At 35.2% G+C, this 66,227-nt stretch overlaps 1 protein-coding gene across 1 annotated transcript; it reads right to left on the reverse strand.

Annotated features, from left to right (window-relative positions):
• Positions 1-22,031: 22,031 nt before the first annotated feature.
• Positions 22,032-45,780, reverse strand: LOC117926716 (BRASSINOSTEROID INSENSITIVE 1-associated receptor kinase 1-like). Its single transcript, XM_034845969.1, has 11 exons — positions 45,252-45,780; positions 43,768-43,900; positions 43,558-43,629; positions 42,004-42,147; positions 34,821-34,892; positions 34,638-34,709; positions 34,478-34,554; positions 33,128-33,256; positions 32,697-33,038; positions 31,773-32,167; positions 22,032-22,659 (listed from the first exon to the last, which is right to left on the reverse strand). Exons 1-11 carry the CDS (start codon positions 45,334-45,336, stop codon positions 22,348-22,350), a joined length of 1,833 nt encoding a protein of 610 aa, XP_034701860.1. The 5' UTR covers positions 45,337-45,780; the 3' UTR covers positions 22,032-22,347.
• Between the last annotated feature and the right edge of the window lie 20,447 nt (positions 45,781-66,227).

Raw genomic sequence — 66,227 nt, forward strand, 5'->3', positions numbered from 1 at the left:
ATGAAAATTCCAAGAATAACATTTTTTTCATGTCAATAATTGTTTACTATCAACCACACATGTTCCTATCTTGAGAGAGTAGAATGATAGCTACATTTTTAATTTCAACCCATGATACTATCCATATAGGAAGCCATTACCCTATGTCATATACTAGTCATGAAAGAGAAGTTTTTGATATAGTCATGAACGTGGTAGAGATTGAGGCAATAGACATTACACTTGCCATGGATGCAATAATCGTACACTTGACAAGCGTTGACAAACTTAATTAGACAAATCACATTTATTATAATCATATGAATTGATCATTTGCTCTAATGGCTCTTGGCATAAGTAGCACTCAAAGTTCTATTGTGTCCATTTGTGAGGACTCAAATTATCTTCTAACTTCAAATGATCATCCACAAAATGGATTTTCATTTACATCCATGACTACTATTACAAAATTAGGTACTTCAACTTCTTTCTTATCTATATCTAATTCTACATGTTAGATTATTGACTTTGGAGCATCCTCTCATATATGACCACCTTAAGGTCTCACTCATAGGTCAAAGTCACTGAAGACTTTAGCAAGTGGCAATAGGAATGCTCAAGATAGGCACCATGATATTGCGCAGGTTTGAGATATTGGAGTTGGGAGCCCCAAATCACTACATTTTCATGCCCTAAATCTCATAAGATGCATGAAAATCTATCCTAAGCTCTTTAACTCTATCACAACGGAAAACCAAGTATTCAAAACCAACATTGATACCACATAAATCATATATCTGGAGAATAAAGCCACATACCTTTGATCTTGACGTTCTCAGATCAATTCATATTGATGTAGATAACTCTAAAGTTGTAATGGATCTCATAAACATCATGATCTTTCTCCCGATGACTCTTCCTTGTGCCTAAACACTAGATGGTGGAGATCTCAAAAGTGGAGGCTAGGGTTTTCTATCTGGATTATAAAGAAAAAATGATAAGACATAGAAATCCTAACTCTTAAAGGGGTATTTATAGGTTTCCTACTAAGCTTAAGTCACTTAAGCCTACCATGGGCTTGGGTTACTTAATTTAGCCCAAAATGTTTGCTAATTGATTAATTGACCATGCAAGACTCTAATTAATCAATTAGCTCAATCCAAATATACCATTTCACTTATCCTTGTGCAACCTTATGTAATTACCAAAACACCCTTATGCGCAAAAGTGAACTAAAAACCATCCAACCCTCATAAACCGTGTCATAAAGGAATATGAACTTAGAGTGAGAATCATTGGGACCCATAAGATTATTGGCTTCCTCAAAATCAAAATTTGAAATTGACTCAATATCCCACTACAAAGAGTCAACTACACTCTAGTACATTATGTATAATTACAATGAGACATTAAGTGCTCAGGTTTGTGACCTACTATCCACTATATGTAGACTCCTCATGAACTGGTGTCCATAATCTAACAAGCTAGTGCTATCACCTATCAAGATTACCTCTCAAATCCTTCAATTATAAATTTCATTTATTATGTGTTCAAATGGCATACTATAGCTCCAAGGAGCATATGTCAAATTCCACTAAAGAAATTACTATAGTCACATATTTTATGATCACATGTCCTTTAGATTACTTAATGGGATACACTGTCTCAATCCCATGAGGTATCATGGTGCCTCTATTGAGAATACTTATTGCCACTAACCTCCATCTATAGTGACCCAATCCATAAGGATATGTGACCACTTTAGGGTCTCACCTATAGGTCAAAGTCTCTTGTTGATTTTGGCATAGGTTCCATATCCTCTCAAGGTTGAGAATCCATGTAGTATAGTAGCTTGGTGAATCATGACAATTGATAGCCTTGTGTCATGATTCACCATAGGTCCTGTTCAATATGCATTACATACACTAGTGCACTCACCATGAAAAACCCATCCTGATGGCCAAGACAAGTCATCCCTCCAATTAGGAGGTGATGCACTACAATCTCTACTAAATTGCTTAAATCCATTAACCAACTATGGACAACTTATTTACTTATAAGGAACCCATTACTTGTAACTTCTGTGCAACTCCTAATGCACATAAGACATATACAATGTAAGAGACATGGGTTGAATATTCAAATCAATATCAATACATCAAAGAGATAACAAAAGGATAGTTGAGTCTAACTTCGTTACATTATATCTTGCTTTCAGGGGTTCAATCCTAATAATTGGGTGATTCTAAGGACATATGTGCATGAAATCTATGGCCCTAGTAATTTCTTCAGTGAAATTTGACATTTACTATTAGAAAGTTAGAGTATGTCAAGGATTATAAAGGTAATCTTGAGATGTTGATATCATTCACCTTATTAGATTATGAATGCTAGTTCATGTGGAGCTTTTAAATAGTTGATAGTAGGTCATGAACCTAATGTTACTACCTCTTTACAATATCATAGGATATTGGAGTGCAATTGACTCTCTATAGTGGAATATTTATTAACTTCAAAATTGGATTATAAGGGAGCTAGTATTTTCCCATGAGTTCCAATGGTCCCCTGCTCAAACTCATATTCCTTGGTAGCATAGTTATTAAGGTATTTTTAGGTTTTATATTCATATGTTTACATAAGGGTGTTTTGGTAAATATGCAAGATTGCATAAGAACTTATGAATGGTTTTTTTAGATAAGGTTAAATAATTAATTAGGGACTAGGTGGGTTGGATTAAGTGACTTAAGCCTAAGATACACTCAAGTCACTTAAGACGACATGAGAGCTTACATAAGGTTAAGGCTTTTACATGTTTTATTATTCAAACTCCAAGAAGAAGAACCCTAGCCTCCACTCCTCTAAAGAGGACACCACTTTCTCTCATGCTAGGATCCATTAAGAGATTATTGGGTGGAAGATCTGCTAGTATGCAAGATCTACATCGATTGGATTTGATCTAAGAACATCCAAATTATAGGTAAAACACCATTTTCTCTAAATCTAAGTTTTAATATCTATTATGTTTCTTCTTGTTAGATCTAGAGAGCCCCTTAGGATAATTTTGCATGCACCCTAACAATCCAAGGCTAGGAATGAAGATATCCAGGTTTTCCCAACACTAAAACCTAATAATAATGCATATATTTAAGCTTCAAACCTTAATCCTACATGGTGGATTCATAAACTAACACATAGACTAATGGAAAGTGATAGATGAGTAATCCTAGGATTAAAATAGCTCAAAATAGCCTTGAAATCTCTTTGAAAATGATATAGCAAGGCTCTCAATATTGGTTTTGATAGTAGGGGTGATCTCTAGGTACTATCAAATGTCTATAGGAATGGAAATGCAAAACTAATAAAAGAATGTGAAGCTACTACCAATTTTCTCATATTGAACTCTACTGTTAAACATGTATCAATTTATCCGAAGTCAGAATTGACAACGACCCCTTCATCAACTTTATATCATGCCTTTATTACAATCATATCTCAAATCAATAACAAGTAGAATCCTCTAGGTACTATTAGTTTCAATGCCTATTCTAGTATTAGCCAATTCTTTCTATTATCCGAAATTTTGATAAATCAATTTTCTTGTCTCTTTTAGTTGCACTAGTTTCCTTACATCATCCACATCATTTTACACTAATTCTTCAAGAATTAAAAGCCTAGATGAGTGAATTTGGTGCAAAATTGGAATTTTCATCATGATGTTAGAATATCCAACAAGCCAAACATCCACTATCATTTGTTTTTTAAAGATGTTTTAACTACTACAAAAATTTTGAGAGTAAATAATTTTTTTTATATGGTTGCATATACAATAAAAAGATTACAAAACTTTGTATGTTACTTCTGCTGGAAGAGTGCATGTGTTAGAGGTGTTTATGTGTGTGTAAAAGTTCCATCCCACATTAGATAGGGATGAGAACTTTTAGTGCCTTATATAGAATCCACTTTCTATGTCGGCATGGATAAGAAGTGGATGTCCACACACCCATAAGCCCTAACCCACCTAGTGGGATTTCAAATGGCTTGGTCTAGAAAACCTTAATTGGGTGTGTCATATGCAATCATCGCTCACAAAGGGACACATCCTAAATACTTTGTATGTGCATGATTCTAGAAGAGTTTTATGGAATTTTTTATTTTAAATTTAATTTTTTTGAGATATTTTAACGGGAGACCATTTCAATTCCATTTTGTAATGTGAGAGACTAATTTTATTCAATTTGTATGTGGGTTATGTTCATAATTGAAACACTGATTTAAATTTAAATCATATTTTAAAATTATTTTAATAATAAAAATATAAATATCTTTGGTGTATTATGGATTGAATAGTTACCAAAATACACAATTCCCAAAACTAAGAATATTACTCAAAATTGAACTTTGCTCTATAAGTCCTCTTTGATCTCTTGTTTCCTTTCTTTCTTGTCTCTTGTGTCTAATTTGGAGGAATGATCCATATAGTTGTATTAAGAGGAAGCTTTTTCATAGAGTGCACTTTGGAAGAGCTACGTGGTTGTTGAATTGTGAAGGTAACACCTTGTTTCCATATTACACTAAGACATCATCTCAAAGGAGGGATGATATCCTTTAAGGATAGTGATCTTTCATGCCTTGCCCTAATGTAGTAAGTGTTCAGTGTCTTGTTTTATTCTACTTTCCTATATATTATCTAAAGTGCTTTCTTGCCTATTGTATTATTTTTTTTTTTCCAGTGATCCTAAATTTAATATCAATGGAAGCCTCATTAGTTCACACTCATTCTAACACCTCAAAAATTGATCCTTTTAATGAAACTTTTTTTCGAAGGTATCAAGCAAAAGTTTTTTCTACAATGGATGTAGTTAACCTAGAATATGTTTTAACCAATTCTAAGCTTGAATATGGATCAAATAATTTAATTACATAGGAAATTAGGAATAAAAAAGCTAAGCATGTTATTCTTAATATTATTAAATGTGTTATTTAATGTCTACTACCAGTTTAAAATTGCTAGAGGCATAGAGGAAGCTATGAACCAAAAATATGTACTAGAAGATGTAGAGGCCTATAATTATGCAATAAGGAACTTTAAGAAGTTCCAAATGACCAAAGATAAAGATGTTTCATTTCAGTTCCATGACTACCATATTTTGATTAGTGACCTGCCTAATGAAAACATTAAATTACTTGAATTGTTTGTGGCTAGATACATCTTTGAGACTTTTTTAGATTCCTAAAAAGACTAACAAAATAGCATGAAACATAAAAGGAAACAAATGTCTTTGGAATATGTAATTATCCTTGTCTGAATTCAGGAATAGAATAGAAATAGAGATAAGACTGAGAAATCTAAGGAGTTGTCCTCTGAGGCTAATGTATTAGAATAAAATCTTAGATCAAATAAGAATAATAAGTCTAGAAAATAGAACTATATGCTCAAGCCTAATTTAGCAAATAAGTTCTAAAACCTTATAATTAAAATAAATAAATAAATAAGGTAATTGCCTTGTTTGGAACAAGCTTGGATATCATGCTAAATAGTGCAGTCATAGGAAGAGAATTGAGAAGCCTAAACGTAAGGCTAATTTGATAAAGCTAAAGGTGATAGTTGATGTGATCTCTATTAGGACATTGAGTCTTGTTTATTTGTTAGCAATTTTATTCAAATTAATGTTTGACCATAGAAGTCTTTTTGGATACTGACTTGTTCTCCATTGAAGATCAAAGGTTATTGTTCGTCTAATTAGGAAGTCACAAGTATGTTTAAAAATGTTTGACTTATGGAATATAAGGCTTATTTAACGTATAAAAAGGTTCAATATCGTTTTTGGACTTAAAATGTTTTTAAAATGATTTTTCAAGAAGTAGGGGCTGCTCAAGCAGTCCAAGTATGCTAAAGTAATCATGATAGTCTTGTTGAGATTAGAAATGGATTTTGAATGAATTTCACTCAAACTCAAATTAGAAACTTAAGAAACTGAAATCCTTATGGATTTTGCCTATAAATACCTTCCTTGTAACCCCTTGAGGGTTAGAGATTGGAGAAAGATCATAAAGATCTTAGAGATTGTTGAGAGACCTCTTATTCTTTAAAGAGACTCTTTGTGAGAAAGCTTAATTGCCACACCATTCACGTTCTCTCATTCAAGGATTTTGGATCTTTGAATTGTTAGTTGAAGACCTTAATCCATTCGAAGTAGCCAAAGGATCTACTAGGGAGCAATCGGGAGTTACTACATCACGGACATGGATCAAGTTGTAGATGCTAGAGAGTAAGTCTTTAGGGTAAAGTGGTTAGGTAAATTTGTGTATCTTGATTTTAAATAGTGGATTTAGATTGGTAGGTCTTAGATCTTGTGGTTTTTTTATCTCCATAGTTTGTGGAGATTTTCTGCATAAAAAATATTGTGCCTCATTGTCTATATCTTTTATGTTTGATATTCTATTTAAATTGGCTAGAATAGGTCAAATCGATTATCCCTAACATCTTGTAGGGTTTTTCTAAAAGATAAATATCTATTTATTCTTATAGATATTTTATTTGAATAGTTTAATTGCTTTGTTGGGATTACTTTTGAGGTTGTTGGGTTGGTTACCTGGTGGTTATAAAAGTTATACCTATAATCAATTATTGTAATACCTAACTTAGGATATCCTTTGATTCATTTGTTGAGGTTGTTATTGAGTTTGTTAGGGTAGTTATTCTGATGATCATCATTATCCCTAATATATCTCAATACTTATATTTGTGATATCAACAACTTTATTATCTTTATCCTTAACCAAATATCCTTAAAAGTTAAAAATCACATATTTGTATACCTAAAATTTGTAGGTATAATTCATTTAGTTATTTAGGATATACTTGATATCTATTGGATCAAGAAAAAATTGGTTATAATTTATAAATATTGATTTAAATTTTTAAATCACTCATTCACCCCCATTTTGGGTGTTCCCTATTAGACTTTTCGTTATTATTCAAGTGGTATTCAAAGCAATACCCATTTTCAGTCTCTTATGAGGGCAATATGGTTTTGAGTGGTAGACTATCAACCTACTAGATACTTTTGTGGTAGTAAAAATACATTTGTTTCCCATATAACAATGAAAGAAGGAGAAAAACAAATGTTCAAGGGTGATTCTACAACTTCTCTTGTAATTGGTAAATGGAAGGTTATCCTCAAGCTAACCAAAGGCAATCTTCTTCACCTAAGTGATGTCATTCATGTGTTAGACATTCATTGGAACCTAGTGTCAATCTTTTTACTCGGGAATGCAAAAGTGAGGAGCTTATTTGAGTCAAATAAATTATATTAACAAAAAATGATGAATTTATGGGGAAGGGCTATTAGAGTCAAGGCTTATTTATGTTAAATGTTTAAGAGATTATTAATAATAATGTGTGGACCCGCATTTTTCACGTGCGTCCCCACTCGATTGGCGAGACTCGCTTTTGATTTGTGAAAAATTAATTTTTGGAAAAAGTTGGAGTCGCCACTTATTTTATTTTTATTTTGAAGGGAAAATAAAACAAGAAAGAAAAACCCTAAAATGTGACTCCATAATTTTTGAAAAAAGAGGCATGTCTTTGAAAAAACCCGAGTCTTGGTCCGGGGATCAGGTTACTTATTGGGAAGGTACCTCTAGGAGGTAGCACCCCTCTAAGCCCTAAAAAGGTCTCTACTGACTAAGTTGAGGGAAACGTGGCAATTATTCGGTTAATTATGGATACCTAAGTAGGCTAGGTGGTTCCAAAAAAATAGCATGCCAAACAAGATCAAATCATAATAAAGAAAGGTTAGGATGCGTACCTGGATTGCTTCTTAAGCACTATCACAAGACATCAAAGGTTAATTTAGACAATATATCATCCAGCATGTATTTTATTAGAAATAATCAAACAATGAAACATGTATATTAGAACACTCAAGCATTATTAGACATAAGCATTATTTCACAATGACAAGCATATTCACATAATTCAGAAAGTAGGTGATAGAGGACATACCTGGATAGCATAGATAATTTGTAACGTGCTTCCTCAAGTTGTAAGGGGTTAGATAACAAATAATAAAATATAGAAATCCTAGCATGCTCGTTATCTAATTAGCATAGAAAAAGTGATCAAAGTATATAGAATCATCAATTATCACATACATCTTGTATATAATTCCTAAAAAAATAGATAGACATGATTTCAACAAGTGTCAAATGTGGCAACAAAAATAAAATTTGAAAAGATTTTCTTATGTAGGGGTTTCACCAATTCCCCAATCGATATACACGAATTTAGCTTAGAATTATCCCATTTGTTTGGGACCACAAGCTTTGATTCGTGTTTTATTCAAAACCGTAATTTTATTTGAAAGATGTGAACCGATCAAAACATGGTTGCACATTATTTAAAAAAAAAAAAATGAGATTTTGATTCTGAGAACTCTAAATGAATTTTTGAAATGGATTTTTAAGGGGAATGAGATTTTGAGAATAGTGTTATATTTTTAAAAATAAAAAGAAATTAATTTGAAAGCAATAAAGTGTATGAATCAAAATACCAAGCAAAACAAAAGAGAACAAAATCACAAAGTAGAATTTTTGACAACCAAGAAAATTGAAGGTGAGAATAGAGGCTAATCTTCATGAGTTTCCAAAAGCCTCAGAAAGAAAATCAAATTAAATGAAGGATCACTAAAGCAACATGCAAGGCATTCTAGATTAGACAAACTAACAAGGTATCGATTCATGAACTAACCGCTAGGATTTTAAAAGCATATAAATTTAGATAAGGGTGATCAGGATCTAACATTAATGATTTTTGAAACAAAAACTAAAAATGGATCAATTCAGGTAGGGGACTAAAATTATAGAAGTACCTAAACTAATTAAAACGAGTTTGACTAGATTAGACTAAAAACATGAACTTTCAAACATAGAATTAATTTTACTAATGAACTACAATTATAAAAGTGTTTAAGCTAATTAAAATGAGCCAAACTAAATCAAAGCAAACTAAAGATATGTACTTTCAAGCATAGAATTAATTTTTATTGATGAACCAAAAAAAAAAATATAAAAGTGTCTAATCTAAATAGATGAATTAAATTAAATCAAAGTACACTAAAACATGAATTTTTAAATAAAGAATCAATTTTGTCAATAAATAAATAAAACTATAAAAACACATAAACTAATTAAAAGGAACCAAATTAAATCAAAGAATACTAAAAATATGAACTTTCAAACATGAAATCAATTTTATTAATAAACTAAAACTATAAAACACCTAAAATAATGAATATAAATTATTAAATCAAAGCAAACTAAAAAAAAAAAAAACTGAAACTTTCAATGATGGGATCAATTTTATTAATGAACTAAACTATAAAAATATTTAAACCAACTATAATGAATCAAATTAAATAAAACAACCCAAAAAAACGCAAGCTTTCCAACATAAAATCAATTTTTATCAATGAACTAAAACTATAAATGTATTTGAATTAAATAGACGAATTAAACTAAATCAGAGTAAAAAAAAAAAAAAAAAAAATGAACTTTCTAACATGAAATCAATTTTATTAATGAACTAAACTATAACAAATATCTAAACTAAATATAATGAATTAAATTAAATTAAAAACGCAAACTTTCAAACATAAAATCAATTTTTTTTTAATGAATTAAAGCTATAAAAGTACTTGAACTGAATAGATGAATCAAACTGAATCAGAGTAAACTAAAAAAATGAACTTTCTAATATGAAATCAATTTTATTAATGAACTAAATTATAACGGATATCTAAACTAAATATAATGAATTAAATTAAATTAAAGCAACCTAAAAACGCAAACTTTCGAATATAGAATCAATTTTTTTTTCAATGAATTAAAATTATAAATGTACTTGAACTAAATAGATGAATCAAACTAAATTAGAGTAATCTAAAAAAATGAACTTTCTAGCATGAAATCAATTTTATCAACGAATAAATGAATGAATAACAAGTAATTAAAAAAAGTAGCAAGTACATGAATAAGTGAATGAATAAAATTCAAACGTTTTCAATCCGAAGCAATCAATCAAAATTAGATAGGAATCAAATCAAAATAGTCGAAATCGAAAAAAACAATATGCAATCTTTCTAAAGGTTAAATCGAACAATTGAATTAAGATTATGAATAGAATAAATTAATGAACCACATCGAAACCTAAGTGGTATCTAAAAAGATTAATTAATTAAACTAAGAAATCAAAATCAATAGCAAAACTAAACTAAGGAGTAAATTAAGACAAAATTAATTAAATTAAACTCACAAACACATTTTAACTATCATATGGATTAAAACAAAATTAACATGGATCCATGAATTACGAACAAAATAATCAAAACTATTTCAAAAAAAAAACTCACCTGTATTAAAAAAAATCTGCCTTTGATGCGTTCTTGATGTGGCTCCCCTCTCCGCCTGGATCTCTATGCTCCCCTCTCCGTGTGGATCTCTATGCTCCCAGAAAAAAAAGTCTCTTCTCTCTGTTTCAGCCAAATCCTCTATATCCTCCTGTCGATCTCCCTTTCTCTTTCTTTTTTATATGGCGGCACCTTCTTTCTATATGGCAGAACCTTCCTTCCATTGAAAATCCTATTTCCTTTTTTTAATGCACATGTATAGGGAAAGTGCATACACGGTGACTCATTGGAGATTTCCTAAAAAAATCCTCCTTTTCTCTCCGCGTCCTCCTCTCTTATATGGCAGCCTCACTCTAATATTTCCTTTCCTTTCCGAAGATGCACGTGGTATAGGAAGGTGCATATATGTGGTTCACATTGAAGATTCCCAAGGATGCAGCCGCATGTTGTTTTGGTAAGTGTCCAAATCCTAGTGATCGCATCATCAGCCGTTGATTGGAGTGATCAGGCTGAAGATTACGGGAACCTTATCTTGCACCACCACGCACAGGATCTCTCTCCTTTTCTCATGGCGAATGCGTGGCTGTGGGCTTTTCGGTCTTTGGCATAGGTCTCTCAAACCAAACGGATTCCATCTCGGCTTCAGCGTCGATCCTTTCGTGTCGATCAATTGGTCCTTGAGAAGATCAAACTTCTTTAGAGTGAGCTTGTTCAGTATCCCTTTCACTGTCTTAAAGACACGTTCCTTCTCAGAGAGATTCCCACGTGGAGCGGACCATGGCACCTCAGCCTTCACTAGAGCAGGAGTAGGTCCCCCTTGGACAGAAGATATTTGAGCCATTGTAGACTGGGAGTTTAGTTGGTCTTGACGATTAAATTGGTTTGCTTCCTGCTGTCTAGAGTCAAACCATGACCTCTCCTCTCCAGAGGCAGGAAGCTGTGCAAGCCGGCCACGCCAGTCACGATTATCTGGCTCAGAATAGCGACTCTGAGATTGATTTGGCAGATTGCTTTCTCCCCGACCCCAATTTTGATCTTCACCAAATAATTCAGCTTCTATCTCTTGTTTGATTTGCAATATATCCTCAGGGACATCAACAACCTCCCTAAGTTGCAACAGTTTGTCTCGGTGAACCACACACGCTCATGACCCTCAAACCGATTATCCCCAGCCGAGGACCAAGGAATCTGCTTCCTCGATTGGCACTTTCTAAATCAGTCTCGGTCTTTTGGTAATCCTCGCCCTCCATTCTCATGAAAGGGGCGGTAAAATCATTGGAGGCTGAAAAGATGGAGATGTTACAGGTTTGGAGTGCCTGCTTAAGATTGGGTTCACTGGTATTTCGGACCTACGGGTCAGCTACTTCATGCCCATGCGTTGCTTCGCTCATCATGCAGAATAGTATCTCACTGGTGCTTCTATTGGGGTCGGGATTCACGCAGCTAACGCACATGTCCGGGTGTGGGGTTTACCCACAAGCTTTCTTCACTTGGGATTTGTCGTCTGCATGGAAGCCATCTTGAGTTGCAAGCATCCAATTTCATGCTTTGGCGTCTCTCTATCAACTTTTCTCTCACATCCTCTTCCTCTTCTTCACTGTTGCTGTTTGTTCGGTCTCTCTTCTAGTATCTCTTTTGGTTTATAGTGAGGGTTTTCTTTCAGGCTTTGCTCAACTGAACTTGAGACCCACTGTACTGAAGCTTGTTGATGACCGAGATGTATAATTCTACCAAAGGTATGTGATTCATGAATAGACTTGATTGTGAAGGTAGGAACACCTGGAAGTTTTGCACAATGAATTCGCCAAGGGCATCCATCACTTGCACATTTGGCAGTGGAACGAGTCTTGTCTGATTTAACTGTCTGTATCTCAAAATGAAAAGCAATAGCGGTGTCTCTCAATGCCCTCCTACAGCTGTCAATTTTCAGCAGTGATTTACAACCTTCAATGAGGGCGTTTAGGATTTAATATCTTCTGGTACTTCAAACCGAACAGCTCCATCTTTAACAATAGCAAGCTCTCTCAATAATTTCCTCATGCAAAACAGAATAAAATTAAAATAAATAAATAAATAAAAATTAGAAGAAAAGAGAAGAAATTAATGGAAATCATGAGATTGGTAATGACATAAAATATGATTTAAAAGAAAAGGAAGAGAACAATGAGAGACTAGATTATATATCCATCATTCAATAAGGGGGGCTATATGCACATTTTGGAGTCTAAACAATTCCTGCAATTTCCTATTAGATAAGTGAATAAATAAAATAAAAATAATAATAAATAATAAATAAAATAAAAATAGTAATAATAATAATAATGACAATGATAATAATAAACAAATAAAGAGCAAAAATGAAAATGAATAAACAAAATATATATAATTATCGAATGCATGCAATAATAATAGTAATAATAATAATAATAATAATAATAATAATAATAATAATAATATATAAGAATTAAGCCCGATGAAGTGTTTAAGTGGACCTATTCTGAAAGGGTGTCTAAGGGCCAAGTGTATCTAAAAGCTATCCTAAAAATGAATGAAAAGTCTAAGTCTAAATTAGGGCTGCCAAGAGTCACAATAGGGGTTAAATAATTCCTCAACCAAAGTCTCCGAGGTGACTCAGAAAAAGGTGAGTCGTATGAGTAGTAATGGGCCACCAGGAACTACCGCGGGGCACTGAAAATGAATTTTAAAGACATGTGCTAAAGGGACAAAATTGAGGGTCTACATAATGTTTCTTTTTATGCTTAGTTAGTCTATCTATGTGATTATGGCATGATATATTAGAACATGTAAAATTTTCATACATCAAGAAAAATGGTTAATATTGTCTTGATTCCTAAAATATCTTCAAAAACAATAAAAAAATATGAATTATGTGCGGAACTAAAATCACAAAGAAGTCTTGTAAAACTATAGAAAGAGAATTAGAACTATTAAGTCTAATTTCTAGTAACCTAGGATATCCTAAAAACACAATGACAAAAGATGGTAAAAGATTCTACAACAATTTCACTGATGACTACTTAAGGTATTATATCTTTTGAAGAATAAATATAAAGGAAAAGATGTTTTAATAAAATACAAGACTATAATAGGAAATCAACTAAGTAAGAAAACAAAAGGATTTAGAGTTATTAGGTGATGAAAGTATAAGTCAAATCTCTTCAACACCTTTGTGAAAATCATGGGATCATTCATAAGACTACACATAATTTCTTAGAATCTAATGGAATAGCAAAAAGGAAAAATATGACCTTAAAAGACTGTATGACCATAATGTTAGTAAGTTTAGAAGCACCCTTAAACTTGTGAGGGTAAGCAATTCTTTCCACTTGTCATATCCAAAATAGAATGCCTTATAACAAAATTGGTAAAACACCCTGAGTTATGGAAGGGTTTTGATCCTAACATAGCATATTTAAAAGTGTGAGGATATCTAGGAAAGGTACTCCTATTTGAACCTAGGAAATGGAAACTAGATCCTAACCATTGACACAATATTTGTTGGATATGCTTAAAATAGTGTGCAACATGTACGTTTCTAGTTGTCTAATTAGATAATAACCTAGTAGAAGTGAACACTATAATGGAAACAAATAATGTTGATTTTTTTTTTAATTCTCTTTCCCATGAAACTAAGATTGAAGATCAAATTTAGAAAACCATTAGAAATGAGTCTAGTGAACCTCTTGAGATTGATCTAAGAAGTAAAAAAGACAGGAAAGAAACATACCTTGAAGATGATTTCTACACTTTCATAATAAATGAGGACCTTAGGAGTTACAAAGAAGCAATGTCTTCTTAAGATGTACCCTTTTGGAAAGAGGTTATAAATAGTGAAATTGAATTAGTCATGTCTAACCCTACACAAGAGAGTGGATTTACCTCCTAATAAACGGATTTTTTAAAAATAAGTTAAAGCCAAATGGATCCATAGAAAAATATAAAGCATGTTTATATGCTAAAGAATTAAAACAAGAAAGGTGGAGACTACTATGACATTTTTGCCCTTATAACTAGGATATCCTCCATTAAAATATTGTTAGCTTTACCTTACACCAAATAGATGTCAAGATTGTGTTCTTAAATGTGGAATTAGAAGGAAATTTATATGAATGAACCAAAGGTAGTGGTTCCTAAAGGATACCAAAATGTGTGTACATTGGTTAAATCTTTGTATAACTTGAAACAAGCACCCAAATAGTGGCACAAAAAATTTGATTATATGTTGGTAACTAATGGTTTTTTTATTATTATTATTAATGATGTTGATAATTGTATTTAAAACAAACTTGGAGAGAACACCTATTGTCATCTCTTTATATGTAGATGGCATGTGGATCTTTGGAACCAACCTAAAGGTCATTTATAAGACCAAGAAATTCCTAGAATCTAACTTTGACATAAAAGACCTTAAAGAGGCATAAGTGATTCTGGGGATCAAGATCAAGATAGATAAAGCACCTAATGAGCTAAAACTTTCTCAAGAACATGAAAAAATTCTAAGGAAGTTTGAACACTTTAATTGTAAACTATCGTTAACTCCTAATGATCATGACTCAAAACTAAAGAAAAATAGGGAATATAGTGTTGCTTCATCAGAATATGTTCAAATTATTGATAGCTTGATGTACTTAAACTAATTGTACTAGACCTAATATTGCTTATACAAAAACCATTGAAACACTATTCATAGTGTACTTAAGTATTTAAACCGCACTATTGGCTATGATTTGTGTTATAATGGATTTCCTAATGCACTTGAAGAGAACTGTGATGCTAACATTAAGAACATGATCAAGGTGCAGGCTCTCTAGAACGTAAGGCAACTAGATCTACTAATAACATAAACATGAGCATATTGCGATAAAAACATAGATTTAGGTACTCAAAATTACCTTTGATTTGGATGTTTTCCTAGTTAGATTCCAATTGATTTAATGAGTCTCAAAACACCTTGCAATCTTCCACCCAATTGCTATTTCTTTTATTATTGACACATGTAAAATGACTACACACCTTGGAAGGAAGAGAGATGGAGAGAGCTCGAGGTTTTTTCTTTAGAAGATGGAAAGGATAGATGGCTAACCTAAACCTTAAGGGTGTTTATATAACTTTTCTTGTGAACTCAAGTGACTTTAGCCTAACCTGGGTTTAAGTCAATTAATTTAATCCACTAGAACCTAATTAATTAATTAGCCAATTTAAAAAAAAAACCTAAAATAATTATTCATAAATTCATGTGCAACCTCACACTTTTACCATAATGTCCTTGTGCACATAAATAATTAATTCTTAATAAATTCTTAAAAATTTATGCCAATAAAGAATGTGGGTTAAAGCGAGGACCATTAGGACCCATAAGAAAATATTAACTCATTCATATTCTAATTTGAAAGTTAACACAACATTCAACTAAAGAAAATCAACTACACTCCAATGCCCTATGAAATTACATCAAGATTAAAATTGATTAAATCTAATTTAATTGATTTCTCTAGTCCATAATCAATAGGCTCCTTATAAATGGGTGTTCATACTCTAATAAGGTGGAAGTTATCAACTTCCTAAGATTACCTATATCATCCTTGAGTCTCATATCCTCTTTTTATTTTTATTTTTTTATATTATCTAACATATTTTAACTCAGAAAGAGTATATCTCAAATTCCACTAAAGGAATTACTATGACTATAGATTTCATGGTTATAGTTCCTTAAGATCATCGAATGAGACAAACTATCTTCATCTGATGAGATATCATGGTGCTTTAATTAAGGATATCTATAGCCACCTTCCTTAATCAATAGTGATTCAATCTTTAAGGAATACATGACCACCTTAAGGTTTATCTCATAGGTCAATGCCATTGAAGACTTCAACACTAACTCAATATTTTGTTAAGGTTGAGAACTTATGTAACATAGTAGCTTGGTGAAGTCATGACTACCATGGCCAATGTCATGATTCATTGTAGGTTATGTTTAATGTGCAACTATATACATGAGTGCACTCATCATGGGAAACCTATTTTGATGACCAAGAAAAATCATCCTTCTAATTAAGAGGTAGTGCACTATAACCTCAGATGGATTATCTAATCCCATGAATTGGTTATAAATAACTCATCAACTTGCAAGGAATCCATGACTTGGATCTTTTGTGCAACTCCTAATGGACTCAAATCATGACAATACAAGTGATGTAAGCTCGAATTCTTAGATAAATATTAATGCAAACATGGATAGAATAGTGAAAATTGAACGCATAATATAAAAATTTATTAATGAAATTTCATTTTGTTCTATTCTATCATGTTTTTAAGGGTTGTATCCCAACAACAAATTAGATCTCTAATTTAAAAAAGATGAAATCCATTAGTGGTATTCCTTTATCCTTGGAGAAGCAACTTCTCGAGTCTTTCAAGTAAACTTACATTACTTGATCCAATATAGGGGTCGAATATTACTCCAGAAAAGGTAAGTTCTAAGGTTAAGTGGCTTAGAAACCTCTTAGCAGATATCCCTTTTTCGACAAGATTAATATCATATGTGTCTATGTATTGGGATTGTTAGGTTACATTAAAGCAAAAAGTAAAAGGTTTAACGGGACAAACAGACATATAAGCCTAAGACACAATATTGTGTAGCAATTGCTTAAGTCAAGGATAAAATCCCTAGATTATGTTATATTAGAGTTGAATTTGGTCGATTCTTTGACTAGATCGTTAAATAAAAAATTAATGAAAGAATTATCGAATTAAATGGGGCTTATGCCTCGTACAAAAGTCAAGAGTAAAGGTAACCCAACCTACTAAATTGGAGATAGGAGGAAATAGGTTCATATGGGCAACAACAAGTCACTTGTTGACTATGCAATTCTCTATCAACTAGTTATATTAAAGAGACCATCCTTAAGATGTAGATAGAACATATTTTGCAATGTTGAGGATGAGTATACTTATTCTTAGTGAATACCACATCACTTATGAGCAAAGTTTTTAAAGGCGTTTCTTAGGAGCGCCTCAGGGCGAGGCAGGGCCAAAACGCCTTAAGGCTTAAGAAATAAAATGCGACTCCTAAAAGGCGTACGCCTTTGCCAAGAGGCGTGACTAAGGCGTTCTTTGATTGCGCCTTTTACGATCCAAGAAGAAGGTGTACGCTTTGTGGGAGCTAATGTGGCCATGAACAAAAAAAATAAAAAACCCTAAGTAATCCCTGAAATAACAACCCAACTCCCGATTGAAAACTTTGGCAAACACAAATTGGGAGAAAAGCTCAAAACGAAACCCTACCTCAAGCGGCGACGGAATGCTCAATCTCAGGCGGTGACCAACTGTAGTGCATCTTCTTCGGCGGCGATCCCTCTCGTTCATCTCCAGGTATGTCGCAAACTCGCGATCTTCCTCTCTTCGTCTCCCATGTTTTCCTCTCTCTTCATCTCTTCATATATTTTCCCCTCTCGGCTTCATCTCCCATGGTTTTCTCCCTCTTCGTCTCTCTCGGTAGTCAGCTCTTTATCAATTTTTATTTTTTTTTTATCAAATTAACTCTCAAACGGCCTCTTCAACCAATATATATATATATATATATATATATATATATATATATATATATATATATATATATATATATATATATATATATATATATATATATATATATTTAAATCATTTTGACCAATTGGAGCTCTCAGCTAGTAAGCTGTTATCTGTTTCTCCATTCATCTATTTTTTTTTTTAAATATTCTGGTAAATTGGTTTAAATATTTTGCTTAAATTATTTTTTATTTGTGGTTTAATTTTAATTTCCACCCAAATTTTCTTTATTTCATTATTAAATTCCAATTAAAATTTATGTGTATAATTTTTAAATTCCTAAAAAAAATATATATTTTTTTAAATTTAAACCAATTAAATTATGTATTTCATTTTTAAATTCCTTTCAATTATGTCTTGTTATTATTTTTTTAGTCAGTTATATTGTTATATAGAAATTTGAATATTATTGGTGTTTCTTTTTTTAGAATGAGTTCCTCCGATTCAAAAAATTCAAGAAAAGATTTTGTGTGGAAGTATGTTATTGAAGTTTCCGAGGAGCAATATTTAAGATGTAACTTTTGCAATCAAAAATGCGCGAGAAAGGTGAATAGACTCAAGCATCACTTAGTCGGAACTCATCATGGTATGAAACCATGCAACAAAGTTAGTGAAGATGCTAGATTGGAATGCAAAGATGCATTGACCAATTTAAGGATAAAAAAACGAAAAGAAATGAATTGCTCCAAGAAATTGGTATGGGTCCAACTTCAATGCATGAGAGTGCCTTGTCTAAAACAATAGGGACATTAGGGAGTGGGAGTGGGGGACTTATTCCTAGGGGACCAATGGATAAATTTACCACTTCACAACCTAGACAAAGTACTTTGAATTCAAAGTGGAAGCAACAAGAAAGGAAGAAAGTGTGTAGAAAAATTGGTAGGTTTATGTATTCAAAAGGTCTCCCATTCAACACTGTGAATGATCCTTATTAGTTTCCTATGATGGATGTTGTTGCAAATTTTGGGCCTAGGTTTAAGCCTCCATCTATGCACGAATTGAGGACATGGATTCTTAAAGAAGAGGTGAATGACCTAAGTATCATTATGGAAGATCACAAAAAAGCTTGGAAACAATATGGATGTTCAATTATGCTAGATGGTTGGACAGATGGAAAAAGTAGGTGTCTTATCAATTTTTTTGGTGAAATAGTCATGTTGGCACTTGGTTTATGAAATCAATTGATGCTTCTGATACAATAAAAAATGGAAAATTGATGTTCAAATATCTTGATGAGGTGGTTGAAGAAATTGGAAAGGAGAATGTTGTGCAAGTCATCACCAATAATGCCTCTAATTATGTGAATGTTGGAATAAGGCTTATGGAAAAAAGGAGAAGATTGTGGTGGGCTCCTTGTGCTGCTCATTATATTGATTTGATGTTGGAGGATATTGGAAAGCTAAATGTTCATGCTACTACACTTTCTCAAGCTAGGCAAGTAGTGAAGTTCATATATGGGCATACTTGGGTTCTTAGCTTGATGAGAACATTTACAAAAAATCATGAACTTCTTCATTCAACAATTACACGGTTTTCTACTGCATTTTTTACTCTCTAAAGTCTTTATAAGCAAAAGCAAGCTCTTATAGCAATGTTCTCCTCAGAAAAATGGTGTTCAAGCACATGGGCTAAAAAGGTAGAAGGTGTGAAAACTCGAAGTATAGTGTTGTTTGATCCAAATTTTTGGCCTCGTGTTGCTTTTTGCATAAAGACCACTATTCCATTAGTTAGTGTCTTGAGAGAGGTTGATTCAGAGGAAAGACTAGCCATGGGTTATATTTATGAGTTGATGGATTCAGCTAAGGAGAAGAATGCATTTAATTGTGGGGGTGTAGAGAAAATATGGCCCAATTTAGAGAAAAATTGATGCAAGATGGACTCCGCAACTTCATCGACCTTTACATGTAGCAGGTTTTTATCTTAATCCTCAATTACGGTATGGAGATAAGTTCTCTAATGTTGATGGGGTAAGGAAGGGATTATTTGAATGCATGGATAGGATGTTGGATTATCAAGAACGTTTAAAAGCTAACATTCAGTTAGACTCATATGACCAAGCATTGGGTGAATTTGGGAATCGTATTGCAATTGATTCTCAAACATTAAGAAGTCTTACAAGTTGGTGGATGCCTTTTGGGGGTTCAACATTAGAGTTGCAAAAGTTTGCTATTCGATTCCTTAGCCTTACTTGTAGTGCTTCGGGATGTGAAAGAAATTGGAGCACATTTGAATCGGTAGTACTTCTATTTTTGTAAATTTTTATACATATATTTTTATTTCAATGTTAGAGAACTTTATTTCATTTTAACACATAAATTTGTTTCTTTTATTATTTATAGATCCATACAAAAAATAAATAAATAAATAAATAGACTTGAACATCAAAGGATGAATGCTCTAGTGTATGTAAGATACAACACTAGATTGAGAGAGTGAAGTCTACAAAGGAAACAAAATGTTGATCCGATTTTGGTATAGGAGATTGATTTGGATGATGAATGGATTGCGGAGAAAGAAGACCCCCTCCTCCTCCTTGATCTTTGTTGGCTTCAAGATAATGAGTTATTTAGTGTTGATGCTATTAGAGTTGTGTCATCCAACTCCCAAGAGACTCAAGCATCATCGAATCACATGGTTTCTTCACATTCCTACAAAAGGAAACATAATGAAGTACCAAGTAAGTACTTAAGAATTGAAGCATAAATTTGATTAAATTTAATAAAAAAAACTTATAATATTTACACCTAATTAATACTTTATGCTAGGTACAAATGGAAGCAAAGGCAAAGAGGAGTTGAATTTTACACCAATTGATGAAGATGAAGATTTACATGAAATGGGGATGCATGATAGTGGACATTTTCCTACTATTGATACATTGGATGAAGATGATGATGACCTTGGAGAGGAGGATTGAAGTTGAAACCATTACTCTAGTTATTATTTCATGACTTAGTTATGGATTTTTTGTAAAAGTTTAGAACTATTATTATGGTTGACTCTATTTTATATTTCATGACTTAGTTATGACTTTTTGTTAAAGTTTGAAACTATTAGTATTGTTGAATCTATTTTCTATTTTATGGCTTTGTTATGGTTTTTTGTGAAAGTAGGGAACTAGTATGCTTTTTTTTTTTTATGATTCTAATGAATTGTTTTCATGTTTTTATTTATGCTATTTATTTTATATATTTTAAAATATTAATTAATTATATAATGTGAGGCTCAAAAAGCTTACGCCTCAATGCCTCGAGGCTTATGCCTTGCCTCACGAACACAAAAACGTCTCGCCTTACGCTTTCGCCTTAAAAAACTTTGCTTATGAGTGGTATGTTTAGTTGTAAGACACACTTGATGTATTTAGCTATATGAGATTGGAAGTGGGCTTGCTTTCCATGAGAACATCGACAAATTCTCTAAAGCTCTCATGAATATAGTGTTAAGGCACATGGCCTTTTTACGTCAACTTGATTGTAAAACTTTAAGTTGAGAAATCAATGTGGATAATTGATTCCTTGAATCACATAAAGAAATTCTAGTTCATATAAAATTATTTTCATCAAGTTTTTGTGACTCAACTTATTTGTCTTAAGATTGGTTCATAGCCTATGAGCATCAGTTCAAATGCATTGAGTGTTCCTCCAATTATCAAAATACATAGTTCTCGAATCCAGAGAAACCTAATATGATTTCAATGTCTTTCTTTATTATGCTTTGCTCTATACTATTTGTAATGCTTGCTTGGCTATCGTATTATTATTTTTTTCCAAGAGCTCCATAATGAAAAAGACACTTAAATAGACGTGTGAGAGATAAAAATAAAAAAATAAAAAAAGCAAACAGAGTAACTGATCGGAGATTTACGAGTGGAAAAAATATTGGCGCATAATATTCATAGTAAAAGCCATGCATGCAAAGAAGGAAAACGAAAATGTCTTATAAACCCGTCCCACTGCAGAAAAATCAATCCAGACTGGCAGAAAAATGAGTTACTGATACCCACCATCAGAGAGACCAACTACAGGAACCACCTTTAGCAAGAAAACAGTCTTATTATTAATGGAATAAGAATTTTTAACTGATACAGATACATAAAAATGACGTGTGGGTGGCATCAAAGCCCATTCCTCCCATGTTTTGGCTTGCACCCTGACGTGTTACAAAGCTACTTGGCAACCCTATGGACACTACATTATGGTCATCAAGGAAATACACCATATGTGATATAAATCTGTAAAAGAAAAGACCGAAAGAGGAGAAGCTATATGCACACATGTAAAGATCTGGGTTTCCAATTCAAAATGGACTGAGAAAACAGATATCTATGTATGTGGAATAGCAAAAATGATCATCTCGGACCGGACAATTCATCAGGACGGAGGCCTGCGGTGGAGTCAATCCAATTAGAGTCTGGGTGGGGGATATGGTTGTACTCTTGGCGGATGATATCATCCTTCTCCCATTGTTCCCATCTCTCGGCCAAACCATCACCTTCAAGCATTCTGACCACCTCTGACATTTTGGGTCGTTGTGCAGCAGCACCATCTGTGCAGAGGAGAGCCACCCGAATTAGCTCCTCTACTTCTACCTCAATGTAATCACCCTGCAGATCGGCATCAACCAGTGTCTCCAACTTCTTATCTTTCAGTAGTCCTTTTACCTGAAAATTTTCAAGTTTACGAGAACAAATGTATCAGCAGTGAAAATGGAAATCCTGGAAGAAGCTTGTGCCCTTGCACAGTATGCCAAAAACAAACCTACAGAGAAAAATAAAGTACCCACTTAAATGTGAAAAAGAGCCAAAAGGGAATTTTCTAGAGTTCCAAACCATAAGTACATACATAGCCCACCAAAAAGAAAAGAAAATAGAGGTCAAGAAGGTAAAATCTGCAAAATGAAGAGAGAGAGAGAGAGAGAGAGACTAGATCACCAATTTAGATTAAAACAGAGGCACATGAAATGTTTTTGTAATAAGATTACAGTTTTAATCAATTCAGAACTATGCCATTAGAGACACTCTGACCTTAAAAACCCATTACTTAAAAATAAATCTGCCACCACGTAAAGGAAGGTGCCATTAAATAGAAAAAGCAACATAGAGCACAATTCATGCAACTTGGGCTTAACTAATTTTCAGTATTCCAATTCTAGTAACAGTCAACATCTTTTCAGTAAATAATCACTGGCTTGAAAAGGGTCATCTTACATGAATCTCATCATATTGCAGCAAAACCACTGCCACAGGGTGACACAGCAGTGTTAATGAGTAAATGGCATGTCAGAATACCAAGAATATTTATGGGGTTTGATTGTAGGACTTTAGATAAAAAATGCATGTCTGGGTCACATGAAATTAAATTGTTGCACATCTGGAAGGCAAAATACATATGGCATGAGGTCCTGAAGTGCATACTTTGGTACAAAAGGAAAGACCAAAGGAATCAGGTAAAATTTTGAAGAATGAAGTTCTAGTTATTAGTAAGAATGGGTGACAGTATTCTGCCTAAATAGTAGACACAAGTAATAAATAAGAGAATGCCGCTATGGTGAAATTGGTGGACACGCTGCTCTTAGGAAGCAGGGCTAGAGCATCTTGGTTCAAGTCCGAGTGGCGGCATGGCATCTTCTAAAAAAGATACAATAATCCCCACAAAATAAGATAATCGCCATAAAGTGTTCCATATTAGTGTCCCATATGTTTTATGCATTTGAAAGGATATCCAATATAAATTTCCAAATGATACATAAATTCTCTGCATCATGCCCTATTGAACTAATATTAAATGTTGTTATTCCAAGATCCAGTTTGGCCAAAATATCTCATCAATATGTCGGCAAACATAGATGTCCCTTCTAGTGGTGGAGAGTATATTAGGGCTAAAGGAAATAAATGCTGACCTTTCTTATCTGGGAGAAATGAAGACAAAAGCAATGATATACAACTTGTTGAAACAGGAAAAAAAACTCCGATTTGTTCACCAAAAAATACTTGCATTACAGTGGTACACATAAATAAACATGGAATCCTAGAAATATTAAGAATCCTATACATTAAGAAAGATAATATGAGAGATATTAAGAATCCTAGATATTAGGAATCCTCCTAGCATAAAAATATCTATGCTACTAAACCCTTTTTAACACTTCCCAACAAGGACCCAGCTTGATATGCAAATTATGAAAGGATATCATAGTATCAATGATAACCTGCAAGAAATGCATCATAAGCAATTAAAGAACTTTTGTGGGAATGCTTCATCTAGCCAAGAAGGTATTGCCGATGACAAAGTAATAGAAAGATCCCAATTTAGCTGGAACAAAGCGTATCAGTGGGCTTTGACCTAATAACAAGGAACTCTTCAGACCGCCCAGTCTGTTGGCTCCCATTCCTCGGTAACTTCTGATATTATAATTCTTACCTACATCTGAGGTCATGAGTGTCTTAATGACAGAACAATCCATCTATTATCACAATAAGTTGCACACTGATGATTGTGATATTCCATATTGAAAATTTGTGTTCAATTTTTGGCCTTCGATGTAGAAAAATTGAGGCATAATTTGCTGGGGCCAACAGCTTATGTGTTTACCAAAGCTGATTGTGCTTGATATTGGTCAAGAAAACCTAAGCTTTCTGGAAGATTGGCAAGATACAGATATTAGCGAAGTTTGATTCGCAATACAAGACTGAGAAAGCTATTCAAGGACATGCATCAAAGAATGTTAGCAACTATGTAGTTAAGAATTGAAAGAAAGTTTTCAATGATTTGCAAGATGACAATGTTTTCAAACTAAAAGAGAGTGATCCTCTTGTAGAAGGGCAAGATTTAACCTTTTGTAATATATCATATACTCAAATTAAGTCAATTATGGACCAACCAAAAAATTAGATGTTCATTATTAATTTAAGTTGAGACCAATTCAAAATCACCATGTATATAAAGCATTTATTGTAAGATAAGCGTGATAAAATAAAAACGGTCATATGACAATAACTTCCTCAAATTAAATGGTGACAAAAATCACATAGGCCTCGCATAGGAGGAAAACAAGTTGTCTTCCATTAAATAAAGAAAACTATATTTTGACAATTAAAATATAATTTCTAGAATAAATAAAAAAATTAGTAAGTTTGATAATTGAAAAAGTAATTATAAAGTCTTGTCAAGAAAAAAAATTTTGACTACCAAATATGGTCTTCCAAACCCCCTTAAATATTATTTTTAATTAAAGAAAAATATTTCAAAGGGCTAAAACTATCAAAGATGGTATTCAAATCTCCTTAAATATTAACTTTAATCAAGGAATAATATGTTTAAGGGATTAGAAAACAATCCAAATATGGTGTTTCTAATCCCTATAAATAGGGATAATTCCAAAGCTTTGAAGATGAATCAGAAGACAAGTTACAAGAAAACAAAAGAACACAGATGGAGAGATCACTGCAAAGCCTGAAGAGCTCTTCAAACCTCATCTTAGATCTCCAAATCAAGTCCAAAGTTTCAAAGATTCTTCAAGTCCAAATTCAAAGACTCGAGGATTCTTCAAGTTCAAGTTCGAAAATTTAAATATTCTTCAAGATCAAACTTGAAGACTCAAAGATCAAATTTGAAGATTTGAAGATCAAGCTTGAGCCATCTTCCATATGAGATCAAGTATTTGTGTCCTTAGTTAACATGAACTGAGCCAAAGTCTAATCCTGGCCCAAGACACATCAAGGTCCAAGCTTAAGCTCAAGACATGCCAAGCTCAAGCCCAAAACAAGTCAAGGTTTAAACCCAAGCTTAAGACACTCCAAAGTCCAAGTTCAGACCCATGATATATACCAAGGTCCAAACCACATCAAGATCCAAGTCAAGCTCCTTATCAGAAGAATCAAAGGGCCAAATAGTGATTGTATTCCATTCCTTAAATTAATTAAATTTCAATGTGGTCACTAATTTTTCTTTAAGAGCACCTGCAACTTATTTCCATAACCTTTTCTATAGGTCAATAATGTAGCTAAGTATGAGACCTTACCTTCTGGGGCTAGAGGTGGTCTTATCAATTGGGATGTTAAATAACTAGCGGTTTTTGGAGATTCAATGCTACTATGCTGTTCAGTTAAATGGAGATTTTGAAGTCATAGAAGCTAATTTAGTACTGTAATATAACAAGGCTATTAGGCTAATTTAACATTCAATGAAACTATGCATGAGCAAAAAATTCAGCATGCTGATACTCTGGCAACCTTTGATCAAAGGCTCACATGGAGGAGGATGATCTCAGTAATGAAATCATTGTGATAATGAGAACCAACCCCCAGTTCTTTCCTAACAAGCAGTATGGTTGAATAAGTTGAAAGGCCATGCAACTAGATGTTTTGAATTCAGATTTTTCAATAGAGCAGGCATTAATGGAAGTGCATTCCAGGAATTGTGCTGAACATGCTGGGGCAGCTTGTTTCTCATGGTGGAAGAGCGTATCCAAATTACAAAAGACACCATATCTACTAGCTGTGTTGAAACATACATCATTGCACCATATTGAAATTTGGTGGCATTTCAGATGTGGGGATTGGATCCTATCTTATTAGTGCTATCACTTCTTCTCTTTCAACGCTTCTTTTTTCATAAGAAACAACTGTTTTGACACTTTGTAATCCAAAAATTTAGAGTTGCCTCCAAATGGAGCTTGAGCTATCTCAATGGGCATTTGCTGGCATAACAACCAATCAAGAAAGATGATCTCCAAGAGTGCTATTGATGAATGTCAACTCCATTCCAGCACTCAAGTGAGGGTTGATTTTAATACACGATACGAGGCCAACGGTTATAAGAATAAGCTTCTGATTGGAATTTGTCTTTGAAACCCTAGAGATGGGACATTCTAAGGGTTTATGCCCACCTCAAGCATTCCAGTAAACTTCAGGTCTGTTTGGTGATGTTTTTAAAAACAATGATAAAAAAATCAGTTTTTAAGAACAGTTCTTAAAACCAGTTCTCTGTTGTTTATATGAACAAAAATTTGATGGGGAACTCAATTTTGGAAAACAGTTTTTCCCACCTATTCACCCTGGAATTTTTTTTCTCTAGAAACATTACAAAGTAAGAATTTGTACTATCCCTATCCTATTCTTCAGTTTTCAATTGTTTCTCAAACAATCCACACACACACAAACACCAGAAAAAGACCAGAAAAACTTTAAATTTGTTCCAAAAAAATCACTATATTTTTAGAACAAATTCTTGAAAAACTAATTCCAATTTAAAATTTGTCAAACATATTTTTTAAGTTGCAAAACTGTCAAAAAAAAATGTTTTCAAAACAAGCCCTCAGTCTTTCTAGCCAACAAATCAATCTTCCAAGGGCATTCACCACCACATGAACAAGAAAAGAGATAAATGATCCCCTTGCCTAATCCTCCTTGAAGCATTAAAAAACCCCTTAGCCTTCCCACTAATCAAAACCACCTGGCTCATAGTAGGACAAGAAATCCTCGTCTGCTTACAGCATCTAGGTCCAGAGCCTTTCCTAGTGCGTTATCTGAAAAATCTTAGTCCACATAGTCAAAGGTTTTCTAAACATCCACTTTGAAAACCATCCCTTTCCCTCATAGCAAAACATTCTTGCTTAGAATTCCATTTGTGGCCACAGACATGCCCCTAGCAAAAGCCCCTTGAGTTTGACAGGTTGCTTCGTCAGGGATCTCTCCAATTGGAAATAAGGGACCCTGATAGCCCTTTTGTAGAGCCCAGTAACTATGCTACGAGGTCTAAAATCCTAAATCAAATTGGATCCCTCTTTCTTAAAATTATGATAAGAAAATATTTTTTTAAGGTTAATTGCCCATTAACAAAAATTCTAAAAGTACTTCACAAATATCTTCCTTAATGAAATACTAATCCTGTTGGGAAAGAATAACAAAAGAAGAACGTCTTGCAGGGGTTATGACCTCTTTCTTTATATATATTGTCTTTTTCCTAGGGAAATTCATTCTCCATCAACAAATGTTGGTATCAGCTATAAATGTCAATACCACTCATAAAATGAGTTGTTTTCAAGGTTAACATTTTATTCTCATTATTTTTGATAATGAGACAATTATTAGATTCAATAGGATTATTATATCTGGAAAAGAATTATACATCAATTTGTAGATGAGTGTGCCTGTGCTTCCTCTCTGGAATTCTTCTCTTCTATCCACTTTCAATTTGCTTTCTTGTTTCTTCACTTGTTTCTTCCACCAGATCTTCTGCAATTTTCCCTAGTTTCTTCATTTTCTTGAATGATTCCCGAACACAATTTCTTAAATGTCCTTGAAAAACAGGTGCTTTACTTGTACTATTTGGGCTTTTTTTATTCATTTTTGCTATGTTCCCTCTTGTTAGTGCTTTCCTGAATGGTTCACCATCCAAATAGCAAATTTTTTGGCTATTCACTGCCATGCTGATGCAGGTGAAGCATTTTTTTCTCATCCTTGAGACTCTGGGTGACTCTGGAAATAGGTGCATGAAATAGTACCAGATATCTAATAAAGCTTCATTACAATCTCTTTTCTCATATATATATATATATATATATATATATATATATATATATATATCATGGATTTACTTCAATCCCCTTTGTCCTTTCAATTTGGTATATTTTTCTGCAGGTTTCCAATCACATCATTGGTTGTCCTATATTTACTTCAATCTTCTTAGTGCAACATACAGGAAATGTTGAACAACTACGACCATGAACCTAGCCAAAACAAAGTGCCTTCTACTTTGAGACCATACCCAAAAAGTAGGACAAATAAAATGGTATGGGGTTCCACAAGGGAAAATGCTTCTAAAAGATTCCCATTGTTCTAAAAAGTAACTTTAACATGCCTCAAGAGTTTGACCCAGCCTTCCATGTTCGACTTTTCCTTTCAACTTTTCTTTTCCAATGAGTGAAGAGATAATACATTAAAGTGTAAAAAAAAAGGGTAGAGTAGAGCATTCCTTCAAACTGTCAGCCTCTTTTTCCCCATAAATTGCCAGAACAGGGTTCTTTTGATTAAAGACAGCAAAATCCATGGAACAAACAAACGAACAGACAGACAACAAACAACAGGGAAAAAGGAAAAGCAAAAGCAAAAACGAAAAGCCACAAAGGTCCATAGATCACATGCTATCTAGCAATGATTTGCCTATTTATCGTCCTAATTGTAAAAACACCACCATTTCACAAGGGCATGACTCCTTCGCATCAGCTGGTCTATGATGAGAATGTTCTTATGAACAGCTTCTAGCATTAGAAAGCTAAACTTGGATGGCACACAAAAACCCCAAGTGGCAGATGTTAGCATGGTAAGATTAGGCCATGACAATAATAACCTAAAAGAGAATTTGAAGAAAGAATTCCCTTAGACTATCTAAAGACTAACACATCCTCTCATTCTCCTGATAATATGCCAATAAATGCAAGCTGGAGAACTCTACACCTCTACACCTTCTCCAACTCTCCATCATGGAAGCTTCTAGAGAACCTGAAATTCCAATGCCCAGAAACTACCCTCCAAGAAAATCATCAGCCATGTTAGGAATAAAGCCCAAATGAGCTTGATATACACTGTTGGTCCACCACCTAATAGCTTAAACTTTTAGGAAAATTAGTTGCTTATCAGGGTATTAGTCTTGTTTAGTGGGAGGTCATGAATTCAATCCTAACTGCATGATTATTCCCCACTTCATCAAGCTCTGGGGAAGATTTGTAGCTTAAGAAACTACATTTTCCTATCAACTGTTAACAAGATCCCTCACTTTGGAACTTTTCCCCTAAGACACTTGTCCAAAGCCTATTTTCTATCTCTAAACACCATATAATCCTCCAAAGCCTCTTTAGCTTTATTAGAAATAAAAAAAATTCTAGTCCTAGCCCAGACATGTTCTTTGGTGTAAAAAGAGTCACCCAGCTAAAAATGTTACATGCTACCTGTCTCAACAGCAAACCCTCACCCACACAAATAAAAGTATCCCTTTAGATCTTCTCTAACAGGATCATGGATAGGCATGCTTGAAATGGACTATGAATGAGTCTACCCCCTAGATAAATGACACTAGCTGCTAATTCTAAAATCTCTATCATTGAGTTTTCTTTTCTTTTCTTTTTCTTTTTCTTTTTTTCAGGTACTGGAAGCACGCTGTCTGGGGTAAATGTTGGTTGCAATGTTGCTCCAACATATTGAATCTCAACTTATCAGATCATTGATTCTTTCTTCTGGGGATCTTATCAACACAATAATTTCCAATAATGGCATTAGACTATTGCTTCTGGTTGCTTTTCACCCAGTTTTTTATGACTTGTGTCCAAGCCAGTGTTTATTGTTTTGGAGCCATTGATACAATGCTGTTTGTTTTTCTCCCACTGATCTTGAGTTTGACAGAGTATGATTGGTCCTTTACAAACATCGACTGTATTGAGCTAATTCATCTTTCAGGCTTTCTATTGTTTGTAAATTAGGACCCATTTTCTATATTTGATACCCACTCACTCTCTGGAAAAGACTTCTGTGACCCTTATGGTTCCACTGCTTTGACTATATTCTTTGCCATAGTTCACGTATGTAATTCTACTCTTTTGACTAGCTAGGAGCATACAGCATGGGGAATTTATGTTAGACAGCAACTGTGGTCCAGTTCAGAAACAGTGCAACAGAATCAAAAGAAAAGGAGATGATGGTTTTGGAATGAGGTGCCATGCAATTCTGGAAGGTTGAACTGGTTCTCAAAGAAGATGGCTATGAAGATGTAAAAGGAATCCTGATGTGAAGGAACCCTACAAAATTAAGAACATGTTTTACAAGTTAGATGAAGCCATATTTAGTCAATAGGGAATATTGCTCTCAGAAAAAGGAGTCAAGGTAATCATTGTCTGAGCAATTTTGCTATTTCTAGACCTAGGATCCCAACTTGACAGCATTATTCTCCATCCCCTTGTCATGTATTGCCTCCAAAAACCTCCTACAAGTTCATTCTAGGTAAAAGGAGTAAAATGTCATGGATTTACAGTGAAAAACATAATGACTATTGAATTTCAGAGGCAATACAAATGAGTGGAGAAAAAACTAGATAATCCATCTGATTTACCTCAAAAATATCTAGAATTCAAACTTTCAGTTTTTAAAAGAAGGGCCCACTTTATAATAATTGATGGCTCAAGACCAGTTTCTAGTATTGAAGACACAAGTACCTTGAAAACTTAAAACCATGGTTTTGAGTTTTGAAATGTTTCTGTCAGTGTATAAAAGCTTCTGATTTTTTAGGAATCAAAAATGAAACCTAGAACCAATAAGAATCTATTCATTTTTTTCCAAAATTCACCTAAATTTTGTAGAAACACAAATTTGTGGAAACCTATACAATAACTTGAGTTTAATTTTCATACCATTCGAAAACACCACTTTGCCATCTAATGTCTTTCACTAAAATCAATAGAAGAACAGAAGTCTGAGAGGTCTCTGAGTTGTGCATCACTTTAACTTATAATTGTAACAACATTATTTTAAGCACTTGAATGATGTCAAGTTGAAATAGATCATTGGATTTCTGTGACGGAAAATATGCAACAAATTCACCTACTTGTAATCTCTGAATAACCCACCCCCAATATTATAAACTAGAAACCATAACTGAAATCCCCAACACCAAACAAATATCAAATAAGACTCAAAACAGCTCAAAGGAGTAAATAAAAGAATGCAGCACTAAGCTATAAACTCAAAATATAGAAATACGCAAAGAAAAGATAGTAAAAGCATACCCAATCAAGTAACATAACATCATCATCATTGGCAAGCCGCGCAAGATCAAAAGCCCTCTGTCCAGTGATAAGCTCAAGAAGCATTACTCCATATCCAAAAACATCAGTCTTCTCTGAAGACTTCCCAGTGGAGAGGTACTCCGGAGCAATATGCCCAATTGTGCCACGTACAGCAGTGGTAACATGAGTATCCTTGTAGTCCATGAGTTTAGCCAGCCCAAAGTCTCCTACTACTGCTTCGAACTCTTCATCCAACAATATGTTTGCAGCCTTCACATCACGATGAATAATCTTAGGGTCACAATGATCATGCAAATAAGCAAGCCCCCTTGCTGATCCTAAAGCAATTTGTTTCCTTATTGGCCAATTAAGGGGAGACTGTCCATCAGCTCGCTCTGCAATAATGCATCAATAAGATCAGAAGGGAAAAAAAATTATATGGTAAGTAAAGTTGGCCACAGCTCTTAAAATAGATCTTTGAAATTTTCAACCTTTTGATTAGTGATATAGCCCACTCATACTTTTCAAACTTCAGCCAACTCCAATATTTTCAGACAATGTTTAAACATGAAAAAGACATTACTCTGTAGTTTTCACATCAAACCAGATTCCTAGGAGTTAGATTCACACCTAGCATTATGCATTTTTACATGAGTGGCTATGCTCAAGGCTAGAATTCGCACATTTGCACTTGGCATCAACAAAGGTAAACTACCATTGCACCAGACAAAATTTAAATTATGTCAACTAGGTTTTAGGTTTCATTTTGAATTTAGACAAAATCAAAATGATGCAAAGGTCAAATTTAAAACCTTCATATGGATTGGCAACCAAAATGTCAATGGGACAGATGGCATCAAGGGAAAATGAAGTTTCATTTATTTTTTTAAAAATAAATCATATGAAGAGACCAAGAACCAATACCTCTCAAACATGATGCAACACTTCCATTAACCATAAAGGGATAGACAAGCAACCGTTCTGTTGGTGTCATGCAAAAGCCACGTAGACGAAGTAGATTCCGGTGCACAGCCATGCTGATCATTTCGACTTCTGTCTGAAATTGCAGTTCCCCACCCTGAGTACGCTCCTCTTTCAGTCTTTTTACTGCCACTAGAGAACCATCAGTTAAACGTCCTTTGTAAACTTTACCAAATCCACCTCTACCCAGAATGTGTTTGTTACTAAAATTATCCGTTGCAACTTGTAGTTCACGCAGAGAAAACCTTTTAAGCTGCCCCAAATGAACTTCTGGATCCTCTTCAGCTGCAAAAGAAATGAAAACAAATGAGAAGCGCATATTAAGTAACACTTCTTATTGATCATTTTAACCCATTTTCACCAAAATCACCAACCAGGTACATCAAAAAAGTGCTCCTGTGGTTTCCTTCGTCGCCACCAGGCAAGTACGATTGCAGGGGCAGCAAACAGAAGTGCAGCACCAGCAGCAACTCCTCCAGCAATGGCTCCAGTGGCACTGTTTCCTACATCAATGAAATCCAAAAATAAATAAATATAGTAAATTATTATTATTATTGTTATTTGTGATAATCAGAACCTTTGAACATTAACTGAGAGAACCTCTAGATAATAAAGCAATTCATTTCTTTTCTAGAGTGAGTTATAAGGTGTTCCAAGAAAAGTTAGATTCTAATTGAATTTGATAACTCACAAGTGCCTGTTTCTGAAATTGATTAAGTCCAATCCACATTCTCTAAAAGCTCCGAAAATAGTTAATAACCAGCAATTTAGACCAAAGAAATACAAAAACTTTGAATAGAAACAATAATTGCTCAAAAATGATACTATTATTATCATTATTATTTGTGACAATCAGAACCTTTGAACATTAACTGAGAGAACCTCCGGACAATAAAGCAATTCATTTCTTTTCTAGAGTGAGTTATAAGGTGTTCCAAGAAAAGTTAGATTCTAATTGAATTTGATAACTCACAAGTGCCTGTTTCTGAAATTGATCAAGTCCAATCCACATTCTCTAAAATCTCCGAAAATAGTTAATAACCAGCAATTTAGACCAAAGAAACACAAAAACTTTGAATAGAAACAATAATTGCTCAAAAATGATACTATTATTATCATTATTATTTGTTATAACCAGAACCTTTGAACATTAACTGAGAGAACCTCTAGATACTAAAGCAATTCATTTCTTTTCTAGAGTGAGTTATGAGGTGTTCCAAGAAAAGTTAGATTCTAATTGAATTTGATACTCACGAGTGCCTGTTTCTGAAATTGATTAAATCCAATCCACATTCTCTAAAAGCTCCAAAAATAGTTAATAACCAGCAATTTAGCCCAAAGAAACACAAAAATTTTGAACAAAAACAATAATTGCTAAAAAATGATACAATGTTGATGAAACTAAGTAAACCATCCTCTGAAGTGATTTTCCTATATTCACATTCATCAATTATAAACTTTCTCACTGCTTATTTTCAATTATATATATCAGACAAAAGGAAAATAAAAAAAGATGGATCAGTTACGAAACTAGATAAAACTCATGTACAGGATGACTTGACCAGACAAGGGTGTGGAAGACATGTCCAATTGAAAGTGAAAGCTAACATAGCAATGAAAACACAAAAGCGCCCAATATCAGCAACAACTTTGAGTTGATACTTCTTTTAATCAGATAACTTGGACTTAATACTAGTTAAAAACAGAAAATAATAATGACAAACCTGAAGGAGCTGTTAGTGTAGGAGAAATTGGTGGTGGTGGAGAAACTGGAAGTGCGTTTAGTCTATTATTGTTAAAACTGCAAAATTGCAACACAGCAGTTAGCATACGGATTAGATAGGTAACCCAAGAGTACTATCATAAAAATGACATTGCGCCTACCTGATAGGAGTAAATAATGAAAATGAGCCGTCAACTGGTATATCTCCTGTTAGCTGATTGTTCGAAAGATCCCTGCATCCACATAAGAATATTCTAATGTCATATCCTTGCAATAAAATCATGTCATTGGAAGCTAAGGGGGAAAAATAGCTTTCTCTGTATAGACATCAACTTGGTACTCACAGGACTTGCAGTGTCATAACAGTAGTTAAAGATCTTGGAATAGTTCCTGTCAAGGTGTTGTTGTTAAGCCGCCTATTTCCATGCAGACAGTTTATAGAATAGACGCTGTTAGGTTTCATAATAATCATTGAAAAGCAAACAATGAACAAAGCAAAGACACAATCTGTTAGACAACCAATTTTATTGTAGGACTTAGGTCCACAATGTATATCATGTTTTTTAACACCTTCCCTCACGTGTGGCCCCATACCTGCACATGGACAGACCTGTAAGCAAACAACCACAATTGGCCTCTTTTGGACTTATATGTGGGCTCGATAAATTGGGGAAATAAAAGTGTGATGAGGCTCAAACTCAAGATCATGCACACATAGAGACCCGTAGGCAAACAACCACAATCATTGGGCTTGCATGTAGACTTAATACATGTGGACTCAATAAATTAGGGAAAGAAAAGTGTGATGATGCTTGAATACATGACCTCCCACCAAATGAGGCTCTAATACTATGTTAGATAACCAACTTTCCTAAAACCTTAAGCTTGTAGGATTTGGGTCCATAATATATATCATGTTCTTTAACACAAGCAACATGCCCTTGCACAACGAAGAAAGCATACAACTAAACAAAACTCTTTGCACAGTAGTAATGAGCTCTGAGGGGATCAATCAGCTGTCATCCAGACAATTGAATCTTGGACTACACCAGGTTGTCCAAAACAGATGTTTACTCTCCAAATGGGTGTATGGATTGGTTGAAAAAGGGAAGGAATAAATACGATAAACTGGACCTGCAAATTTGTAATATTTTCTGTGTCATAAAATACAACTAGAAGAATGTATGTCCTTCATGTGCAAGAGACAGTTACACCACCTATGGAGGAGGAAAGGAGGAATGGGAACTAAACAGCTTACTAATAATTTCTGTTTAAGTCTACACCTATGCCATTTTGCAATTTAATGCAAAAAGTTAGTTATAAGGTATAAAAGTAAACAAAGAAGACCCTTCCCCAAGATAGTATAAATAAATGAAGATTAAATTTGTACTATAAGAAATCAAAATGGTAAAAATGCAACATGATGTCTAAACTGCAATGGAAATAAAGAGCTTTGAATTTCTATCAAAACAGAAATATACTATATTAGAACTTGTAGAAGAGAAGAGAGATTGAAGAATAAAAGGTAAAAAATCTTCTTCTTAATTCTTTTGTACATACACATATATATATACAAAAATCCTAGAACCCAAATTAGGGATTTCCTAACTCAATTACAACAAAATCCCTTTAATTACAGGATTGCCCAATTCTCTATTCAGAATCACATCTTTCCTAATTTCATTCTTTCACACTCCCCCTCAAACTAGTGAATAGATGTTTTCCATTCCCAGCTTTGATATGCTTGCTTGAAACTTTATACTGCTTAAACCTTTTGTGATTATATCTGCAAGTTGATAGTTAGTAGATATATAAGGGGTATAGATCAATCCACTATCTAGTTTCTCTTTGATAAATTATCTGTCAATTTCTATGTGTTTCGTTCGATCATATTGCACTGGATTATGTGCAATACTAATTGAAGATTTAAATGTATCAACATTCCAACAAAAATACTTGTATGCATAAAAAAGCCCAAGTTCAATGGGGTAAATGCATTAAAAAAGAACAAATTTTAGCAGATGGGGCTACTACAGTTGGTGAAGACTTAGCTTTGGGGAAAAACGTATTAGTGGCTTATATGTCATGGGAAGGTTACAATTTCGAAGATACGGTACTCATTAGCAAGCGTCTGGTATATGGAGATACTTATACCTCTTTTCACATGCGGAAATATGAAATTCAGACCCATGTGACAAGCTAAGGCACTGAAAGGATCACTAACAAAATACTATTGTCGTAGAAAAGTCTCATTGGCCCATCCCATTTAATCTTCAACCATAGTAGTTCACAAACTTCTTAGGGCCATTGCTCGAAATTCTGCTTCTACATTGGACCTTGCTACCAAACTCTATTTCTTGCTTCTCCATGTCGCTAGATTCCCACCAAGAAAGGTGCAATGCCTAGTAGTTGATCTTCTATCAACTACAGATTCATCATAATTTGCATCTGTGTATGCTTCAAGTATTAGCCCCTAACTTCGTTTAAACGGGATGCCTTTTCCTGGAGACCCCTTAAGGTACTATAGTACAAGGTTATTAGCTTGTAGATGAACCTCTTTTGGATTGTGTATGAATTGGCCAATCACACTCACAGCATATGCCATATCCAGTTTTGTGTGAGAGAGATAAATAAGTCTTCCTACCAAACGTTGATACATCTCTCTATTTACCATGGTATCTTCGTCTCCAAGCTTATAATTAGGATCTATTAGTGTACTTGTTGGTTTACACACCAACTTCCTTGTTTCCTTGAAAAGGTTTGTTATATATTTTTGCTAAGAAATAAAAATTCCTTGCTTAGAGTGTGCAACCTCAATTCCTAGGAAGTATTTCAATCTTCCTAACTTTTTGATTTCAAATTCCTTGGTCAAGCATTATCTCAAAGTCTGCTTCTCTAATTCAATATTTCCCATCATGATGATACCAAAAGAGATGTAACTCCCCTAAATCCGAATGTTTAATGAACAATGTATGATCTCTATGACTTTGTTTGTATCCCGTGTTTTTCATTACCTTTGCAAATCTTCCAAGCCACACCCTTGGAGATTGTTTTAGCCTATATAGAGCTTTCTTCAGTTTACACACCTTTTTATTGGATAGGTCACTACCAAATCCAAGAGGAATTTTCATGAAAAATTTTTCTTCCAAGTCTCCATGCAGAAATGCATATTTGACGTCGAACTGTTGTAGATCCTAGTTGTAGTAAGTTGCCAATGATAACATAATTCTTATAGCATTCATCTTTGCAACTGAGGCAAAGGTTTCTAGATAATCCACCCCATATGTCTGCGTGTATCCTTTGGCCACCAATCTCACCTTATACCTCTCTAATGATCTATCCACTTTATACTTAATAGTATAAACCCATTTGCATCCTATTAGTTTTTTTTCCTACAAACAAATCTACCAACTCCCAAGTTTTATTTTTCTCCAAGGCCTCCATTTCTGCATTCATGTCTTATTTCCAATTTTCATCAAATAAAGCCTCGAATAGAGTGGTAGGAATATGAATATTGTTCAAACTTGTAAGAGAACTCTTATAGGACCAAGACAACTTTTTGAATGACACAACATGGGAAGTTGGATACAAGAGACATTTAGTACATTCCCTTATTCCCTTCTTGATGGCAATAGGAAGCTCAAGTTCTGACTTAGTTTATAAGGGAGGATGAGAAACAATTACCTCATTTCCAGAAGCTGGTTCAAATTCTTAGACTTGTATAAGTCTAGGAGCTGCAGTTTTCTTCCTTGAGTATACTTCGCTAATCATTCAATTCTCAACAAGCTCAGTGCGTGACAACTCAGGTTTTGAGAGAGGGGGTTTAGAGATACAGGGTACTGATTCTGAGATAAAGGGTTCAGATACTGGACTAGAGACTTCAAGAGGATCAATGAAATAGGACCCGATCCTTGTCTTCCTTACAGGAATTCTTCCCCTGAAGATAAGGAGCAGGAAAATAAAACTCACTTTCATTGAAAGTAACATTCGCCGAGACAGAAATTTTTGGATGGTGGATGGTAATACCATCCACCCCTTTGAGTTGAGGAATATCCCACAAAAATACATTTGACTACTCTTGGGTCCAATTTTCCCCTGTTTAGACTGTAAACATGCACAAATGATACACACCCAAATATCTTAGAAATAAGATGGTTTGTGGTTCTCATATCAGGATAAAGGGATGAAAGTACTTCCATGGGGGACTTTTGAAACCTAGGACTCTGGAAGGTAATCAGTTTATGAGATGTGTGGCAGTGAGGATGGCTTCCCCCTAATAAGGTTTAGGCACATGATTTTGGAACAAAAAAGCCCAAGTTGTATCAAGGAGGTGGCCATTTTTTCTCTCAACAACTCCATTTTGTTGAGGGGTGTTGACACATGATGACTAATGAATTATTCCCTCATGTCGAAAGTATGGAGTTAAGACTTGATTGAAATAGTCTTTGGCATTAACAGATTGAAACTTCTTGATAGTGACACCATGTTTTTTACCATGTTATGAAAATTTGGAAGAACAAAACTCACATCAGATTTGTATTTAAATAAGAAAATCCAAGAGACCCTAGTACACTCATCGATAAAAGACATAAACTAATGTGCCCCAGATATTTTAGGGACAAGGGAAAGGCCCCAAACATCACTATGAATTAGATGAAAAAGTTCTGGACTTCTTTTATTATTGATGGAAAAGGGTTAACGCTTGTGTTTAATGGGTTCACATACATCACAATCGAAGCTCTCAACATCTTATTTACTAAATAGAGAAAGGAACAAAAACTTAAGAGTTCGCAATGATGGATGTCCAAGCCTACGATGATGAAACCAAAGTTCCTCTTTGTTTAAAATATAGTGCTCAAAAGAAAAGATATGAATGACTCGCTTGGTGTCTCAAGGTAGTATAGCCTGTTTCATTCCTTAACAAGTCTAATCATCTTTCCCAAGTCCTAGTCTTGAAACACACAATAATTAGGGGAAAAGGTCACAATACAACCCAGATGTTGTGTAAGCTTTTGTATAGAAACAAGATTAGTGGACAACTTTGAAACATGGAGCACATTTCCGAGTGATTGTAGGACTAATTTGGACATCTCCTATACCCACGACAGTGGTTAAAGAACCATATGCTATGACTATTTTCCTACTGCTTGGACAAGGGTTATAGTTTTTAAATTGGACAAATGTGACGAATGGGTCATGTGATCTATGGTGCTTGAGTCTACAACCTATGATTTGACAAAGGTTTCATCTGAGACTTTTAATCCAATGGAAATAGAAAACTTACCTAAAAGCGCCAATGAGCACCTGAAGGTTTCTCAAGAGTTCCCAACAAAGCTCTTATTTTTTCAATCTCCTCCTGATTAAATCCACCCTATTCTAGGGATTTTTCTTCAACTAGCTGAGCACAAGACAAGTTTGCTTGCGCATTATTCATCCGTTGTCCTCCATTGTAACCCCACTCTTTGCTAGATGTAGTTGGCTTACCATGAAGTTTCCAACATTTTTCCCACGTATGTCTAGGTTTCTGACAATGAGTCCACCATAAGTTATTCCTATTATCACAATTTGAAGCCTTTGACAATCAATCCTTTTGTTATCAACAGTGCTAGCCTTCTAATCATTGCCTTTGTTAGTAACCATAGCCAAGCCTTCCATATTTTGAGGTTCAAGCATGACGCTTCTCCTGCTTTCTTTTGCTCAAATAATGGAGATAGTCTCATTCAAAGTTGGAAGCTCTATGCTAAGTATTTGAACTTGAACTTGGTCAAACTCAGCATTAAGACCAACTAAGAAATCATAACTCGATCCTTTTCAATGTAGTTCTTCAGGATTGTTGCATCTTCGAGGCATTTTGTCTTACTACATCGATAGTGATCAAGTTCTTGTCATAGGTTTTTCAACATATTGGCATACTCCGTGACTATCTTGTTTTCCTGTTTAGTTGTTCCGGTCTTAACTTTTATTTTGTACACTTGGGCTGCATCAAGTGCCTTTGAGTATGTCTGATGAACTGCATCTCAAATGTCTTTAATAGTTGTCAAGAACATACAAGTGTCACTAATTTCAAGCATCATAGAGTTTCACAACCATGCCATAATCATTGAGTCTTCTTCATCCCATACATCAAATCGAAGGTCTCCTCTACTTGGTCCAATTCCTAGGAGGTGACTTAATTCTCCTTTTCCTTTCAGAAAGGTACGAACAAGCTATGACCATTTTAGATAATTCTTCCCATTAAGTCTGTATGTCGTTTGAATATTCGACAATTCTCCTGAGTTATGAGTGGTAATCACCCTTTCAGAAGGATTGATGAAGGCAATAGTTTGTGATACGTCAGACATTTTTTATTGTTTGTTTGTTTTTTTTTTTCTTCCTCTCTCTTTTTAACCATAAGGCTTAAATAGCCAAACTTGAAAAACCTACCTTTAAAAAACTTTAAGAGCCCTCACTGGCAATAGGAAAGGTAGATGCAAGGCACGGATGACGGTGGTGGCGAGATCTAGCGACGACAACGACAACAAGATCCAATGACGACAACTATGATGGAGAGATCCATAGTGACGGCGACGCTATGAGGCTGTTTGCTGTGACGACATGTTTGTTGTGATGGTGCGAGGGTAGCAGTTTCGATGATGGTCTCTGGTTTCAACTAAGGTGATCTTAGTGAAGATGGTGATGTGACTTTTCTAGTAGTGGCATGATAGCTATGTGAGAAAGGATGACTTCAGCATGAGGAGGAGTTGTCTACAACATGCTTTGTGCTTCCAACAGTGGCAAGGTTCAGAGAAAGTGATGACATAACAATGGTGCAATCCTTGTGATGAGTTCGCAATTTGGGGTTGTTCTCTTCACAATGAGTTCATGATCTTGATGAGAGTGATGACCCCAACAGCAGTCGTGTGATTCAGACAAGTGGGACACCCTTAAAGGTCAACAAGGAAGGTAAACTTCTGATCTTCAAACTCGGCAAGGAAGGTCAAGAATGGTCTCTCCTTGATTCTCAGGTTTATGAGCCTAGGGCTCTAATACCATGTAGAAGAGGAGAGATTGAAGAATAAAAGGTAAAAATTCTTCTTCTTAATTCTTCTATACATACACACATATATATATGCAAAAATCTTAGAACCCAAATTAGGGACTTTCCTAACTCAATTACAACAAAATCCCTTTGATTATGAGATTGCTTAATTCTCTATTCAAAATCACATATTTCCTAATTTCATTCTTCCACAGAACTCAATATGATCAATAATTTATGCTAATGCATTTCTTAAAATTAAATACATGTGTATCAAATTTTTTACCATCATGATTAGATGAACCAGAGAACAAACCCAAAAGATATTTTTTAGACACAAATGCCCTATGTACAACCATCTGCATTATCAGCCCTAAACTAGCTTATTGTGAGTAATCCTTCAAATTAGTAAACACAAAAAAAAAAGAAAATATGAAGGAAGCTAAATTAACTAGAAGGTAAGAAAATTTAATGACTGAAGAAAGTGCTTGAAGGATGTGTATTCATACAGGAAACGTAGTTTTGCAAGCTTGCCCAACGTCGTCGGAATTGGACCACTTAACTTGTTCATGTAAAGATCCAAGCTCACCAAGTTTGTCAAATTCCCAAGCTCCTCTGGTATTTTGCCACTTATGTTATTACTATAAAGTTCCCTGCCATAAAAGTTTAATTTTGATCATTCATGGATCAAAAAAAGAAGCAACAAAAGCATATTCCTAGCATTTAAATGAAAAAAAAAAAAAAAAAAACATATTACATCCACAACCTGTAATTCAATATATACAACAATAAGCAGAGTCAAATGGCCAACTCCAAGGGGTAGATAGTATAAAATGGAGACTCAAAAGGCATGGAATGTATGACTGGTGAATGTATATTCAGTATTTGCTATAATGGATCATGCAGCTAACAGAGAACAGCGTGCAACAATGGCTTCACAACAAAAGCAATTGAATTTCTACATCCATAAGGAACTACACTTCTTTTTTCCAGGAAAAGTAAGACAGTAAAGTTCTAGAATTTTCTGAACATATAAAAGGTTTTCCCTAGATAGACACTTATGGTGAACAGAAACACACTCTTTTGGAAGTATTACAATTATTGAAGCAGTTAATCATAAATACATAAAGGGGTGAACAAACACTCGTAACACCTCATCAAACAAAATCATAAAATAATCCTAACAGGAATTATCAAAACCAACTAAGTTCAGAATATATTTTTTTTTTTATTGGAACTAAGTTCAGAATATATAACATGACAACATCTAACCGATTAAAATGACAAGAATGAACATGTAAGATAGAGCAGAGGTCTGGAAACCAATATGTTGATCAAAGAAAGATTGACAACATTTCATGTTTCTAGAAAGACACTTGTTCTCATTTGGATGCACTTCTTGAAAAATGTTCTATTTAGAAAATGGAAATCAAAATGCCATATCAGGTGAATTTGATGAATACAAAGCAATGTAGAGTGTTAATATGTAAAACACGAAAGATTAGAAAAAGGGCAAATTGAAGAAAACAGATATCACAAGCAAATAATTAAAACACTATTAGAAACATAAAATGTGAAACACAGCCAAACAAGCTCTTGAAGTTCATTTCTCTAAGTGAAACCTTAATGTTGGGACATAATCTGTAACCAGGAAAAATATGAATTCTTAATGTAAGTCATGAACACATAAGAAGAACAAATGAGAATATTTGTCCCCTGAAAACTTGATGCAACTGAACACTGAACCACATGCTTCTTTATTGAAGAAATTATTATTATTATCGAAGCAAAAATTCTAAAGTAACCAATAGAATTGTTGAAGTTTATTTTCCATTCTAAGGACCAAGCCTACATATTTCTACAAGAAACTAATGTAAAGCTCATAAAAATATTACCACATATCAATGAGGAATAAAAACACAGAAATGGAAACCTTGCAATTTATGGCTTTGGCTGTAATGAGGGGAAAAGCGATCAGAAGGGAACATAAAAGATAACAAGCATATATGCTTGAACATCAAACAGATATGGCAAACAAATTTCATTATAGAAATATGACTCACAGATATTGCAAATTTGTAAGCTGACCAAGCTGTGAAACCAGTTGACCGGATAAATTTGCATTTCCAAGATCACTGTGAGTATACAGTTGGAAAAATGTCAATATAACAGGCGAAAAATAACATATAAAGACAACATTGACTCCAAATGGCAAGAAACATTATAACTTGTTGCGTTTGGGTGAAAAAATCTAACAAAAGTAAGCATCTTACACTCTTGTAACACTATTGTCACTGTTGCATGTAACATGAAACCATGTGCAAGGATTGACAAGGGTAGCATCCCAACTTTGCAAAACATTGTTAGGATCAGCTAAATTTGACTTCAACGCATTCAAAGCATCACCTGGTTCACATGCATGAGGCAAACATCAGGTGCTGGTCAAAAACATAAAGTCACATCAACTGCAAGTCTGCAAGTACTTCAGACTGAAGGGAAATTATATATAACACTCAGGCCTGTTCAGCAGAATAAAGGGAAATTTGGAAATAAAAAAATAAAAAAAAAAGGCTCAGATAGTTTTTTATTAATTAAGATGAAAATTCAGATTAAAAGGTGAGGAATTTCAGAGCTTTGGAAAAAAAAACATATATTAAACATGAGGAACATGTTTGCAAAATTTGGTCACAACTTCAAGTTTTAGATGAGTACATGTTAGCGAACACACACACAAAGAAACATAAAAATAAGTAAATATATAAAAACTAAAATTAAAATTAAAATTAAAAGAGGAAATACACACAGAAATTTACAAATTACAAATCATGGTTAATTGACCGAGGAAAAATCAATTGAAGTTGCAAGATACAATATCAGGGATCAGAGGGCCTTAGTTAAAGGTTCCAAATACTTCACATATTCAACTGTTCCAAAATATCTTGCTACAGGTATTAGAATTCAATTTCCAGGGATAAAATTAATCAATATGCAGCAAACCTAGTCAATCTGATAGCTGGAAGTTTATCCATTTTCTGTTCTCCTGCAGTGAAATAATTACAAAGCATCGACAATGTGAGACATTCACATAAGCATTAGAGAGGTTTCATCAAGTTCTAAGTAAATATTAATTAAGAATAAACAGGGAAGGTCCTTCCAAAAGGTTCAGAAACATCTTATTGGATCTCATTGAGCCAAAACCCTTGTAACTTAAAGTGCTTGGTTGCTAACCAAGCACACTATAAAGCACTTTAATGGCCATAGTCCTGCTGGTGCCAGCTTTTTATTACCTATAAGCTTAAAACGCTTTCTAGCAAAGTATAAGACGTTTAAGGCTTAGAATCTGTTCTTGGTACAGTGAGATAGTTTTCCGGGAAGTAGTGAATTCAAAAGCTTTTACATACGAAATGGAAACCTCTCCACTGCATAGATATTATGAAGCAAGTTATTCACTAACAACTACCTAAAAAACTAGCTTTGCCACAAACAGGTCCCAAAAAAATGGTTTTAGACTGCAGAAAAAGCATTGCCAAACAGGGCCTTAGAGTACTGCAACATAGTTCTCAGCAACCAAACAAAACCCAGAAAGTCAAACCAAACAAAGTTGTCAACCATGGATTTTCCAAATTCGATTCTACAGCAATCAATACCAAATATCCAATAAAGAAAACAAACAAACAATTCATCGCATTCATCTCCTAAATCTATTAAAACCTCCAAACCTCCATCAAATTCACTAAAAAAGGATGAGAGAACACACCTTCGGAATTACCAGAGACCCTCAGAAACGCAGAGAATACTATAATCAAGGAAACAAAAACCGAACCGAAGATCCCCGGCTCCATAACCGCCACCTCTCCGCAGCTAGCACCCCAAACTCCTCATCAACCACCCTCCCACGCACAAGCACTGTGTGGGTCAACTAAAGTCAACACTCACCCAACAGAAAGTCTTCAGAGCAAAAACTCCCCGGAATTTCCCAGGAAAGGGAAGCCATATCCTTGAATTTGAATGCGTTGGAGAGGATTGGCGGTGCCGCGGAGCATAGAGGGAGAGTTTGGTTACACTGGCCGAGCAAACAGTCCCAGATGAAAAGTCCGGGGATTTTCCGGGAAAATGAAGCTATATTCGTTGAAGTTGAATTTGCAGGAGAGAATTGGGGGAGGGGGAGATAGGAGAGGAGGAGAGTAGTGGTTGGCAATGGCGGAGAGGGAGAGTCAAAGGGGGCGATGGTGGCGAAGGGTGGAGGAAAAGGTTGGAAAATTGAAAGTAAATGGTTGGGAAAATGAAAGGAATTAAATAATAAAAATAGTGGTATTGAGTGATGTCTCATAAAATAAATAAATAAACCGAGAAAGAGAATGAGAAGGGAGACCAGTAACCCGGTCAAAGACGCCCACCTGTCATCAGTCCACCCACTGCCGCCGCCTCTATGAGAAAAACCCACACCACCCAGAAGCCTTACTTAGTCAGCACTCCCTGCGGTTCCACAGCATTTACGCACTCACTGCCTCCACCAAAATATGTGTACATATTTCTTTTCTATTTTTTTTCTTTCTTTCTTTCTTTTTTTTTTTTTTTAATCTTTCATTCAAATTGTTTGTATGATTTTTTTTTAAACACATGTAAATAAATGCAAAATAATAATAATAATAATAATAATAATATTTACATTATTATTCCCATCATCTCTTTTACCATATGCCCATATGGCATGAAACCATAACAGTATCTTCTAAAGATCCATCCAAACAACTCCTGGAAGATGGTATACATTTGTTTCCCATATTAAATGGTACATCATTGTTACCACAAAACGTATTAACGGTATTATGGACCCCGCATTTCGGCTCAATGCGTTTCCCACTCGAGGGCAAGCTCAATTTTGATTTGTAGAAAATGATTTTTTATTAATTAAGAAAAATGACTTGGAGTCGCCACTTATTTTTGTTTTATTTTTAAAAGGGTAAACAAAATAAGAAAGAAAAACCCTAAGTCTGACTCCTGGTTTTGGAAAAGGTGATCTACGAAAAACTGGATCGGGTTCGAGGGTCAGGTTACTTATTGGGAAGGTACGGTAAGGATCGTAGCACCCTTCTAAGTCCCTAAAGTCGGGTCTCTACTAATAAAATGAAGCAGTCATGGCAATTGATGAGGGAATCAATGAATACTCAGAGTGATCATGCACATGGGGGAATCAAAACACTCAATAAAGAATCGACCGAAGTGAGAACGGGGCATACCTTGGCATCAATCGATCAATGCGCTATCAAGAAAGAGGGTTAGTACACAGTTAAAAGAATAATCTCATGCATGTCATAGAGTAGAATCAATTAATCATGTGTGATAATCAAAGCAATCAATCAATCAATCATAAAATCACTTATGTAGGGCCCCCACCAAAGCCCAATTTATTACTCATGAACTAGTCTCACAAATTCCGTGTTTTGGAATTATGGAGAATTCATTATTGCTTACCAGAAGATTCTTTAGGAGCTGAAAGGGGATTAAAACCATTCGAGTGAAAACCGGATCCCGGGAGTTTATTTGAAGATTGGAGTATTTGGAATTAAATTTAAAATATTAGAGCCTCGGTAATTAAAATGAAATTTGCCAGAGAAAATGAGAAATGAACTTTAGGGAATTAAACTGGGCAGATATAGATTTTGAAAGTTGGATTTGTAATAATAATAATAATAAGGAATGAACTTTAGGAAATCGAACTGCGAGAATATAGATTTTTAATAATAATAAGAAGAAATGAACTTTAAGAAATTAAACGGCTAAAGCATGGATTTTTAATAATGATAATAACAACAATAATAATAACAACAAATGATAATAATAACATGGATAAACGAAAGGGGTTAAAGAAAGGCTTTGGAATTATAAGGGCCTAAGGGGATGACAATAACAATAATAATAATAAGGATAATTACAGTAACAATAAGGTTTTGAAATAATAATAACAATAATAATGATAACCAAATTTTGAAAGTCGAATTAATGATAACAATAATAATAATGAGATTTTAAAAGTTAAATTAATAATAATAACAATGAGTTTTTTTTAGGGTTTGAATTAATAATAACGGTAATAATAATAATAATAATAATAATAATAAGATTTTGAAAGTGGAATTAATAATAATAAATAATAATAATAAGATATTAATGATGAGATTTTAAAAGGTTGGATTAATAATAAAAATAAGAATAATATTTTGAAAGTGGAATTAATAATGATAATAATAGGATTTGGAGAGTTTGAAATATGATAATAATAATAGGATTTCGAAAGTTTTGGATTAATAATAATAATAATAATAATAAGGTTTGGAAAGTTTGAATTAATAAAAAAAAGATAGTAATAATAATAATAATTAGATTCGAAAAATTGAACAAATAATAATAATGACAATGATAATAATAATAATAATAGTAATAATAATAATAATTGATAATAATGATAGCAATAGCAATAATAATAACTAGTAATGATGATGTTCGTTAATAATAATAGTAATAATAATAATATCCGCTAATAATAATAATAATAATAGTAATAAAAACAATAAGAATAGTAATAATAATAACAATAAATGATAACAGTAATAATAATAATATGAAATGGGGTTAATAATAATAGGCTTTGGGCTTTTAAAAGGAGTTTAAGGGTTTAGGATAGGGTTGGACGTGGGCTTAGGAATTGGAAATGGGCTTGGCTTATAATAATAATGATAATAATAGTAATAATAAAAGTAATTAAAATAATAATAATAATATCCGCTAATAATAATAATAATAATAATAATAATAATAATAATAATAATAATAACAGGAATTAAAATAATAATAATAATATTCGCTAATAATAACAATAATAATAATAATAATAATAATAATAATAATAATAATAATAACAGGAATTAAAATAATAATAATAATATTCGCTAATAATAACAATAATGCTAGTTAATAACAATAATAATAAGAAAATGAACTTCCGGAAATTGAATTGTGAGAATATAAATGTAGATTAATTAATAATAATAATAATAAGAACTGAACTTTAGGGAATTAAACTGCTAGAATATGGATTTTTAATAATAATAATAATAATAAGAACAATAATAATAATAATAATAATAATAATAATGATAGTAATAGTTAATAATAATAATAATAACAATAATAAGATTTCGAAAGCTGAATTAATAATAATAATAATGATAAGTTTGTGAAAGTTGAATTAATGATAATAATAATAATAAGATTTTGAATGTTTAAATTAATGATAATGAAGATAATAATAATAATAATAATAATAATAATAATAATAATAATAACTAATAAGATTTTAAAAGTTGAATTAGTGATAAAAATAATAATGATAATAAGATTTTAAAAAGTGAATTAATGATAAAAATAATAATAGGCCTTGGATTTTCAAAAATGGGCCTTGGACTTCAAATGGGCCTTGGACTTCAAAAAGGGGGTTTGGAAGTGCCAATTGAGGTTGGGCTTGGAGGTGTAAACTGGGCATGGGCTGCTTCTCAAGCCCAAGATCCACCACCCAATGGGCAAGCCCACAAACGAACACCATCAGCAAGCCCAAAACAAACAACCCCCCCCCCCCCCCCCCTCCAACACCCACTCCTCTGTCGGGGCTACATCCCTCTAAGAAGGTCGTTGCCGCCGGCAGGACGAGGGGCGAGGCTGCCATTGAGATGAATGGCTTCGAACTCACGCGCCGCCCATGAAGACGGCAGGAACGACGGCCAATGGCGGCGGGAAACGACGGCCAGGGAAGGTGGTGGCGAGCGCGAGGAGAAAGGTGGCGGAGACGCTCACGTCCGCTGGTGGTCGCGTGGTCACTATCGCCGCCGGCGCTGCAAGCCTCGCCTTCGTCGCTGCCACGAGGCGAGGATCTCGATGGGGAGAAAGGTGGCAGACCATGACGTCGGCTGACAGGCTTCCTGCTCCGGCGGCAGCGGTCTGATGGATAAGGCGGCGATCATGGGGCTGTCCAAGGGAACGTGAAGGGGCGGGGGCGCTGCCTTTGGCCTCGGCGGAGGCGGGAAATCATGTGGGTGGCACCAAGTGGACTTCCGTCCATTGAAGAAGGAGGAGAACAGGGACAAGCATGGGTGCTGGGGGGTGTTCACGTGAAAGTTACAGGAGATAGTCGTGCATGGGGGTTTAGAAAGAATGGTGCCAAAGCAATAATCAACAATCCCAATGACAGAGAAGCATAGATTCACAGCATGAACTGAGTAAAAACAGCGAAAAAGAAGACCAGAATGGAGGAGATGGCCATACCTGAGCTTTCCAGCTGAAGGTGGTGTCGTCTGTCTCCTTTTTTCCCCTTTTTTTCTTTCCTTTTTCTTTCTTCTCTGATCCCCCCTGCCCCGTTCCTTCTCAGTTGCCCCTCTTTTCTTCCCGAGCAAGCCACCACCTACTCTCTGTCTTGCGTCCCATCTCGCCGCCACCCAGCTTACCTAGCTGCCCGAGGACAGCCCACTTGAGAGGCCTCCTGAAAGCCACTAAAAATAATAATAAAAAGAGCTCAAGCTCCTCGGGGGGGTCTACAAATATGCCCCTCTTCGGTAGAGTTCACGAGTGCAAGGAATATGAATACTGAAGTGAAAAGAAAGTGTGAATAATGAGTGGAACGAAGTGAACTCTACCGAAGAACTAAAGAGACCCCCATATGAACACTAGTGAAAACACGAACTCACTCAGACTAGCAGGCAAACACGAGGACCCCAACCTTAAGAGAAAAACAGAGCTCTCAAAATGCCTCTAAAGCTAAACAGAGGACTCAGGCTCCCTCTAAGACGTCTCCAAAAGTGATTCGAAAGACCACATCAAAGATGAGTAACAGTCGAACCACTCTGAAGAACAGGAAAAACTATGCCTGAAGGAGGCTATCCTATGTGAACTATATGAAAACGACAAGTGTAGGATGCTCAATAGCATGACAGAAATGCGTATCGTGAACTTCAAGGACATCGTCATAAGCAATGAGGAGGGAAATCTGGAGGAACAATGACGGATAGGCGATAAGCACAAGGTAACCAGGTGAGGAAAAAATGAGAGTAAGCGCGATACCATGAAAGCCAGAGTGGACAATGTCAGTGAATGTGAATACTGGGGAACGGAACCGTGACTCAGAATGATACAAAGGAGGAGAAGTGACTCCAATCATCAATAACACGGAAAGATGGTGACTCAAGGTGCCTAAACGGATATGTAGAATGGCTCTGAACGCCAAACTAAAGAAAGATGTTGGCATCGAATGCATGAATGAGCATGAAAAATGGCTTTGAACGCCGAAACTAAAAAACAGCGACTCAAAATACATGAATGAGTACGAAAAACGGCTCTATACGCCAAAATAAAGAAGAATGGTGATGCCTCCGGATGTCGAACGAAATATAGCCATGATGACTTTGAGTGTCGAACTGAAGAAGGAAGATGGCTCTGAACGCCAAACTGGAAGGAGGTGGTGGCTCTGAACGCCAAAGCTGAGAGATGATAATGGCTCGGAACACCAAACGAAAAAAATGCTGATGGCTTTGAATGCCGAGACTGAGAAGAGATAGTGGCCCTAAACGCCAAATGGAAAATACTGATGGCTCTGAATGCCGAAACCAAGAAGTAATGACAACTCTGAATGCCGAAACTGAGGAGTGGTGACGACTTTGAACACCGAGACTGAGAAGAAATAGTGGCTCTGAACACCGAACTGAGAAGTGGTGATGGCTCTGAAGACCGAACTAAAACACGGTGATGGCTCTGAACGCCGAAACTAAAAAGTGATGATGACTCTGAACGCCGAAACTAAAAAAATAGTGATGGCTCTGAACGCCAAAACTGAAAATAGTGATGGCTCTGAACGCCAAAACTGAAAATAGTGATGGCTATGAATGCCAAAACTGAGAAGCGATGATGGCTCTGAACGCCAACTGGGAATAGTGATGAAGGCTCTGAATGCCAAACTAAAAATAGTGATGGCTCTAAACGCCAAAACTGAAAAGTGACTCCAAATGTCAATCTGAAAACCGATGATGGCTCTGAACACCGAACTGAAAACGTGGTGATGGCTCTGAACGCCGAACGGATGAGTGATGATGGCTCCGAACGCCAAAACCGAGAAAATAATAGCTCTGGAAGCCAAATCAAAAAGCTAACTTCAAACACTAAGAATAATGGCTCTAGAAGCCAAACCAAAAAAACTAACTCTAAAAGCTGAACTAGAAAATAACAGCCCTGGAAGCCTAAGCCAGACGACAGAAATGGCTCTGGAAGCCTAAACAAGATGACAATAATGGCTCTGGAAGCCTAAACAAGACGACGGAAATGGCTCTGGAAGCCTAAACAAGACGACGAAAATGGCTCTGGAAGCCTAATCAAGACGACAGTAATGGCTCTGGAAGCCTAATCAAGACGACAGAAATGGCTCTGGAAGCCTAAGCAAGATGACAGAAATGGCTCTGGAAGCCTAAACAAGATGATAGAAATGGCTCTGGAAGCCTAATTAAGACGACAGTAATGGCTCTGGAAGCCTAAACAAGATGATAGAAATGGCTCTGGAAGCCTAAACAAGATGATAGAAATGGCTCTGGAAGCCTAAACAAGACGATAGTAATGGCTCTAGAAGCCTAATCAAGACGACAGTAATGGCTCTGGAAGCCTAATCAAGACGACAGAAATGGCTCTGGAAGCCTAAGCAAGATGACATAAATGGCTCTGGAAGCCTAAACAAGATGATAGAAATGGCTCTGGAAGCCTAATCAAGACGACAGTAATGGCTCTGGAAGCCTAAGCAAGATGAGAGAAATGGCTCTGGAAGCCTGAACAAGATGATAGAAATGGCTCTGGAAGCCTAAGCAAGATGATAGAAATGGCTTTGGAAGCCTAAACAAGATGATAGAAATGGCTCTGGAAGCCTAAACAAGACGATAGTAATGGCTCTAGAAGCCTAATCAAGATGACAGTAATGGCTATGGAAGCCTAAGCAAGATGACAGAAATGGCTCTGGAAGCCTAAACAAAACAAGATGACAGAAATGGCTCTGGAAGCCTAAACAAAACAAGATGACAGAAATGGCTCTGGAAGCCTAAACAAGATGACAGAAATGGCTCTGGAAGCCTAAACAAGACGACAGAAATGGCTCTGGAAGCCTAAACAAGACGACCGTAATGGCTCTGGAAGCCTAAGCAAGATGACAGAAATGGCTCTGGAAGCCTAAACAAGATGATAGAAATGGCTCTGGAAGCCTAAACAAGACGACAGTAATGGCTCTGGAAGCCTAAGCAAGACGACAGAAATGGCTCTGGAAGCCTAAGCAAGATGACAGAAATGGCTCTGGAAGCCTAAACAAGATGATAGAAATGGCTCTGGAAGCCTAAACAAGATGACAGTAATGGCTCTGAAAGCCTAAACAAGATGACAGAAATGGCTCTGGAAGCCTAAACAAGACGACAGTAATGGCTCTGGAAGCCTAAACAAGACGACAGTAATGGCTCTGGAAGCCTAAACAGGACGACAGAAATGGCTCTGGAAGCCTAAACAAGATGATAGAAATGGCTCTGGAAGCCTAAACAAGATGACAGTAATGGCTCTGGAAGCCTAAGCAAGACGACAGAAATGGCTCTGGAAGCCTAAACAAGACGACAGTAATGGCTCTGGAAGCCTAAACAAGACGACAGTAATGGCTCTGGAAGCCTAAACAGGACGACAGAAATGGCTCTGGAAGCCTAAACAAGATGACAGTAATGGCTCTGGAAGCCTAAACAAAATGACAGTAGGGGGATGCCCTAGGTGATAACTCATAAAAATCGGTAAATGGGTATGACAATCATGAAATCGACACGAGACATAGCAAACCCAAAGAGAGGGGTGTATGACCCAGTGGAAGAGCGCTAAAGTAGATCGAGTAGTAAGAGAATCTGCAAAAGATCCGATGAACTTAAGGAAAGGGGTATGCCCCAGTGTGGCATGCTGCTGCAAATCTCAATCCGCTGCGGGACTTTACGAGTCTTGAACGATGCTCTACTGAGATCTCATATCGCTGAAAAGCCCAGGAATAATGGTCAGTGAGGCGAATACAATATATCTCGGCCGAGTGATGGAAACTGTAACGGATATGTGAGAGGACGATCGCCTCCAGGGCTAAATGAGGGCAATATGCCCCAGTATGGCATCAGATGTACCCGATCTGTCCTGATGACTCGAGAATAAACACCAATGGGACGCATAACAGATCTGATATGTACCCCATTGAAATGATGACACGGGAAATCCAGGCATCGGAGACAACTCCATCCAGGAATCACGACTATATCAAAGGGTATGAATCTGGCTGAATGACTCAAGAGAGGCTCCTCGGAGTATCCAGAAAAAATGAAATCAAACATCGACCTAGCGAGTATCTCATAATCGTGGATGATCATGTAAACCAGTGGGGATCTATAAATCTCGATCAAGATGGGGAATATGGCCCAGTATGGCATTAGGTGCGCGACAGGTCCGAAGAACAAATGTCATGAAATCATCCATCGTCGCACATGTGACCTCTATGAAAGTCCGTAAATCTCATCCGAAACGGAAAATATGCCCCAGTATGAGCATCGGATGCACGACAGGTCAGAAATCAAGCGACATGAAATCATCCATCATCGAGCACGTGACCTCCGCGAAGATCCGTAAATCTCACCCAAAACGGAAATATGCCCCAGTACGGCATCGGATGTGGGACAGGTCAGAAATCGAGTGACATGAAATCATCTGTCATCGAATATAAAACAATGGTTGTCCGAATCCATAACTGAATCACGCACACATATCCAAGATGTACCTCCCAAATGGAGAGGCATGACGGCATCCAAGTGTCGAGAAGTGCGGACCTGGTCGGATGGATCTCAGGGGCTCCGTAAGGTAGCGATCATGTCCACGTCTCAGTGAGCATCCAGTAAGTGATGATCGTGCAAGTCCGTGAGGATCCATGAACCTCTAAATGAAGCGGGATACGCCCCTAGTGCGGCACCAGAGGTACGATAGGTCAAAAATCAGGTGACACCAAGTCAATCATTGTCAAACTCACGACACCGGTAATCCGAACACGACTGAATCGGTCCTACACATCAAAGAGGCGTCTCCCAGAAGAAGAAGCATGACGATATCTAAATGCTAAACTGAGAAAAAATAAAAGCTCTGGAAGCCAAACCGAAAAGCTAATTCTAAAACTAAACTAGAAAATAATAGCTCTGGAAGCCAAACCAAAAAAAACTAAACTTAAACACTAAACTAGAAGAATAATGGCTCTGGAAGCCAAACCAAAAAGCTAACCCTAACGCTAACTAGGAAACCAATAGGTGAAAACCTACGGTGGTGAAATCTGAAACAAAGGGAGATGCCTTAAGCAAACTGACGGTAGGGGGATGCCTAAACATAATAAAATAGGGGGATGCCCTAAACAAGATGACGGTAGAGGGATGCCCTAAACAAAATGACCGTAGGGGGATGCCCTAAACGAGGTGATAACCCGTGAAGATCAACAAATGGGTCCAACAACCATGAAATCAACACGGGATGTGCTAAACTCAAAGAGGGGGGGGGGGGGGGGGGGGGGGGGGGGGGGGGGGGGGGGGGGGGGGGGGGGGGGGGGGGAGGGATGCTCCAGTAGGAAAGCGCTAAAAGGGGGGAATGCCCCAGTATGACGACTTGCAAAGGTCCAGAAGTAGATCGAACAGTGAGAAAGTCCGCGAAAGATCTGATGGACTCGGGGATGGGGGTATGCTCCAGTGTGAAATAGTAACCAAGATAAGACACAGACTGTCACCAAACAAAACACTATGGGATATGCTCAATGATGATGCAATGAAAAAACACATACATAGGCTCAATGAACAAATGCCAAACAAGTCCAAGCATCACCGAAACTATGCTGACGAAGCAAAACTAAAATAATGGATCAAACAAATACTGACCAAAACTCTAAGTCTGAAATGTAAGCGAATCAAGACATGTCAACTATCAATATGAGTACATCATCACAATATATCAACAATCTAGCAGACCCTACTATCATGGAAGATGTTGAACCTAATGTCAAAGGCGTGTGAAACTCAACCAGAAAACCGAGACTGGTCTGCATCCTCTCTGATCAAGACAAAGGGATAAGGTATGTGAGACGATGAAATATGCGGGCTCAAAGATGTGAGGCTCTGATAGGATGGATACAGGTATAACGGCGTCAAAATGTGGAGGTATGGATGTGTAACAAAGGAAAGTGGGTACCCAAGTCGGACCAAGTACGTCGAGAAGATTGAACCCAGGGTGTCAATGACTCTATAATCCATCGAGAGCAGCGATCATAAACAGGAAGTGGAGTCTCAATGTCAAAATCAGCAAGGTAGGTATGCTCCAGTATGAATGCATCATCTCAAAATGGGTACGTCCTAGTGCAAGATAAACCCTGGGAAGTAGTGTTGGCATAAACTGTCATCTCACAAAATCATCATCGATGAGTAAGCTATGCCCCAATGTAAGCATCTCTGAATCAAACATCAATGAGAGGAGTACAAGCCAATCATACATCATATGGTCAAAATGAATCTCCGCTCCTCGAAGTCATCATGGTAATGTGAAGAAAGTATCTGACCTCCTCTAAGAAATAGCATGTCTCAACGTGAAAAGATCAAGCAAGGTGGCTATGCCTCAACAAAAATGTGCCCAGACATGATCATGCCCCGATGTAAGTTGGTATCTCTAAGACCAAACGCCAATGAAAGGGTTTATGCTCCAGTATAGGGCAAACCCTGAAATGACTAAGCTTCACTGCAAGCTCTCATAAGTGTCTGTGTCCGTGTCCTGATCCAATCATCTCAAAAATATGTCAACAATGATGAGAAGGCTATGTTCCTGTGATCATATCAAAGAAATCAACCAGTCATATCTCGTACTCCAATGGGAAATGAATCTAATGCCTCCAAGGAAAACTATGCCTAGAAACCATCATGGACCGAAAGGGGTATGCCTCTGTGTAAAGTAACCAATGAAACGCGCCAATCATGTCTCATGCTCTAATGTGAAAAGGATATCGACATCCTCCCAGGAAGGGACATGGCTCAAAAATCCGTCATCGACTGAGAAAGTACGCCTCGACATAATGGTCATCCGATAATAAAACTCTCTAAGATGGTATGCCCCAGTGTAAGGCCATACCATAACTCCTGGTCCATCACAATCAGAATGCTCCCGAATCAATCCCAGATATCGCTCACATAAGAGCTATCAAACACAATGCATGATGAGTCAAAAGAACCAGATGAGCTCAGATTCACCCGTCATCGAATGCACGACCCAAGTCATCCATGTGTAACTGAATCAGACCTATAGATCAAAGGGGCGTCTCTCGGAAGGAAAGCATGATGAATCGAAGCGTCGCGAGGTGCAGGCCTAACTGGGTAACTTCCGAGAGGCTCCACGGAGAAAACATCGTGTCAATGTGTATCTCATAAGTGGGGATGAGCGTGCAACTCCATGAAAATCCATGAACCTCTAGATGAAATGGGATATGCCCCAGTGCGGCACCAAAGGTATGATAGGTCAAAAATCAAGTGACACCAAATCAATCATCATCAAACTCACGATCCTGGTAATCCGAACACAACTGAATCAGACCTACACATCGAAGAGGCGACTCCTAGAAGAAGAAGCATGACGATATCTAAATATCAACTAGATCTTAATCACCTGTCTAAGTAGAGGCTGTCGAAGACGACATCTGATCCCATGGCCTCAGGGTGGTCTTAAGACACGGGACATAACGTAGGCCAAGGTGATAGGGTGATAGAAACGAAAGGAAACTAAGCTCAAATACCCAATGATCAAAACTCATGCCCTCATATATGAAATGCAACATGTATAGTGAATCCCATGAGCATGGACTGAGGATGCCTAACGTGAATATGATGTCGATAAGGAGACAAATGAAGCAACATGAACTGATAGTGGTATGTGTAATGATGATGCGAAATGAGTATCGAACCTGAGATGGGTCGCTGTAAGGAGGGAATAAGATGTGAAGGAATGAGATGAATCACAAGCAACGATAAAAACGACCAGCGAAACAATGAATATGTGAAGAAAAGTGGTGATCGACTCAGATCAAACATGAAGTGAAGCCACATCAATAATGAATGTAATGATGGAAAGGACAATGACTCGGAGTCCTTAGGAGAAGGTCACTCATCTCTCTCACAAATAGATATGACAAAACAATACAAACAACATGGGATCTCAGAGAGCTCACATACGAACTCCCAATAACGAACATACTCGATAAAAATGACCCCCAAACATCAATATACATACTCAATGATAAAAAATAATACACACCTGCGTTTTTTTTTTTTTTTTTTTTTCATTTTTTTTTTTTTTTTTTTACATATATACAAACACGCGTACCCTGAACATGAACAAATGAACCCCAAAGATGATATCAATAACAAATGGACACACTCCCAAGTGCTAAGGTAACAAACAAACTCTCTCTGACAAGATGACCTTCTCAAACTAAGGATCTCTAAACCAGTGTCCGCGAGATAAATGGTAGAGATGATGTGACTATCCTCCATGTGATGAACTGAGGAGGCTCACCACTCAGGGTGGAGAGAATATGAGACAAACAAATAGTAGATAGGATAATGAAGAAGAAATGAATAACACAACCAATAAGATGAGATGAAAATGCAGAGGTGCAGTGATAGGAAAAGATGATGAGAAAAACATGCCCCTAGGTCCAAGGCTCATGAAACTCCCAAACAATGCATGCATACATTAAAGGGCCCCTGTCCCAGTGTGAAAATGTGAGCAAGGCGATAAGAAAGAAAGACTATAATACGCATGTGAGGCTCAATGGGCTAGCAACGGACTATGTATCACAAAGGAATAACAAGGTAATGGCTAACCGAAATGATGGCCACCCATCCTGCGACCATGGTCTCAAACATAGTACCTCTTTAGCTGATCCACATTGGTTGGTTCTGAGAATCGGTTTTCATCTAAATCCATCAACCATGCAGCGCCTTCTGGGGTCAACTCCCTGATGAAATAAGGTCCGCTTCAGTTGGGTCTGAACTTCCCTCTAGGATCATGTATCAACCGTACTTTGAATGCTCCATAATAACCTCAAAGATGATCCTCTCAAAGCAAAGTGAATGGTGATCTCATCAGGCACGACTGCCCATCATAAGCCAACTCTCGTCATACAATATCAACCTCTGTACTCACGGATAAATAAGTGACAGTCTCATCAAGCGATCGACCAATCCTCACATCGTAAGCCACCGAAAGGTCATAAGCAACCCATCGTCATGCAAGATCAACCTTGGGCTCAAACTCCTCACACTCTACTTGGTCGAATCAGAGAGGGGATATGAAAAGCTAGGAAAGCCAAGGATGGAAAGGTCATATAATGGTCTCAATGGTGATGCTGTGCAAAGCTCACGATGGATGGATGTAGGTCAAAACAAGAGTCAAGGTGTGGGAAGTGAGCAAGGTATGACTCTGATCATAAGAAGATGTGTCACAGTCTCAAACTCCCTAGGACATCTCTGATCCTAGGCTAATAGGCTCAATATCCTCCATGATAGGTCAGGCCTCAAGACCATAATGTGCAAGTGAAAAGACGCCTCAAGTCAAAAATACAACACATCATTTGATATATGGTCCTATGATGTCAATCTAAAACTGGAAATATGATAGAAACCCTAAGGCCATAAAGGTGTCCACTGTGAGATGGCTACGAATGTGACTAAAGAATTTCTATCAACGGTCCAAAAAAATGAATGAGGTGTGAAAAACAACACTATCATGAGATCGATACTCCATCTATAACAAAATATCCTTGATTCGACCTTCAACTCAAGCTCCATAATAGACAAAAAAAAAAAAAAATGATAAGGTGATCCAGGCGAATCTCTCGAAAAATGTGTGAATATGAAAATATGTTTTTCACCTTTCTGTAATGAAAATATGAGCATCAAGTTGAAAATCGAACCAAGGATCAAACGAAGAATGAGGTACTGAGCCCGTGATGGGTGGACAGTGTAAAAAGATGATCAATGAACATATCCCAAAGTATCGAGTGAGTGACAACAAAGTGAAAGGAGTGTGTCGAGCCAAGAAATGAGAAGGAAAAATCTAGGGAGAAAACATGTTAAACTCATCAAGCGAAGAACACAAACTAAGGCGACAAGATGGAAGGTGATCCAACCGATACTCAAACTCACACCGATCTCCGAGCACTCTCAATTGGAGACTAAAAAGAGGGAATACTGGATCCGAACTGTAACTAAAAAAAAAGCTCTGAAGGCCATCAGATGCACCCACGTGTAGGGAGGGAATCCTAATCGAAGGATCTATGGCTCAACCTACAAGGTCAAGGTGGCTCTAAAAGGAAAATGGGCGGACTTTAAAGATCCTTAGCAGAAGTGATCATACCCCCCGGCGGTACGCAACCCTCTGCACGCCTCCTAAGAGACGGGGCGCTTCCATGCAAGGTGGTCATCACCTCCACACATGCACTACCTCGACAACCCAGGGGGTCTCCTATGGGGAAACCTCTCAAGCTCTCAACACTCAATAGTCAACTAAAGTGCACAGTGAGCGGTGTGGGTGCATCCAAAAACCCTAAGAATTTAGAGCAGAAAAGGAAACACACTGGTCGCACAAATATCCATGAAACCTAGTTCCGGGCTATACAAGTCTTCAAAGTTCGGACTCCAATCAGCATCAATATGTCGACCGCCTCCAGAATGCTCCCAAACATAGATATAGCCCGTCGCTAGACCCTATTCCTAATCCCTATCTCGGTCGAAGAGCAAATAGAGCAAACAAGTCTCATATCAAATACGAGATCAAGGAGAACAATGTCGACCGAGATTAGGGACTTGGAAATAAGGGGATAAGTGTGTGTCCCACATAGACACGCAACTCATGCAATCACATCAGGATGAGGGGAGTCATGCGACATACAGTCAAGCAGAGTACAGGATATATCATTCATGTATACATACAAGCCGTGACAATCAGGATGAAAAAAATGATAAGAACACCATGCTCAAAGATGATCAAGAGAATATATAATCGAGAGAATCGACATGTCAAATCAAACGATGTATAACAATGAATCCATACGTGCAAGGCGATCAAAACAATCATGGCAGATATCATAATCACTATGCTAAGCGAAATAAGATAGGCAATCAATACAATCAACATGTCAATATCTCCAACGAATATGGCAATGAATCACAGAGAAAATAGCTATCTCGGGATCCTCAATTAAGAAGAATCAATCATCATAATCAGAATGTCAAATATCTCAAACAAATATATCAATGAAGCATGAAGAGACTGGCTATATCAGAATCCCTAATCAAAATAATCAACCGACATGATCAACATGTCAATGCCCCAAATGAAAACTCGGGAACTCTCAATGTGCAATCAAGAGATGAGTACCCACTGATCGACTCACCAAACGCCACATTTGCTTCACTTTAAGTTCAAGCTTGACCCTCTAATCTTCCCAGCGGAGTCGCCATTTTGTGGACCCCGCATTTCGGCTCATGCGTTTCCCACTCGATGGCGAGCTCGATTTTTGTTTTGAAAAATGATTTTATTGTTGATTAAGAAAATGACTTGGAGTCGCCACTTATTTTTGTTTTATTTTTAAAAGGGTAAACAAAATAAGAAAGAAAAACCCTAAGTGCGACTCCTTATTTTGGAAAAGGTGATCTACGAAAAACCGGATCAGGGTCGGGGGTCAGGTTACTTATCGGGAAGGTACGGTAGAAGACCATAGCACCCCTCTAAGTCCCTAAAGTCGGGTCTCTACTAATAAAACGAAGCTGACATGACAATCAGTAGGAAAAATCAATGGATACTCACCTAAATCATGCACAATATGGGAAACAAAACACGCAATAGAGATTGACCAGAATGAGAGTAGATGCATACCTCGGCCACGAGCCACAATGCGCTATCAAGAAACGGGATTAGTGCAAAATTAATGAATACAAAATATAGCTCATGCATATCGGGGTACAAACGGAACTCAAGCAAAATACATTAAGCACGACGATTTACGATCAACAAGGATCAAACCTGGGGCCCCCACCAAAGCCCAATTTTTCATTCATGAGCTAGTCTCACAAATCCCGTGTTTTGGAATTATGGAGAATTCATTATTGCTTACCAGAAGATTATTTAGGAACTGAAAGGGGATTAAAACTATTCGAGTGAAAACCGGATCCCGGGAGTTTATTTGAAGATTAGAGTATTTGGAATTAAATTTAAAATATTAGAGCCTCGGTAATTAAAATGAAATTTGCCAAAGAAAATGAGTAATGAACTTTAGGGAATTAAACTAGAAAGATATAGATCTTGAAAGTTGAATTTGCAATAATAATAATAATAAGGAATGAACTTTAGGAAATTGAACTGCGAGAATATAGATTTTTAATAATAAGAAGAAGAAATGAACTTTAAGAAATTAAACGGCTAGAGTATAGATTTTTAATAATAATAATAATAATAATAATAATAATAATAACAATAAATGATAATAATAATATGGATAAACGAAAGGGGTTAAAAAGGGCTTTGGAATTATAAGGGCCTAAGGTGATAACAATAACGATAATAATAATAAGGATAATTACAATAACAATAAGGTTTTGAAATAATAATAATAATAATAATAATAACAAGATTTTGAAAGTCGAATTAATGATAACAATAATAATAATGAGATTTTAAAAGTTAAATTAATAATAATAACAATAAGGTTTTGAGGTTTGAATTAATAATAACGATAATAATAATAATAATAATAATAAGATTTTGAAAGTGGAATTAATAATAATAATAATAATAAGATATTAATGATAAGATTTTAAAAGGTTGGATTAATAATAAAAATAAGAATAAGATTTTGAAAGTGGAATTAATAATAATAATAATAATAATAATAATAAGATATTAATGATAAGATTTTAGAAGGTTGGATTAATAATAAAAATAGGATTTTGATTTTGAAGGTGGAATTAATAATAATAGTAATAATAAGATTAATGATAAGATTTTAAAAGGTTGGATTAATAAAAATAAGATTGAAAGTGGAATTAATAATAATAATAATAATAATAATAATAATAATAAGATATTAATGATAAGATTTTAGAAGGTTGGATTAATAATAAAAATAGGATTTTGATTTTGAAGGTGGAATTAATAATAATAATAATAATAATAATATTAATGATAAGATTTTAAAGGGTTGGATTAATAATAAAAATAAGAATAAGATTTTGAAAGTGGAATTAATAATAATAGTAATAATAAGATTAATGATAAGATTTTAAAAGGTTGGATTAATAAAAATAAGAATAAGATTTTTGAAAGTAGAATTAATAATAATAATAATAATAATATAATAATAATAAGATATTAATGATAAGATTTTAGAAGGTTGGATTAATAATAAAAATAGGATTTTGATTTTGAAGGTGGAATTAATAATAATAGTAATAATAAGATTAATGATAAGATTTTAAAAGGTTGGATTAATAAAAATAAGAATAAGATTTTTGAAAGTGGAATTAATAATAATAATAATAATAATAATAATAAGATATTAATGATAAGATTTTAGAAGGTTGGATTAATAATAAAAATAGGATTTTGATTTTGAAGGCGGAATAATAATAATAATAATAATAATAATAATAATAATATATTAATGATAAGATTTTAAAAGGTTGGATTAATAATAAAAATAAGAATAAGATTTTGAAAGTGGAATTAATAATAATAGTAATAATAAGATTAATGATAAGATTTTAAAAGGTTGGATTAATAAAAATAAGAATAAGATTTTTGAAAGTAGAATTAACAATAATAATAATAATAAGATTTGGAGAGTTTGAAATAATAATAATAAGAGATGAACTTTAGGAGGTTAAACTGCGAGAATATAGATTTTAATGATAATAATGACAATAATAACAATAATGACAATAGTAATGATGATAATAGTAATAATAATAGAAATGATAATAATGGTAATAATAATAATAATAGGATTTTGAAAAAGCTGAATTAACAATAATAATAATAATAATAATAATAATAAGATTCGAAAAATTGAACAAATAATAATAATGACAATGATAATAATAATAACAATGGTAATAATAATAATAATTGATAATAATAATAGCAATAATAATAATAATTAATATTGATGATATTCGTTAATAATAATAATATAATAATAATAAATATAAATTAATATAATTATTGATTAATAATAATAATAATACTAATAATAATAATAATAATAATAGTAATTAAAATTAATAATATAATAATAATAATAATACTAGTTAATAACAATAATAATAATATATAATTAAAATTAATAATATCTGCTAATAATAATAATAATAATATTCGCTAACAATAATAATAATAATATTCGTTAATAATAATAATAATAATAATAATAATAAAAATAGGAAATTAAACTATAGATTTTGGAAGTTGATTTAATAATAATAATAATACTAATAATAATAATAATAATAATAATTAATAAATTTGAAGATTTAAATAATAATAGAGATGGACTTAGGACCAAACGGGCTTAGGACAATGGCTACCAATTGAGCCCTTTAATGGGCCTAGGGTGGGGAGATTGAATCTCAAAGGAAGCTAGTGGGCCTTGGGCATCATCTTCAGCATAGGCTTGGGCCTGGGCTCCAAATTCAAAACCCAAGCCCAAAGCCATCATGGGCTAAACCAAGCCCGTCACCAAACAATAGCTCATTCACAGCCCAACAACATCCTCTCCATCTGGGCAACTCCTTCAGGATATCTCCACCAGCAACGACGTAGAAGAGAGGCAGGGATGGCGGCGCCGGGATGGTGGAGATGCGTGGCTTTCGAAGCCACGGCACCAGCCGGTGGACGTCTCCGCTTATGGCGCCGTCGACCACACCGCGGGAGCAGCCGAAGAAGACGGCGAGCAGGCCGCCGTCGACAGCCTAGAGAGAGGCATCCCGAACCGGAGCAACAGCGCCGAACTCCAAAGGCGGCTCCGGCGAGGTCTGTGGGGAATGGAAGGCTCGCCTAGCTGCTACCCGCTCCCAGCCACTAACAAGGACTTGCATGCATGGAGATGTGAGTGATGGTGATTATACGGGCATGGAGAAAGAAAAGGTGGCGAGAGATGGGATTGGCGTGGAGCTGGGTATAGAAAACTGGGTGAGTGGAGTCAAACGGGTATTAAATCAAGATATGGTTACATGAATCTCATGAGGAATCTGAAACAATACTAAATTAATCTTCAATAAGAACCAAATAAATAATGAACCTGAACATGCTATAACCCCACCAAACCATTCTAAAGCTCAGCTGAGATGCACATATGGCATTGGACTTCTATTCCCATTCAACCAATAGCACCTAATAGTCAACAAAGAAAGAGAAGAAAAACAGATAAGTTGAAACGAAGTGGAAAAATCGATAATATTCATACCTGAGGACGTTCTTCTTTAGCAAGATGGGTTGGACTCCCAATTGCTCTCCTCTTCCAAAAGTCTCCCAACAACCCTGCAGCCGAAGCCTCTGCTCCTTCTTTCTTTCTTTTCTTGTCTTCCTCAGCAAGCCATCCTCGGCTCCTGTTCCACGTCCCATCTGGCCGCCCCCTCATCCTATCTAGCTACCCGAGAGCAGCCCACTTGAGAGGCCTACAGAAAGCCACAAAGAAATAATAATAAAAAGAGCTCCTCAGCTCCTCGGGGGGGGGGGGGGTCTACACCCTGTTTCTTGTTTTTTTTTTTTTTTTTTCTAATTTATCTTTTATTTTAAATTTATATTAACATTTTATTTTTATTATTTTTCATATTGATGTCATTTATCCTATTTTAAAAAATTACTATCAATTCACTTTTTCTTTTATATATATATATATTTAGCCTTTTAATTTTAAATGTTTTTTAAATATAAAAAATATAAATTTATTCAAAACTTGTTAAAATATAAAAAAAAATGAAGTTCTAATATTTTATAAATTAAAATTAATTTGATAAAATAAATTATTAATATAATTTTTAATAATTTTAATTACTTAAATACATTGATGTTAATGGTAAAAGTTTGTTTTCACAAATTTGTAATAAAATTTTAAATTTTAAAAAAATATTTATATAAATCAATTTAATTTTTTATTTAAAATATAGTAAAACATATTTTTAATAAAAATGGTTTTAAAATTTTAAATAAATGAATATAATATATTAAAGGAATTTAAGCTAATTTAAAAAAAAAATTGATAAACATTATTCTTAATCATACTTATGTTAAGTATATTTACAAAATAACTTCAATATGTGTATTCTTACTTATTTATAATTTTTTTTAAAAAAGTTTTTAAAAATATTTTTATGAATTTTGAACGATTTCTATTTTTGTCAACATCAATATTTACTCATATTATTTTCCATATATTCGTAAAATTCAAGTACATCCGTATTTATCGAAATTTTCATCATTGATTGCAATAAGAGACCTCTTTTCGATCCTTCTTTTCTTGGAATTTGATTAAGTTTGATAATAAATTAACGAAAAAAATCATTTATACAATTAGACATGT

Source organism: Vitis riparia, chromosome 12, assembly GCF_004353265.1.
Source record: "Vitis riparia cultivar Riparia Gloire de Montpellier isolate 1030 chromosome 12, EGFV_Vit.rip_1.0, whole genome shotgun sequence".
NCBI classification, from domain to species: Eukaryota; Viridiplantae; Streptophyta; class Magnoliopsida; order Vitales; family Vitaceae; genus Vitis; species Vitis riparia.

Coding starts and splice junctions, on each gene's coding strand:
- LOC117926716 (XM_034845969.1), bottom strand. CDS start 45,336: ATGGAGCCGGGGATCTTCGGTTCGGTTTTTGTTTCCTTGATTATAGTA. Junction 43,901..45,251: donor GGTCTCTGGTAATTCCGAAG/GTGTGTTCTCTC, acceptor CATGTGAACCAG/GTGATGCTTTGAATGCGTTG. Junction 33,039..33,127: donor GCACTTTTTTGATGTACCTG/GTTGGTGATTTT, acceptor TTTCTTTTGCAG/CTGAAGAGGATCCAGAAGTT.